General features: G+C 35.6%; 1 long non-coding RNA gene across 1 annotated transcript; it reads right to left on the minus strand.

The window, feature by feature from the left end:
• Positions 1-11125: 11125 nt before the first annotated feature.
• LOC116550978 lies at positions 11126-40998 on the minus strand. Its single transcript, XR_004268651.1, has 4 exons — positions 40625-40998; positions 22570-22577; positions 21429-21438; positions 11126-11139 (listed from the first exon to the last, which is right to left on the minus strand). It is a non-coding gene; the product is annotated as an uncharacterized LOC116550978 (long non-coding RNA).
• Between the last annotated feature and the right edge of the window lie 31091 nt (positions 40999-72089).

Genomic DNA, 72089 nt, shown 5'->3' on the forward strand with positions numbered 1-72089 from the left:
CCAAAACGTGGCTGTGCTGGAGTCTGTGAATCTGCTGTGTTTCTGGGAACTGCCCAGTTAGTGAATCTTTCATTGCCCAATTAAACTCCTTTAAATTTAATTCAACTGAAGTTTTTCTTTTAACACAATTATTAAAGTGTTTTGGTCATACATGAAAGTAGGGTTTGCATACCTGCAGTTGAGCAGCTTTTGCTATTGTTTATATCCAATGTTTAATCGCAAACAACACTAACAAAATTTGCTAACACAGGTAGATATATCAGAGAACAAAATTATGGTATGAAAAAATAGATTTTATATGTAACAAGGAATACCTAGTAGCCCACATATTTGCTCTGTAGTGTAATTAGATCCAGTATTACATATAATTTGCTACAATTTTTAAAATAGCCTATGCTATTGTTTTTCTATTGTTAGGAGTTAGCATATTTATGGAATACCAAGTAGCTATCAGACCATTTTGAAAGAAACTCAATATCAATAAAATAAATATAATACATAAGCCATGGGTTCTAGAAGCTCAGAGATAAATGGGAAAATATGACACGTGTGAATAACTGAATGTTGTTGTTTACTACCAGTAGCGTGACATACAGTTAAAAACATTATATGCATGTAGATATACAAAATCTTGTTTTCATCATAATACCATTTCATCAAAGACAATCTTGACTATTTGTTATTTCATAACTTTTGTTCAATTTTATATTATTTATCTATATTAGTGAAATAATTTAGGGACAGTTATTTATAAATCTGAATTTTAAAATAACAAGTTAAATAGCCCTTTTAAATATTTCAGGCATTTTTCCTAGTGTTAATAAACTGAGCTACCTAAAAGTAATTGCACCCTAGTTTTTATTCGACCATCTTCATTTGCTGTAATAACTTTAGAGCAACGATGCTTCAATGTTAACTTACTTTCCATCTGAAGGAAAGGGTTGAGGTACTCTTAATGATAAAACAACTATGATTATTTTGCATTTTTAAAAAGTGCATACAAATCTTTTAATCTCTGCCTATACCCATCAGAACAATTGCCTTCCGATGTAATTATATTCAAAATGCAAGTGAGATTATAAGTATCTTGGAATTTAACTTGATAAATATTCATTTGCCTTATAGGAAAAAGAGATGAACATTCTCATATAATTAGCTGCATATTTTTAAACCATGCTTTTGTTGAGTTTTTTGAGGTATTTTTTATGTATGCAAATCTGCTAATTTATAAGGTAAAGGAGGTAAGGAGGATGGAAAAGTGAGAAATCAGAAATATTCATCTCCATTCTGCTCTTCTTTCTGGGGAACAGGTTTCCTAATTATAAGAGAGAAATCATTTCTTCCTCCCAACTCAGATTCTTTGTTTTATTAAAACCAGGCTGTGAGAGCCCTTAATTATAAAACCAGACTTACCCATCTTTGCTGCTTTGGAAAATCCTTGCCTTTTTTTCTAAGCTCTACAGAAGAGAATTAAGGCACTAGTAAGAGAATACTTTTCCAACCTTAGGCGATGCACTCAGCTTCTTTGCAGCTTTCAAGTCTCACACCAGAAACAAGGACACCAAGATCTGGAATTGAGCCAAGTTGCACATTTTTTGACTCAGCAACTACTAAAACACACATTTATTATTTCCAGTGGGCTGAATACTTGACATATAATAATTCATACTTACTTTTTTTTTTTTTTCTGAGATGGGGTTTTGCTCTTGTTGCCCAACCTAGAGTACAATAGTGTGATCCCTGCTCCCTGCAACCTCTGCTTCCCGGGTTCAAGCGAGTCTCCTATCTCAGCCTCCCGAGTAGCTGGAATTACAGGCATATGCCACAACATCCAGCTAATTTTGTATTTTAAGTAGAGATGGGGTTTTTCCGTGTTGGTCAGGTTGGTCTTGAACTCCTGACCTCAGATGATCAGCCCGCCTCAGCCTCCCAAAGTGCTGTGATTACAGGTGTGAGTCACCGTGCAAGACCCATACTTACATTTTTAACATGTCAACAGTTTATAAATTGTACGGGTGCATATCATTGCAGGCAACATCCTAAGAACACCTCTGGTTCTGATGCCATGTTGAGGATGAGTATGCCAAGATGTCAGATGACACCTACGAACCCACAACAGGCATCATAACTGACCCAGATCCCAAATCTAGTGGTTTTCTCTCTATAATTACCTTTCTATAGTATTCTGTGAGATAACTGCTTTGACAAAAATTGCATCTACAATTAATCAATTTCCAATGTAATTATGAAAAAGCATTTTCCTGGGAAGAAAATGAGCCTTTTTTTTTAATGATTTCTGAATCTCCACCTTCCATGAACTTTATAATTGCCTCAATTTGCTGTACTGCTTTTCTGTTTCATTGGTCCTCAGGTTTTTATTTTGTTTTCACTTCAGAGTTATGACTTATACCATTTTTACCACTATCAATATTTGATCAGAGTTATGATAATAAGATAAATCAACAGACATGATGCACAGCAGTATTTTAATTAAATTTATGCCAAAAGTATATTTTAAAAGTGGAATATATGAGTTATTAATAAAATAAATTAGCAAGTATGATACCTGCATACATTATTGATTCATTTTAGTGCTAAAATTATAATTTGAAGAATATGTACCATAAGGATATTTGATGAAGCTGTCTTTATTTGAAGAAACGGGATTTTGTTATCAGGCCACAGTATTTTACTGTGAAAATTTAAATACCCTTCAGCCTGAGTGACCAGAAAACTAGCCCCCAAAAGGAGATTCTGCTCCCCTATTATAAAGTGTCTGATTTTAGAGGATTGCACTTTCAAATTCCAAGCCTAAGTTTAGAGGTGGCTGGCTTTTACTTTTAATGAAAAAGTCCTTAGAAGGCTTGTTTGTAGTGGCAGTAAAAAACAGATTGCACTAAATGTGTTTTATTCCTGCAGAGCTGAGATCAGCACAGGCATTACTCTGCCTATCTATCCAGAAAATGTTATGTCATACTCTGTGCTGCAATTTAATAACATTCTTCACTCCCCCCACCTCCACTCCCACCCGCCTCTTTCTGTGAAACCCTCAGCACCTGGGCAGGTTTCATGCTTCTTTTTATCAGACTTGGAAGTACCTGTACTTTGGTCAGACCCCTTGAAACCTAATGAGCCTGTGGAGGAGCTGAGATACTGGGTTGAGATAAATGGAAATATTTTCAGACTACAACTTCCAGTCAGAGTAAATGCTGCAAACGAACAAAAGAGTCTTCACATTGACAATCTTGAGGGTGGGAAAGAATACACTTGAAGGGTGAGATTTCATTTCTACTACTACTTAGATTTGCTTCATTTTCTCTGACATTTTCTCACAGTCTACAGTGACATCTGGTTGATGCAGTGGTAACAATGGTTCCTGAACTGATCAGTTAAATCGTACAAGCCAGGCATAGCTCTCATTCACTTTCAAGTAACCCAGCTGGAGTCCGGCGGACCTCATGAGATTGCTGTTATTACAACTATTATTATCACTATTTTATGTTAAAAGTCCTATATTTCAAATGCTATGCATAGAAAACACAAGCTGAGCATCATCTGGATCAGAATAACGGAGAAGACTTTATTTATTTATTTATACATCTAAACAGTGCCTAACCATTGACATTTCTGGCATAGAAGTTTTTGAGTTATTTGTTCTTACTTTTTTTAGCATTCATTTTAGTATTCATTTTGGAGAAATTTGACAAACAGAAAAACACAGAGGAAGAGAATCATTCCATGTCTCACGACCCCAGAGATAGCCACTCTTAACAGTTTTTATTTTATTTTCAGTCTTCTAAAATATTATTCTTCAGTGTAGGCTTTTTCTATATTTAAATAAATATAATTTGAGGCTTCTGTATTATACAGATTATTTAATACATTTTATAAAGAGTAGACACTTTTAAATGTATTAAATGTGATACTAATTATTATAATATCAGGAGGATTTCTTAATAAGGCATTATACCTCTAAGGAAGTCTCCTAGCACAGATAACGATTCTCTATTGCTTAGCAGTTTTGGGAACTATTTTATGGTAAGATAAAATGTTCATCTCTCTTTTCCTTCTTATGATAATACCACATAAAACTATATTATATAATCCTTATATCACTACATTAATAACAGCCTTTGAGGAAACTCACTCCTTTGGCACTTATCAGCTATTCTATTTCTTTTTCCTGTTTCCCTCCTATAAAAAGACAGTATTCTTTATGTGTAAAGGAAGTTCCTATAAACAACTTGAGAAGGTAGTGAACAAGATGTTTCATCTACTTTTGGTAACAAGACATCTATGTGCATATAGGGAAATTAAAAACAAACAAACAGAAATCTCTGGGCTGGTGATGAAAAGTGTCCCTGTGTGAGTCTCCATGTGGTCTTGGCAGGCATTCTCTAATTGCAGACTGAAGCTTTCCCTACCTGGGAACAGCTATGAATTAAGGTTGGCAGATAACAAAGATTGGTGGCTTAGTGACTCCCACAAAGGCTACAGACCTAAGTATATCCTTCAGGAATGCTCATCATTCTAAACACAGGGGACGCATGCTTTACTGAAGGTTTGACACTTGCAGCTGCCTCTTCCTGGAACACACTTTTCTCAGAGATTCACGTGGCCACTCACTCACCTCCTTCAGGTCTCTACTGAAATGTTAACTTGTCAGTGGGGCCTTCCCAGAACCTCCATCTAAAATTGCAGCACCCCACTGCTATGTCACAGCCCGTCAGCCATCTGTTAATCACTTAAATCCATCTACCACATTTAAGTATTTTTTAATATTGTTTTTCCAGAAAAAAACAATTATAAGGGCATAGATTTTTGCCTATGATTTTAGTGATACATGCTCACAGCTTAGAAAAGTGTTAAACGAACACAGTACTTACCAAATAAATAGTTTTATAATGACTGAATAAATAAATTGAATTTTATACCTTGTTAAGAGAAGCTCTGAATTCAAATCTGAAGTTCACTTGATAATATTGCCACTAAAGTGATCATTGTTTAAAATAGCAAAGACTTGGAACCAACCCAAATGCCCATCAATGATGGACTGGATAAAGAAAATGTGGCACATATACGCAACGGAACACTATGCAGCCACAAAAAAGGATAAGTTCATGTCCTCTGCAGGGACATGGATGCAGCTAGAAACCATCATTCTCAGCAAACTGACACAAGAACAGAAAACCAGACACCGCATGTTCTCACTCATAAGTGAAAGTTGAACAATGAGAACACGTGGACACAGGGAAGGGAACATCACACACCAGGGTCTGTCGGGGTTAGGGACAAGGGGAGAGATAGCATTGGGAGAAATCCCTAGTGTAGATGATGGGTTGATGGGTGCAGCAAACCATAATGGCACATATATACCGATGTAACAAACCTGCATGTTCTGCACATATGTCTCAAAACTTAAAGTATAAGAGTAATAATAATAACTTTCTCTTTTATTTCTTCAGTATATTTGAGATTAGTTAAAGAATTAGCAATGCAATTTGCCATATGCTCTTCTTACAAGTCTTTTAGAAAATTCTAGGCTGGGCATCATGGCTCATACCTGTAAATCTCAGCACTTTGAGCATCAAAGGCAAGAGGATCACTTGGAGGCAACATGGTGAGACCCTGTCTCTTTGAAGAATACAAAAATTAGCTGGCTGTGGTGGCATACACATTTAGTCCTAGCTATTTGGGAGGCTGAGGCATCTTTGGGTTCAGGAGTGCAAGGATGCATTGATCTATGATTGCACCACTTCACTCCACTCTGAGCGACAAAGTGAGACCCTGTCTCGAAAAAATATTTAAAGATAATAAAAATAATAAATTTCTAAAATATTCTTTATATTTTGTTAACGACTCTTAAAAATCAAGGTACATATTTGGGTTCAGTAACCCAGAGTAACTAGTACTTCAAAATAATTTTAATGTAAATTTGCCAGTATTCATGCTAGATATTCATTGCGTATTCCTTGTCCAAATATAAAAACTACATTCTTTCCACTAAAATTGAAATGTTAGCAGTCAGTAGGGTCATTTACTTTTATAATTAGAAATGAAAATAACTGATTATCAAATAAAAGTTAACCTAAATTGAATGTTATAGTATGCTATTTATGATGCTAATTCACTCCCTAACCCACACAACAACACACCACATTGGGTGCTACATTATCTCCACTTTACAACGAAGGGAAATGGAGTTGAGAGAAATTAAATAGCTTCATCTAAATTACCAAAATGCACAAGAGGCAGACTGATGATCTGAACCCAAGTGTCCAATTTCCTAAATTCATACTCACTCATTAGGAGGTATAAGAAGTAATTAGCTGCAATGAACATTCGTGTACACGTGTCCTTATAGTAGAACGATTTGTAATCCTTTGGATATATACCCAGTAATGGGATTGCTGGGTCAAATGGAATTTCTATTTCTAGGTCCATCATTCTCAGCAAACTGACAGAAGACCAGAAGATCAAACATCGCATGTTCTCACTCATAGGCGGGTGTTAAACAATGAGAACACATGGACACAGGGAGGGGAGCACTACACACTGGGGTCAGTTGGGGGAAATAGGGGAGGGCCGGTGGGGGGTGGGAAGCTGGGGAGAGATAGCAAGGGGAGAAATGCCAGATGTAGGTGATGGGGAGGAAGGCAGCAAATCACACTGCCACGTGTGTACCTATGCAACAATTTTGCATGTTCTTCACATGTACCCCAAAACCTAAAATGCAATAAAATAAATAAATGGGAAAAAAAGAAGTAATTAGCATGCATTCATTTATTTAATATACCCATCATCCCTAGGATGTAGTTATTTAACAGATACAACAAAGAATTTGGAAACATTCATTAATTGCACAAAATTGCATGGATGGGTCTGCTTCACATTTGTGTTCTTTGCACTGCACCAAACTAATTCTAAAGGTAAGGAAAGGTTTCTGACCCAGTCACAACTTCATGAATTGGTTGGGAACCAAGAGAAAAGATTCCCTTAATTATCTTTTGCAAAACTATTTAATCTTACCCTACTGAGTTTCCCCACCATGTCATCATGGGACACTGGTGCCATTAAGATGGCAGCACGAAATATCACTATCCCACCCTTTTGCAGTTGCTATGAAGGGTTCATAGGGTTAAGGACACTCTCAGGAGCAAGTGCCTTGTTTCTATTTCACAGGTGTGTCTCGAAGTCACTTTTTGATTTTTAACTTACAGAAAGAAAATAAATACATTTTTCTGACCCGGATGCACTCTTACTGTTCATCACAGATTTGTATTGACTTTTTCAACTTAAAATTGCACACTTTGGGGAATATTATTTTTAGGATTATGTATTATGAATGTTTAACTGACCTCAGATAGACATTCAAAGCTGTTGCTAATTAGTAATATTCCGTGAAGTTAATGCATCTCTGGGCAACAGTAAATAATTCATGCTTTGATTTAATAGTTTTCATTTTAGCATGAATATTCATATTGTTTATGATAGTGAAAACAATCCCTTAGAATTGCCTAAACCCATAGGAAATGTAGATATGATTGTTAGAAAGTAAAGCATTAATTTCTTGACTGCTCAAAATAATTATATAAGCTTATATTTTGATGCAGCCATCATGATTGTAAATCATATCTGTCATTATGTGTGGTGTAAATCATATTTGTCATTGTGAGTGGTGGGTTGTTCATACCTAAATTGTTATCAACCTTAATTTTTTCACATAGTGGGGAATAATATATGTTATTTTAAAAGCATTTATTTATTTTCAGAAAATAATTTTCTGAAATAAAGTGTCATAAGAGCATCATTTTAGATTGAGCTTTGTAAAATGTGACAAATAAGTTTAATCTCATAGTTATGTATTATTGTACATAGACACACACACCCACACATAGAGTCATGGTGTGAAGACCTTACATTTATAGATTTAAGAGTTCACTGCTCAACACGACAATTGTAAATTTGTTGGGCAATAAATTCTATTTGTGATTTCATCAGCATTTAACAATAGGTAAAAGGTTTTTGTTCATAATTTGATCAAACAAAAATTCATTGACTGTTTTCTATCTGCAAGGTTCTTTGTTAAACAATGAGAACACATACATGAATAACAAACATCATCTATCCAAAACCAGCTTGTATCTATGACTGCTCATTAACTCAGTCAAGAAGGTCACCCAGTAAAACCTGAAAAATTCATGGCTATGTGTGAATTGTAGTTTTATTACAGTCTACAAATCCTGCAGTCCTTTTCTTAAGAATTTAAGAAGGTTGCTTTTTAAAATTTTCTTCTTTGACTTAAAAAACACTGTGGAAGACAGAGGGGCATTTCCTCAAGGATCTAGAAATAAAAATTCCATTTAACCCAGCAATCCCATTACTGGGTATATACCCAAAGTATTATAAATTGTTGTATTATAAAGACACATGCATACGTATGTTCATTGCAGCATTGTTTACAATAGCAAAAACTTGGAGCCAACCCAAATGCCCATTGATGATAGACTGGACAAGGAAAATGTGGCACATATACTCCATGGAATACTATGCAGTCATAAAAAATGATGAGTTCGTGTTCTTTGTAGGGACATGGATGAATCTGGAAAGCATTATTCTCAGCAAACTGACACAAGAACACAAAGTCAAATACATGTTCTCACTCATAGGTGGGTCTTGACAGTGAGAATACATGGACACAGAGAGGGGAGAATCATACACTGGGGTCTTTCTGGGGAAGGGCTAGGGGGAGGGATAATATGGGGAGAAATGCCAGATATAGGTGACGGGAGAATGGAGGCAGCAAGCCATGTATGTACCTAGGCAATAGTCGTGCATAATCTGCACATGTGCCCCAGAACCTAAAGTACAATTTTAGAAAAAACAAAAAAAAAAAGGAACCTGGATATTTAAAATACAATAAACTTACTACTTGTGGCTGCTAGTTCACAAGTGAAGTGAACTTACAAAACAAAAACAAAAACAACAAAAACAAAAAAACACTTCAAGTTTTTGCCTCTTTATTTACTCCAGCCTCTTTAAAATTACATGGGAAGCTATTAAATGACATGGTGACATGTTAGTCTGTTAATTACTTTTATGAAACAAACTCAAATGCTATCATTTATCATTCAAAAACTCTTGCTAACATGATTCTTCTTTGATAGATCTGTATAAAATTTATTCAAAGCTTGTTACTAGTCTTTCCTTTATTAGTCTTAAAAGCAAAATGTTTTTAAAAATAAAAACACTAATGCTAATTCCTTTTTCTTATTAGTTTTTATTATTGGCATTGTATAAAATATTTTTTAAAGCTCCTCAAGATTTTAAATAAATGTTAACTAATATTATAATGAATGATTACTTTTAAACTATGCAGGCCTTAAATAAAATTAAACAAAACATGGCAGTGGTGAGGCTCTCAAAGATGTAATGAGAAGGCTATAATTATCTTTTGTCTAATGGTAGAATTGCCAGGCAGAATTAAGTCGTTTGAGATGGTAGGAGAATTCTGAATTCTCTAAAAGTAACACAAATCACTCTATTAGGCAGTGCTTACAGAATGACCTTTTGTACTGAGCACCTAAATATAGTATTCATGTTAAAAAGCATTCATCCAAAACTAATCCGAAAATCTATTCAATGGCGCATAAAATGTCTGTGTTCATTCTTGTTTCACTTTGAAACTCACTTGGGGAAACTTAATTTGAACATTAAAATCAGGAGAGACTGAGGAGGAAGCTGGATGAACGTAAATCAGATTCTTTTCATTTTAAAAGTGGCACCTCATTCTCCATTGTGTATTTGCGCCTTGTAAATACTTTCTTGTGTACCAATTACACAGTTTTGTTTTATTTAATTAAATCAATACATATAAAAATATATGCACACTACCATTCCAGTACAGTATTGTTTTAACTTAAGTATTTTATAAATTATGTTGTGACATCTGCTATTGTGACATTTGCCTGTGCCATCTGGTCCCCTGGGAGATCAGTTTAGAGTTACTTTGTTTTTACAGGAGTAAATTCTAGATTAGGTATTTGGCAGCTGACACTTCTGGATATATGGAAACAGAAGTGGCAGACAGGTAGACAATATTCAGAGAACAGGAGCAGACTTGGAACATGCTGAATAGAGGGCAAGAAGATGAATAAAGAACTGTGAACAAATCCATTAAGTAATCAAGATTTAAACATTCAGGTAGTGAATAGAGCAAAAGGGGTGAGAGATACAGGCCGCTTGGTGTCTCTAGAGCAGTGCTAATTGACAGTTTGTTGTAAAAAGCTCTCACTTAACTATAAGAGTATATAAAAGTCTCCGCAAATTTGTTTGAAAAGATAATTCACCAATAAAAACAACTGAGAAATAAGGGAAACTTTTGGGAATTCTATATACCCTTATTAAAATTTCCTTGCAATTTCTTAGCATCTAGACTTCTTGTGTGTGATAATTCAAGAGAACACATATCTGGGTGTCTGTCTTCCCAAATTCTAGTCCTCCAATTGTGCTTTCACCAGTGAGTAATTTTGTTGTTTTTTCCTCTGAAAATAAATTACTTTTTATACATGGCTCAAAGCTTGCCCAAGAATGATGAGAAATCTCTTATTCTTCCATCAGGAAAGCTTTGTTTCATTTCTCTTTCCACCTGGGTCAGTGGCCTGAGGTCTGTGAAAATGGTGATTTTTTTTTCTTTTGTATTTGATGTACTTGAAAACAAGAAATCAGACAGAAAGCTTCTAGGATCAGGAAACAGAAATGATATATATCTGTATGTGTAAACATAAATATATCTAATAAAATTATATGTACTTATATATATGCTGTTTTACTCATATTTTATTGATGTAGTATGGGGAGATTAGAATTTATTATAATTTAATTATTGAATGTAATTGTTCCTAATTAGAATATTTATGATAGAACCAGTAATTTCAGATTTTTTTCTAGATGGTCTTTAACCCAAATAATGAAAAAAAATCTAGTCCAATTTCCATTATGATGTTTTTTCTTTTTTTTTTTTTTTTTTTTTGGAGACGGAGTTTCGCTCTTGTTACCCAGGCTGGAGTGCAATGGCGCGACCTCGGCTCACTGCAACCTCCGCCTCCTGGGTTCAGGCAATTCTCCTGCCTCAGCCTCCTGAGTAGCTGGGATTACAGGCACACGCCACCATGCCCAGCTAATTTTTTGTATTTTTAGTAGAGACGGGGTTTCACCATGTTGACCAGGATGGTCTCGATCTCTTGACCTCGTGATCCACCCGCCTCGGCCTCCCAAAGTGCTGGGATTACAAGCGTGAGCCACCGCGCCCGGCTATGATGTTTTTTCTAAGTCAAATTTTCAAAGATGATTTCGAGTTATAAACTAATTCTATGCCATTATTATTTCTGCTTTTATTCTAATTTTTAAGAGTTTTGCTTCTTTAAGTATTTTCTGTAAAACAAGAAATTTTAGGTTTTTTTAAATTTATAATTACCAATAAATCATTACTCTCTTAGCAAAAAGTCTTACAGAAGCAGATCCTGTTTGTTATTACAGAGCTAAGTCTTCTAAATTAAATTTCCTCCATTGATTTATCTTTTAGGCTTAATGTGAAGCAATGTCAATGACATTCTACAGGATACAAATTCCATACTGGCAGGGAATCTGTTTCTAAGTTTCTAAATCTCAGCACCCAGAATGAACATTTGCACATAGATAACTTATAATCAATATTTGTTTTATGCTTGAATCAACTTTTAGAATAAAAATCTTGTCATAAAGAGGATAAAATGAAGCTAGTACCAGTTTGTTGCCCAAATTTCCAAATTTTTTCATTTTCTCTTTGGTACATTGATTTTATGCATATGTGCTTCTCTGTATGCATCTGTGTGTTTGCATTGACTGTTTCTAATCTGACCTTGGTAGTGAAAACAAGTTTGCATTTGCTATAGTCTCAGACCCCCTTTCCTAGTCTTCAATATGATTACCTCTTGCACTAGACTCTTTACCTCCATGGACTTCATCTTCTGGGCTATCAAAATAGCTTCCTATCTTCTTTTTCTGCCTTTAGACTCTTATTTCTCCTGTTGTCAAAATATATTTATTTTTTAAAATGACTAATCACACACTACCCATTAAAATGCTTTCTCATTCTCCAGTGACCCCAGTATTAAGTCCAAACTGCAGATCATACTGAAACTTTTCTTTCCAGATTATACCCCTGTCAATCTCAGCCCTTAATGACAGCTGATTAATTAGTTTCTAAATCTGGCATGAATATGCTATTCTACCTTCATCTGACACTGTGGAGGTCTACTAGGTACCCTTTAAAACCTCAGCTCTAATGCCACCTCATCTGTGAGATCTCTGACCATGACTTCTGACTCTCCCAAATATTTTTAGAAAATCTCTACTAGTCCATGTAGTATCTATCATTCCTTTACACATATCCTAGTGCATAAGACTGTGTGATGAGTTTCAGAGCAACATTATCGTCTATACCTGCTCTCATAGCTGATAGATGTTACATGCTTGTGGTATGGATAAAAATCTATTTCAAAACATTTATGGGTAAATTTCGTGTTTGCATAATGCGTGTAGTATATCAAATTCATTCATGTAAAATATATACAGGTATTGATCAGCTTACCACCTATGCAACTTACGACCATTCGACTTTACGACCACAATCGCTAGCCACACTGCTCCGTGTCTGGCAGTGCAAACGTTGTCCAGCCGGGTGTACGACAGTGCGGACCAGCTTCCGGCAGCACTACCATCTCCACGTGCACCATTTCAACTGTACATATAGCCTACTCAACTTATGACCAAATCGTGTTACGACCAGTCTGTGGTCCCAACCGTGGTCGTAAGTCGAGCACTAGCTGTACATGTTTTGTAAAACCATCATGAATGACTTATAGTGTTGATACTTGGTTAATTTACTTACATCTAGACACAAAGAGGAGATCAAGGAAAGTCAATGTAAGGTTTATTGCCGATGTAGAATGAGGAAACTGAGGCAAGTATGAGAAAATGAGAAGCCAATTTATTCAGCTCCTGGGCGAGGTTCTGTGGTCCAGGAAGTGGCCAAAGAAGTCATGCTTGGCTGTTTAGGTCATGGGGTTTTATGGGAAGGGAATGTGATTGATTGGCTCTTGGGGAAACAAAGCAAAGGCAATTTTATTGGCTGTCAGGAAGCAGGAAGTGCCTGAAACTAGTTGCTATTGGTAGGCGGGTGGGACTTTGGGTAAGTGGGTCTAGATTGGCTATTGGGGAAACAAAGTAAAGGCAATCCTATTGGCTATTAAGAAGCAGGAAATGCCTGGAGCTAATGATTATGGGTAGGTGGGGGGGACCTTGGGCCTTGATTGACTGTTGGGGAAACAAAGTGAAGGCAATCTTATTGGCTATTAAGAAGCAGGAAATATCTGGAGCTAGTGGTCATGGGTAGGCAGGCGGGACCTTGGGTAAGCGGGCCTTCCAGGGGCATATAGAGCAGACTGCTACCGGGCAGGGTCTGATGGGACTTTTTAAAAAATTTTCCTGCAGGGTTTATTAACAGCGGGCTGGGGGTTGAATGCATAATTTAGTGCTGAATGTGGGCTTGGGTCTGGTATGCAGAGGCAGGTGCACGGAAGCCATGCGGCAAGACCAGATAAAGAGCTTGGGTGATGACGCAATTATCAGGCACAGAGAGAGAGATGGATGTGTCCGTTTAACCCTCTGTGAGGCAGCCAGCCTTACAGTCAACCACTCCTTGCTTGATGCTGCAAATTGCATCAAGACCTTTTGCCTTCAAAAATTCACAAGCTGAAGACTGTATTAGTTTCCGAGCTAATATTTCCTGACACTTCCTCTGAGACCATTTTAAAGACCAAAGGTATTATTGCCTTAGTAACAATATGGAAGAAAAATCTATGAGTTTAATTTTCCACTCCAAGTAATAGTCCAGGAAAATGTTCCTGAGTTGATTGTGTGTAAGATGGGGAACCAAGGTAAACAAGTAGGGGAGCAGAGATAATTGTCAGGAGACACTTGTTTTGAAAATTGCAGTTTTCTTAAATTCCTATGAACACACACACACAGTGCACACATGCATACGATAATTAAATAGCTTATCTGAATGCAAGTTTCAGTCAAATGGAGGGTAGATTAAATAGACAACTCTATTTTCCTTTCATTTAGAGATAGTGAACGGACCCTCAGTTACTATTAGCATCTGCCCCTCCCTCAACACAGATTCAGCAAAATTATCTTATGCTGCAGTGGTTCATGGGTTGCCAGCCTCCACAGATTAAAAGGGAGCGTCTTAAGGACAGGGCCTGAAACAGTGTGAGGCATAACCTGATCACAACTATGATTCAGTCTCCCTGAAGGTACCCTGGGAGAGGGGCTAACCATGGACATTCATTCATTATCGTGGCCATTCCTTGAAAAGCTCAAGTTGCTGTAGCCATTTCAGTATTTTTCCCTACAGGCAGAAGCCGTCTGAGTGGCTGAGGAAAACAAGGAAGCTTTAGAGAGAGTCCAAAACGGATAAATTAATCTAAAAATCTGACAACTTTTCAAAAATTACCAGTTCATAGACTATGTTCACTTTAAATGAACGGCTTGACATTTTACCAGATGACAGTCTTCCTAAAGACTTATTATGCAGTATGGATAGAAATTTACTTTTCTGTCTGTCACTACAGTGATATTTATTTATGGAAAGTGGATGAAGTTTCTCAATTTCAATGAGTAAATTCTCAGTGGTAAACCATGTCCTGTGTGTTCAATGTCCTTGAAAGTTTTCTTTGGAGTTAGTTGTCAACGTAATTTGTAAATTATATCAGTTTCCTGTGATTATACTTCAGAATTATTCTAAAAATTCATCTTAATTCTCTGAGACAATTAGTTTAAGAGAGCTCAGGTCACATATAATCATGCATGGATGGCATATTAAATATGCATTCACACTTAAAACTACATCTGATAGTATACTTCTCAACTGCTATATATTTATTGCTGTACAGATAATCAGCAGGTCAGGACCTTGAGCACGAAAGTAGGTGGTCTGAGAGAAGAGGTAGGCAGGGGAGCCAGTTGTTTAAAATTGCTAGCACACTACTGAATGTGTCCTACTGAGATTTCCCAAATTGAGAATCATTCTGTGTTATGATTTATTAGGTTATATCTTGTCATGATTTGTTATACATTATTTTAAATGCACAATTTCAAACCAGACACTCCCCTCAAATTCAAAAATGAACCCTGATTATTAAAAAGTCCAGAAACAACAGATGATGGCAAGTTGCAGAGAAAAAGAAATGCTTTTACACTATTGATAGGAGTGTAAATTAGTCCAACCAGTGTAGAAGACAACGTGGTGATTCCTCAAATATCTAGAGGCAGAAATACCATTAGACCCACCAATCTCATTACTGGGTATATACACAAAGGAAGAAACTTGCACATATATGCTCATCGCAGGACTATTCACAATAACAAAGACATGGAATCAATCCAAATGTCCATCAATGACAGACTGGGTAAAGAAAATGTGGTACGTATACACCATGGAAGACAATGCAGCTATAAAAAGGAATGAGGTCATGTCCTTTGCAGGGACATAGATGGAGCTGGAAGCCATCATCCTGAACAAACTAATTCAGGAAGAGAGAACCAAACACTGCATGTTCTCACTTGTGAGTGGGAGCTGAACAATGAGAACACATGGACACGTTTCGGGGAACAACACACTGTGGCCCACCAGTGAGGGCGGTGGGAGGGAGAGCATTAGGAAGAAGAGCTAATGGGTGCTGGGCTTAATACCTAGGTGATGGGATAATCTTTGCAGCCAACTTCCATGGCACACATTTAGCTATGGAACAAACCTACACATCCTGCGCATGTACTCCATAACTTAAAAACGTTGAAGGAAAAAAAAAACGAGTCCAAACCAACAGTAATTAAAAGGAATTTCCTGCGTAACTAACCCATTCTAGGTTCCAGGGAAACAAAATTTTGTATTCGTGCATAAGAATTCGTATTAGTGAGCAACTCACATTTATCTCAAGATTCCAGTAAATTCATGGGGAATGTTTGGGGAAAAGACGAAATGTCTAAACTTGGATAGCTCTGAATAAAAATCAATGGGTCCAAATCCTAACAATGGTATGCAAATCTGATGCCTTCTTATACAGAAGAATTATATGCTGACAACTGAGATTTTGGCTGAAATATTGATGGCTATAAGTCAGTATTTTTCTAATTTAAAATTAATAATAGTCTTTTAATTTATAATTATATACACCATATAAAAATAATGTTAAAACATACAAAAATAAAGTACTTAAAAACTGCCTTTCATAGAAATATTTTCAGGTAAATTTGGAACATCTCAATCTCACTTTTAACACAATTCCATCACTTGAACTTCAGCAGAAAATAACTGGATTTTATCATCAACTACATTCTTCTAAATTTAAATCATTCAAGACAAAATAAAAATATTCAAAAATGTTCAATTAACTATTTTCTACATAATTTCAGAATTTCCCAAAAGTATGTTTTAAGCATTTCATTTAATATATGAAAATAGTGCTATTATTTTTTAGAAAATTAGGAGTAAAAATCAAAATGAAAACAGCAATAATCACAGTAGTTATATACTTCTAGTAATTTTAAATATAATAATTTATTATATTTTATGAACAAATTTTAATTGTGTCTTTAGTACACAGACAAACGTTCTGTCCTTTGACATGGTAACATAACATCCTTTCACAAACACTAAGGAATAAGATTATTAGTTTAAAACCATATTGCTCTGCAATTGTCAGATACCTGAAAGCATTGATGTTGGTCATAAAAGCCATTTATCTATTTGTTTGTCTATTTATATGTATACCTGTCTTTTTTTTTTTTAATATACAGATTGGCACTTCGATAAAATTGAGGCAAATTGAATTAGTTAATGGGTAGCACCAAATTTGTTTAGCTGTCTCATCCTTTTGCTTCTTTGAACCTAAAACAAAGACAGGCACATCTGCTAAGTTCAATAGGTACAATAATGATCTAAAGCATGAGAAAAATGCTAATATTTTTATCATAGACAGAATAGATTCATATATTTTTCTTGTTATTATTTATGGGAAAAAAGACTTATAAAAGTCCGTGTTTAAGATTTTCCTTCTACTTATGTAACTGAATTGGAAAACGGGGGAAGAGCATTTAATTCATTCAAGTTTCCCTTGTGAGGTTAAAAAGAAAATTGATTGTGGTTTATTAGTCCTTTCCAATAAGCAGTCAAAAGTTCAGCTAACTGAAAGCAATTGATACTAGTAGAATCAATGGTGCAGTAGAATACCCTAATGGGTACTGTTGGAACTTTTAATTCTTATTATGCAGTTTATTCTTTCAAGGGTTATTTGATGGAGGTTTTGTTGATGAGTATCTTTAAAGCTTTGCTTCTTAAATAATTGGTTTATTGAACAGCTCTGCCCTATTTCAAGTCAATTTACAGATATATGCATTGTGATTGATGCAAACATATAAGCATATAAAAAATGAAAAATTTACATAGCCTGCATAGTATTCATATTCCTTCCATTCCTTTCTAATTGATGGAATGCATCCAAGCCCCAATGATGTTGTTTCATTAAAAGTAATTGTAATTAAAAATTCCAGGAGGCTAACTTGTGATTGAATCAGTCAATGAGTTGCTTATGTGTCATGTAAGATTAAATCTGAACTGTATTTCACAGTATCTTTCCTTTTTGCATTTTTACTGCCAGTTTGTAAATATAAATTAGAAAATATTATCTTTCATGATTCATAAATGCACACCTAAACCTGGTCTTTTGTTTGAAAAAGACTATAATTTTTGCAAAGGGAGCTACAGGAGGGGAAAATATCCCTGGACCTTCTGTATCAGAGCATGCAAGGACTAAATTAAAGGAGTAGCCATCTGTTTGCAATAATTACAGGAGGGAAGGGGAAAGGCCAGTATGAATTTGCTGCTTTAAACTAAATAATCCTCCCCTTCTCCTCTTTCCTATTTTTTTCTTTGATTGTTCCTTTTTGCTTTTCTACCTCAACTAGGCTAGCAAAAGAAATATCTTCTTGCCTTAGTCTACTTCCAAGAATTTTGTGTTCACTAAGTAATTGCTGGTGCACACATGTCGCCTGTCTCCTTGGACTAATAATGCTTAACTAGTTTAAACACCCCTTTGCAATTAGCTTAAATTATTTATTTCTCATCCACATATTTCTAGTAAATATGTGTCTATGCACACACATCCATATACATATACACACTGACACATATATGCATTCATTGCCTTAAGATAATCCATTAACCTAAGTAAACATATCTGAACATATCTTTGTAAAGAAAATATGTATTGAAAATTATAAGTTTCAACTTACTTTTACTTATAACTATAGTAAAATCAATAGAAGTTAGAAAATCCTTTACGAAGACCCAAAGATATGCATAATTTATTCTGTCAATATATTTTATGTAAAAGATATACATATTTATATAGTTTTTCAAATAAATATTAGAAACATTATCATTTTACCAAATTGACCCCAGCAATTTAATCTAGTGTATTCTTAGTATCCTTCCATCAATTCAAAGGTAATCGGAGAATATCAGTATAAAACTACAGGTATCATTTGAAGAAGACTAAAACGCTTGCAATTTTTTAAAGACGTCTCTCCCTCAGATTTCTTTCCATGCAAAATATGAAGTCTGTTGTGCCTGTTCTTACATGATGCCAAATATTTTAGTTCACATTTCACAAGTAATATGGCAAAGTAAAAAGAAACTCAGACGAGAAATCAGAAGATAGGGGCTTCCATGTAAGAGCTGCTGGCCATCCTGCTCAAATTTGGGCTACTCACGCAACCACTGATAAACTGAAAGTACTTGAATACTGAGAGTGATAGATGGCACGGCTTGGGTCTCTGTCCCTGCCCAAATCACATTCAAATTTTAATCCCCAGTGTTGGAAGTGGGGCCGGTTGGGAGGTGATTGGATCATAAAGGCAGATTTCTTATTCATGGTTTAACAGCATCCCCTTGGCACTGTCTTCGTTTTTGTGAGTTCTTGTGACATCTGTCTTTCAAAGTGTATAACACCTTTCTACTTTTTGTTCCTGCTTCTGCCATGTGAGATGATTCTCTCACAATGATTGGAAGCTTCCTGAGGCCTTCCTAGAAGCAAAGCCACTATGCCTTCTTTGCAGGCTGCAGAGCCATGCACCAATGAAAACTTTTGCTTTATACATTACCCAGTTTCAGGTTATTTCTTTATAGCAGTGTGAGAATGCACTAATACAACAGATTTCCTGTGAAAATCAAATAAAATCATATATATTAAAGCACCCTGAAAACTTTTAATTCATACTAAATGTTATCATCTTGTGTTTAATATTACCAATAATTTATAGGGAAATGTAAGAACCTTGACATTGCTGCAGTGTGAATTTTGGCCAGCATTAAAGCAAAACACAACTTTTAATGTATATGAAGTTGAGATACTGTCCCTCTTTGGCCACAGTTTTCTTTGCTAAAAATTTAAAATGTGATTCAGATGCCAATATGTTGTAAGTACAATTTATGTTGTGTAAATGGGGAAGAACATAAAATGTCGTCTTTCTGAGAAATATTTGAATATGTCCAATAATTAAAATAAACATGTCTAATGTGTTAAAGCAAGCTCAATGTTTAGCAAGCAAGACATTTGTTAATTATCACAGCTAGCAATTACTGAGTGGTCATCACATGAAGGCATTCATAACATTAGACATGTTGAAATCAGTCTTCAAAAATTGCTTACCAAAAATAATTATATAAAACCATCATTATGATGTTTATTTACATATAATTCTCTCATTTAATCTTCACCTTATACTATTGAAGTATATTGTATCATTATATATTTTGTATTAATCCAATGAACTTGATAATTTTAACCCATTTTAATTATTATAAGACTACTACTTAAAGAGCTTGTTACTTTCCTAAGGTTGTAAGGGAAAAATGTGATTAGAGTGTAGGAATCTGTGATACAAAAGCCTCTAATCACTTCTAGAACTAACGCAATGAAAACTCATCACACGCAAATAAATAACAGATGTAAAGATAAACCTGAGACAGAACCTAGGTGGTTTCCGGAAATATCACATTATGTCCTGTGACCTACATGTGGCAGGTATCAGTTATCTAGGAAAGCATTTTGAGAGGGTGGAGTGAAATAAATATATATTATTTTTAAATTTTTCTATTACTCTAGTCTTCAAAAATAGCAATCAGAGAGATGATTAACGTTAGACATATTGAAATAGATCTTTAAAAATTCTTTACTAAAAGTAATATACAATGTATGATATGAAAAAGGAAGTCTAGTATTTTGTTGGTAAACTTTTTCTCAAAATACTTGAAAGAGTATATAATTGTTTTACACGCAGCTTCCCAACAATATTTATATTCATAGAAAAAATAGAAATAATATAAAAGTAAAGTTTCAACATTTTTGCCACATCTCAAATAACATTCTGCACTTTATCCAGTTTTAAATTCCCTGAGATTTCATTCCAGATGCTACTACAGTACAAGAGAGACTTTGCTCCCAATTCTTTTTTTTTCTTTTAATATGGTCAGCAGCCAGCTTATCTAGGGAGGCTATCTACTCTTGACCCACAGACTATATCTTTAGTCGATATCTGGCATCCATGGAATTCTGAAAACTGGTCCAGAGAGTCTACTGTGGAATAGCATTTGGTAGGAGAAAAATGATGTGATTTAGATAATAAATAACCCTAGAGGATTCTCTAGGTCAACATTGAGAGTCTGGTGAATATGGGAAATTTCCTGAAACCATGCCTACTCTTCTAAGTACTTTACACCTTCTGAGGTGTTCCTGTCCACGGTATCAATGGGGCTTGTGGTTAATGGAGGTCACTGGTTGGTGTAAGGGTTATACACAACAGTTAGTTCAAGAAAATAGAAAATTCAAGAAGAGAAATATGTAAGAGGCAATAATGGACTGAATCTTCTTTAACCTCATCTCTACATCTGGCTTCCTTTGCGCTGGTTATTAGCAACTTCCCACAGTTCTTATTTATCTGGAAATTTCTTTATTTTTTTCTTCAGTTTTGAAAGGTAGATTTGATGAACATGAGATTATTGATGGACTTCTTTTGTTGTTTGTGTCAGCATTTTCAATGTAGTAGCCCGCTGCACTCTGGCCTCCTTTGTTTTTCGTGAGAAGTCAGTTGTTAGCCTTGTAGTTCTCTTGTACACAGTGAGTCATTTGACTCTTGTTTCTTTGAAAAATTTCTTTGTCTTTGGCATACACCAATTTTACTATGACATTCTGAGTATTAACCTTGAGTTTATTCTACCTTAATTTCATGGAGCCCTTTGAGTATATTTACAATATAACATTTACTCTAATGTTTCTCAGCAAATTTGGAAAGTTTTCAAACATTATTTGTTTGGCCCTGTTTCTTTATGTTTCTTTTCTTTTTTTTTCTGGTAATCCTTTCATTTGTATATTAATGTACTTAATGGTATTCCATATTTGCTTCAGGTGCTGTTTATTTATTTTTTATTCATTTTTACAGTTTTTTAGATTGCAAAATTTTGTTGATCTATAATTAAGTTTGCTGATTTTTTTAACTTTTCACTTCAAATCAATCATTAATTCCTCCAGTGCAGTTATTGTTTCAGTCATTGTATTTTGGAACTCCAGAATTTCCCTTGGGTTACTTTTTCTATTAATACCTTAGCTTTCTTTCTGTCCTTTGAACATTGCAGGCGTACTCCTGCCTGAGGGCCTTTGTGCTTGCTTTTCTTTCTAAGACTCCTTTATCTCAGAAATACGTGTTGCTTGCTTTCATACTTTTAGGTGTTTTCCAAGTATCATATTGACCATTTTATTTCAAATATATCCAATATTATTCCTGTGCTTTCTATGTTTTTTATCCTGTCTTAATTCTTTCATATATTACCATGTTATACACTATGCACTCTCCCAATGTCTTTGTCTGTTATCCTACTTCCTCCGCCAGACTCTAAACTTCCTTATGGCAGGAATTTTTCTCTGTTTTGCTTGCTTCTATATCTTTACCACCACAAACACTACTTGGAACGTCTTAGGATTTTATAAATATTTTTGAAGTAATAATATAACCTCTCTAAATATAAGGAACATTTGAGTAGATCACTATTTTCCTTTTTGAAACGAAAATATTTAATAAACTGACTCTTTTATTACAAAGAGAAGTGAAACATTATATTCTGAGCTATTTCTTCCTTCTTGGTCTTCTTAACTTCTACCTCTAATATAGATTTAAAAACAATAGAAAATTGTAACTATAACTAAAACCTTAGAAATATTTATAAAAATTATCAAATTATCCAACATTTAAAAATAACTTCCTAATTTTCCCCTGTTAGATACAGTTTCTTAAATGTTACCTAGATGTTTATATAAATTAAACATATATTTATATACATACATATATATTCAGGTAATAAATATACCCTTTACCAGCACTAAACTTATAGTAAATACACTTATTTCATACTTAAAACTCTGTCACAAATTATCCTCAGAAAAGTCATCTGACATCTCTGGGTTTCAAGTCATGCAGAAAATATAGAAAAAGCAAATAATAAATGTATGATATTTTCAAGTCCAGGATGCTTTCAGTCTATTGAGATGATTTATGAATGACTGTATCTTATAATTCCTTATTATTGAGCAAGAAAAAAATCTAATTTAAAGCACCATAGTTTGACATATTTTAAATAAGTATATACTGACACAGAGATTAAAGGCTTCTGGGTTTCTGTTCTTGTTTGGTTTGGTTTGATTCGCATTTTTTCAATAGAGACAGAAACCTAAAATAGTTTATTGATTATATTTTGAAAAGGCTTTCCAGTGTAGAATTATCTAATTGATCATTGTAAAACAGGAATTAGTAACAGGATTTTGACCATTGTATTAAAAGTGACTCTAGTCTTTCAATTTGGTCTTAATGCATTTACCTTTCTAAATAATGCTTATAAAGCAATCGAGAGGACAAGAAGTCAGAACAAGTTTGTGAATAGAAAGGAAACAAAGACAGCAATTGAAACACATAAATACAGATAACCAGTCATGGAAAAATAAAATTATTGTTATAGTTTATGTTATGCCTGACTCACTGATCCAGATGTCAAAGAAATGCCAAATCAATAAAGGAGACTGTGTTTTCTTCTACTTTCTGAGTTCATAATGGTCATTTCTCATGCCTTATCTGAATTTTGTTGCTAATTAATAGCTCTAAAACTGTTCCATAACAAATTTCTCCATCATTTGCATATATAAGTCGATAAATTACTGAGTTAAGGATGCTGGCTTCTAAATTTGTATCAGTTGTTGAACTCAGCCTGATATTTTATAAAGAATAATGGAAGTGAGCAAATAAGTCAACTTGCCAATTTAAAATATATAAAAAATATTTTCTTATTGAATCCACAGAAAACATCCCAGTTAGCACCAGCAGAAGTGTAAGCCATATCCATACCTTGAAGACTAACGAAAAACAAGTCGTTATCTTATCAGTAATATGCTGCAGTTTTTTTTTTTTGTTTTTGTTTTTTTTTTTTTTTTTTTAGACGGAGGTTCACTCATGTTACCCAGCCTGGAGTGCAATGGCGCGACCTCGGCTCACCGCAACCTCCGCCTCCTGGGTTCAGGCAATTCTCCTGCCTCAGCCTCCTGAGTAGCTGGGATTACAGGCACGCGCCACCATGCCCAGCTAATTTTTTGTAGTTTTAGTAGAGACGGGGTTTCACCATGTTGACCAGGATGGTCTTGATCTCTTGACCTTGTGATCCACCCGCCTCGGCCTCCCAAAGTGCTGGGATTACAGGCTTGAGCCACCGCGCCCGGCCACTATGCTGCAGTTTTATATGCTGCAGTTTTATAGCTGTGGCCCAATTATGTTGCAAAACAAACCCACTCCCTACAGAGACATCTGTTGTATAGAGAGTGGTCTGGGACCTCAGCAGGCATCAGAATCACTTGGAGAGCTTATTAAAACACAGATCACTGGGCAATCCCCCAGAGTTCCTGAACAAGCAGGTCTAGTCTAAGGCCCAAGTATTTGCTTTTCGTAGAAAGTTCCCAGGTAATGCTGATGCTGCTGATCCAGGTATCAAATTTGTTTATCAACAATTTGAGTTGTGCGATTTGGAAAAGATGTTGAAGATATTAAATCAATTTCTCTAAGTCAAATTTTAGGCATCTCTAAATGTATTATTAAGTTTCAGTGAGTGCCATGTGTCAGACATTGATGTAGATGCTGGTGATATGCTGGTTAGATAATCTCCCTCAAGAGGCTCATGGTAAGAAAGACATGTGACAAGATAATCATTGTGCTGTGTTTTCCTAGGAGAATGCACAGGGGCTTTAGACTGGTGGTCTATGGAGTATCATCAAATAGCAGAGCATATCCAGGATTGAATATTTAAATGTATTACTCTGTCCTGACAGGAAGTATATTAGTACTTGAATACAGTAACTCAAGACAGAAACAATGATGATTCTTAAGACCTTTCCATTTTTCCCAGATTGCTTTGAGTTTAAAATCTAAAATGCCTTAAAATGGTGAAAAATAACTCTGAATGATTGGGCAACTACTGAGCTGCGCAAGATCACGGCACGAGATGTTTCCTTGCCCCTCATCCCCCTGCTCTTGTTTTCTTACGCATTGTTACATTTCTTCCATGCTATAGAAATCCCTAGTTTTAGTCAGTCAGGGAGATGGATTTGAGGCCGAGCTCCCTCTCCTTGGCTGCAGCACCTGATTAAAGCCTTTTTCTTCCACGATGCTCATTGTCTCAGGCATTGGCTTTCTGTGCAGGGAGCAGCAGTGCCTACACCAAATGCCTGGTCTTTTGGTAACACAAGTTACAATTTAATGATCTTTCCTACTTACATACATTAAATGAGTGAATAAACGAAAAAAAGGAAAAACAAATGCCTGAAGCCTCCTATATAACATGACTTGTGGTATCCACTGGTTCCCATTATTGGTTTTTTTCTCTTTGAGAGCATTGATTTAAACTTATCCCATTAAATACTACTTACATTTTTAAAACTTATCTTCATTTTGCTAAATTTAATTTCATTGTAACTTTTTATTATTGTTGTTGAAATATTATCTACTACATTCTACCTGTCCAGAAACGGTATCACTGGCAATTTAATGGGTATGCAATCCCTCAGAATCACTATTGATTGTATTAAACAATGAGAATGAGCTCAAAGGCGAAAAACTTATCTTTGGTGTCTAAATTCACATTTTCTTTGAGAGAAAGGCCATTGCATTCTGGATCAGTTCGGCAGGTTTATTGAGGGATACAATTTAAATTATTTATATATTTGATCTCAATTTGTGAGTTAAGTGTGGTATACATCAGATATTCACAATGTGAGCAGGGCTGTGGAGTCAATCCACAGAAAACATTATTAAATAGACCTCCACTTTTAAGAAAGAAAATGGCTATTGTGGGTGTTAGCAAATAAGAACGATTTTTCCATTTCTTCTCTTTTATTTGGCAAATAAAATAAGCAAACAAAAAATATCTAAATTTAGAAAGCTTTTCAGCATCCGTCTGTTGCAGTGATTTTAGATAAACGTCAGTCCTGTTCACACAAGGAGGGTGTTCAAGAAGAAGCTGGAGACAATGTGAAGACAAGCATGAAGGCCGTTTTGTTCCCCGATCATTCAGCTAGAGGTCCAGAGATAATATTTAGAAAAATGAGACGGAGTTTTAAAATAATCTTGATAAGTCATCTTTAAAAAAATTGATAGGTGGAGATAGTTGAGAAGAAATTTTTAAAATCCCTTGGAAAATTACTGAGTCTAGGTGGATATTTGGACAAATAGAACCAGTGACCAGAACACAACAGATGCCAATAACATTAAGACCCTGAAAGCAGGGGATGCAGCCCATGGAGCTCTGGAAGATGAAAGGTTTACTCTAATCCCTCTTCATGAAAGCAGACTTTCTACAGAGAGGAGATTTTAGTCCTGGGAGCATGAAACTTATAAAGAAAGGCTGTTATTTTCTTTTATTTTCTTCCACACCATCTTTCCCCACTGTACCCTGAAGAAAAATAAGATCTGAGAGAGTCTAGTGAGAAAATAGTAATATCCAGCATGACATAGGAAAGGAAAGTGATAAAATGAATTAATAACTCTCCTTTACATTAAACAATAACATTTTTGCAAAAGTGAGTTCCATTGTGTCCACCATTCAGTAAGTAATTAATACTCTGACTAAAATAATATGAGAGGCTGGCAAGACAGAGAATTGCTAAAACTAGAACATTCCAGCATCTATTTTTAGTAGCCTTCTGCAAACTTCATTTCCCACTGTTCTTAATATGAACTATGTTCACCAGTATGATTGTACCACTTACTGCCCCTCAAACAAAATTTGGCAGAACATCATCGGGATAATCTTAGAATTCTTACCTATTTAATAGTACTCCTTTCAAATAATTCCTTAACCTTCCAAGAAGTCTTTTGGGATCACAAATACTTTGTATTTTTTCTTTAAAATCCATGCTACTCACTGCCAGAACCAGCCACCGGGCAAGCAGAACGCAGGACTCATGTCATTCAATACCTTTCAATGTACACAGCCCACATTCCAGTGGGAAACTCTCAACCCAAACTTGATTAGCTGGTTAGCAACTTAGAGTTTAAGTAACGAGTAATAAATTATAGTCATTTTGCTTTAAATTTGATTTTAATAAATGGTTCTTTTCCTGTCTTGCTTTCCCTTCCTGCCCTAAAGAAAGGATGCAAAAGTATGCTTTCTTAACTTTTATTTATATATATTTTTACCTATAAATATATAAATGCCACCTATAAAAAGCATATTTAAATTCTTAGCTTGATGTCAATCCCCAAAAGCCTAAAGATCATTTTTAGGGGGATATTAGAACATCATCTTAGGCAGAATTTTTTTTTTTTTTTTTTTTAGTGAGACGAAGTCTCACTCTGTCGCTCAGGCTGGAGTGCAGGGGCACGATCTTGGCTCACTGCAACCTCCGCCTCCCAGGTTTAGGAAATTCTCTTGCCTCAGCCTCCTGAGTAGCTGGGATTAAAGGCATGTGCCACCATGCCCAGCTAGTTTTTGTATTTTTAGTAGAGACGAGGTTTCACCATGTTGGTCAGGCTGGTCTTGAACTCCTGACCTCCTGATCCACCCACCTCAGCCTCCCAAAGTGCTGGGATTGAAGGAGTGAGCCACTGTGCCTGGCCAGCAGAATTTATTTAAATCCATCACTTCAATATATTCCTGAGGTGATTTTCCTCTCAAAAAACATTTGCCTTAATGCACTACCTCTGCAACACTGTCATATAACATTTGACTTGATTTCTCTTCAATAGAAGTAAATGCTTGCCAAGTTTTCTAGGCCCACAATACTTATACTTCTTCACTTAATTTTAAAAATATTTTAAGTAAAGTATATAATGGCATAGCATTGGTCACATTTATGTAACCAATCCAGGCTAGTAATAAGATTTACCATATTTCTAGAAGTCCTGTAATTTCTTTCAATCATTACTTTCTATTTCTTCATAGAGATTATCAGAAATGTGACATAAAAAGCCATAGACTGGTTTTTTTCTGTGTTTATATCATACATAAATTACATAATATGTATTATTACTTTTTCTCAACATTACATTTTTGAGGTTAATCCACATCATTATAGATAGCAATAGGAAATAAAATTGTATTTTTAAACATGTTTTTAAAAAAATATTTCCAGATTTAGCTCCTCAGTATCATCTTTAGGATTTTTACTTCATAGTATGAGAAACATTGATGCATATTTTTTCTTTCTTCTAATCTTCTCGTCAGGTTCTCTTATTGGTTATACTTGCCTTATGAATTAAGTTGAAAATTATGCAACTTTTTTCATACCCTGGAAAAAATCATGTATATTTTTTTAAATTTGTTTTTATGGGTATGTAGTAAGTGTATATATTTATGGGTACATAAGACATTTTATTATAGGCATGCAATGCATAATAACATCAGGGTAAATGGGTTTCCCATCACCTCAAGCAGTTATTATTTGTTCGAATTGCATCATTCCAATTGTACTCTTCTGGTTATTTTTAAATGTACAATAAATTATTATTGACTATAGTCACTCTACTGTGTTATCAAATACTATATCTTACTTTTTAAAATCTAACTATATATTTATAGCCATTGGTATGGTTTGGATCTGGGTCCCCACCCAAATCTCATGTTGAAATATAATCCCCAATGCTGGAGGTGGGGGCTGGTGGGAGGTAATTGGATTATGGGGGGAGTTTCCAAGGGTTTAGAACCATCCCCCCAGTGCTATTCTCATGATAGAGCTCTCAGAAGATCTGATAGTTTAACAGTGTGTAGCACCTCCTCGCTGTCTCTCTTCCTCCTTCTCCAGCTACTTAACACATGCATGCTTCTCCTTTGCCTTCCCATGATTGAAAATTTCTTGAGGCCTCCGCAGAAGCCATCATGATTTCTATACAGCCTGAGGAAACATGCAGCATGAAGCAATTAAACCTTGCATTTCTTTATGGCAATGCAAGAACTAACACAGAAAATTGGTCCTGAAAGCAGGGTATTGCTATATAGTTACCTGAAAATATGGGAGTGACTTTGGAACTGGGTAACAGGCAGAGACTGGAAGAGTGTGGAGGGCTCAGAAGTAGATAGGAAGAAGAGGAAAAGTTTGGAACTTCCTAGACACTTGTGGAATAGTTGTGACCGAAATGCTGATAGTGATATGGACAGAGATGGACAGACTGATGAAGTCTCAGATAGAAACGAGTAAATTATTGGGAACTTATAACAATGTGAAAACAGACTAACATGCCCATTAACCATTCTTACTTCTCTCCACTTCAGCCCACTATCCTTTTCTGCTTCTAGTAGCCATCATTCTGCTCTCTATCTCCATAAGTTCAATTGTTTTCATTTTTAGCTTTCACATATGAGTTATAACATGCAAATATTACTTTTGTGTGCCTGGCTTATTTCACTTAACATAGTGTCCTCCACTTCCATCCATGTTGCTGCAAATGACAGGATCTCATTGTTTTCTGTGGCTGAGTAGTATTCTATCGTGTTTATGTAGCACACTTTCTCTTTTATTTCCAATTTTTATTTTAGATAAAAGGGGGTACATAAGCAGGTTTGTTACATGGGTATATTGTATGATGTTCAGGTTTGTGGTGGAGATCCCAGTACCCATGTAGAGAGCAAAGTACCCAATAGGTAGCTTTTCAACCCACAGATCTCTATTTCCTTCTCTCCGGTAGTTGTCAGTGTCTTATTCCCACGTTTATGCTCATGTGTGCTCAATGGTTAGTTCCCACTTATATATAAGAACATGTGTTATTTGTTTTTCTGTTCCTGCCCTATTTTGTTTAGGATGATGGCCTCTAGCTGCATCAATGTTGCTGCAAAAGACATGATCTAATTATTTTTCATGACTGTGTAGTATTTCACGTCATACTTGTAACACGTTTTCCTTATCCAATCCACCTTAATGGTCACCTAGGTTAATTCTACATCTTTGCTATTGTGAACAGCACTGCAGTGAAAACACAAGAGCATGTATTTTTTTGGCATAATGATTTATTTTCCTTTGAGTACATATCCAGTAATGGGATTGCTGAGTTAAATGGTAGTTGAGACGTCTCTGCACTGCTTTCTACAGTGGCTGAACTAATTTACATTCCCACCAACACTGTGTAAGCCTTCTCTTTCCTCTGCAACCTGTTCAGCAACTGATGATTTTTTGACTTTTTAAGATTAACCATTCTGACTGGCATGAGATGATATTTCATTGTGGTTTTAATTTGTATTTCTCTGGTGATTAGTCATGTGGGGCATTTTTTCATGATTCTTGGCTTCTTGTATGTCTTCTTTTGAAAAGTGTCTGGTTTCATATCCTTTGTCCTTTTTTTAATGAGATTTATTTATTTATTTTTTTTTTTTGCTTGTTGATTTGTTTAAGATCCTTATAGATTCTGGATATTAAACCTTGGTCAGATATATAGTTTGTAAAATCTTTTATTCTGTATGTTGTTTATTTTGTTACAGTTTTGCCGTGTAGACTCTCTTTAGTTTAACTAAGTTCCACTTGTAAATTTTTGGTTTTGTTTCAGTTGCTTTTGGAGATTTAGCCAGAAATTATTTGCCAAGGCCAATGTCAGAAGGGATACTTCCTAGGTTTTCTTCTAAGATTTTTGTAGTTTGAGGCCTTACATTTAAATTGTCATTTATCTTCAGCTAGTTTGTGTGTACAGTGAAAGGTAGGAGTCCTGTTTCAATATTCTGCATATGGCTAGCCAGTTATCCTAGCGCCATTTATAGAATAGGGCGTTCTTTCCCTATTGTTTGTTTTTGTAGGCCTTGTCAAAGATCAGATGGGAGTGGGTGCATAGCTTTAGTTGTGAGGGTTTTTTGTTTTGTTTTGTTTTTTGTTTTTCTGTTTCATTGGTCTATGTGTCTGTTTTTCTACCACTATGATGCTGTTTTATTTATTGTAGCTTTCCAGTATAGTTAGAAGTTGGGTAGTGTGATGTCTCCAGCTTGATTCCTTTTGATTAGGATTGCTTGGAGTATTTGGGCTCTGTTTGTCTTCATATGAATTTTAGAATCGTTTTTTCTAATTCTGCAAAAAATTATATTGGTTGATAGAAATAGCATTGAATGTATAAATTGCTCTGGTTGGTATGACCATTTTAGTGGTATTAATTCATCCAATCCATGAACATGAGATGTTTTTTCATCTGTTTGCTTCATCTCTGATTTCTTTTAACAGTAGCTTATAGTTCTCCTTGTAGAGATCTTTTACCTACTTTGTTAGCTGTATTCTTATGTATTTCATTTTCTTTGTGGCTATTGTAAATAGGATTTTATCCTTGATTTGACTCTTAGCTTGGATGTTACTGATGTACAGAAATGCTACTGATTTGTATACATTGATTGTGTATCCTGAAATTTTACTAAAGTTGTTTATCAGCCTTTTGGTGAAGTGTCTTGGGTCTTCCAGGTATAAAATTATATCATTCATGAAGATAATTTAACTTCTTTTTCCTATTTGGATGCCTTTTATATCTTTCTTTTTCCTGATTTCTCTGGGTAGTACTTCCAATACTGTGAATCAGAGTGGTGAGAATTTGCATCCTTGTCTTGTTCCAGTTCTCAAGGGGAATGTTTCCAGATTTTGCTCATTTAGTATAATGGTGCCTATGGGTATTCTATAGATGACTCATTATTTTGAGATATGTTTTGTCAATGCCTAGTTTGTTTAGTGTATCTTTTTAAAATCATAAAAGGATGTTGGATTTTTTCAAAAGGTTTTTGTAGTCCATTGAAATGATCATATGATTTTTGCTTTTAATTCTGTTCATGTGATGAGTCACATTTATTGATTTGTGTATGTTGAAGTTGCCTTGCATTCCAGGATGGGGTCCTCTGTACTTCTTGAATTTGCATGTCACCCTCTCTTGTGAAATTAAGGACATTTTCCTGGACAATATTCTCAAATATGTGTTGCAAGTTGCTTATTCTCCCTTCTCTCTGAAGCATGTCAATGAGTCCTACATTTGGTTCCTGTATGTGGTCCCATATTTTTTAGATGTTCTATTTCATTTTAATATTCTTTTTTCATTATTATTGTCTGATTTTATGTGAAGAGCTAGTCTTTAAGTTCTGAGATTCTTTCTTCAGCTTGGTCTATTCTGCTGTTAATAATTCCAGTTGTATAATGACATGGTTATAGTAGATATTTTAGGTCTAGAAGTTCAGTTTTGTTCTTGTTTGTTTGTTTGAGACAGGGTTTTCCTCTGTTGCCCAGGCTGTTGTGCTGTGGCATGGTCATAGCTCACAACAGCCTCAACTTCCTGGGCTTAAGTGATTCACCCACCTTAGTCTCCTGAGTAGCTGGGACTGCAGCCACATGCCACTACACCCATCTGGTTTTTACAAAATTTTCTATAGAGATGTGGTCTCACAACATTTCCCAAGTTGGTCTCAAACTCCTGGACTCAAGTAATCCTTTTGCCTTAGCCTCTTAAAGTGCTGGGATTACAAGCATGAGCCACTGTACCCTTAGTTTAGTTCTTCTTAAAATGGCTATTTCATCATTCAGCTTTTGGATTATTTTACTGGATTTCTTGGATTGGGTTTCAGCCTTTTCCTGAATATTGATATATGTCTTTTCCATCCAGATTCCGGACAGAATTCTATGTTTGTCATTTCCTTTATTTCAGACTTGTAAAGAATCATTGCTGGGGAGTTAGTGAAATTGTTTGGAAGTAAGGAGATACTCTGGATTTTTTAATTTCCAGAGTTCTTGAAGTGATTCTGTCTCATCTGGGAAGGGTGGTATTTCTTTAACTGCAGTGTAAGTTGAGGAAAGTCAGTTAAAGTCACTTCTGGATGCTTTCAGAGGGTCAAGACTTTCTACAGGGTTTTTATTTGTGATTGAATTACTGCCCTTGTTTTTGCAGGGGGCTACATAAGCAAAATGTTTTTAGTGTTGCACCTTAGGCTGCTATCCAGTAGATGGCACTTAGAAGTAATAGGTGGTAGATATGCTCTTTCTCACTACATGGCTTCTTTGTATTTCCTTATGTTTGCAGCTGTGCTCTGAAGTGCAGAGGAGAGAGAGACGATCCCTCACCAGGTCTACTCCTGGGCCTTGGGTGAGGTCCCTCAAATCACTATCAATGTTCCTGCAATTCTTTTGTTAGGTGTTCAAAGCCACAGGGCTCCTTCAGGCAGAGGTTACAACAGGGAGATAAGCCATACCCTTTCCAGACCATTGCTGTTGAAGGAGGCAGACCCCAATCCTGTGCCAGCCAACAAACCTATGCATCTCACTCCTCTCAGAGCTCTGACAATGTGGGCTCATCCTCTGCTTGAGTGCTAGCTACAGATCTCGGCTTAGGACTCCTGACCTGTTCATTGCAGCCCTGGGGCACCAGGACTGCTCACAGTTTTACCCTCTAGACTCTCAGGATTAAATTCCAGGTGAACTGTGAAATCTAATTTTCTCCCAGGCCACCAAAAATGTATTCAAGTGGAACAGTCCACCAAAGCTGGGTAGCAGAGGCTTCCCTGTCCACACACTCCTGAGGGGAGACAGACAGGGACCCTGGGAGGGACTACTGAGCAGGAGGGCCTGCAGAACAAATGCACTTTAGTCTCATGGAGAAGCTAGGCCCACTTCCTCCTGGCCTAGTGATTAGTTGTGGCTAGAGTTTCCCAGAGGAAAATAAGGAAACCTGGGGGATGGGTGCCTCTGGATGTAAAGGCCCCTGGCTCCACGCCAGTTGAAGCCCTGTCTCTATCTGCTCTCCTGCAAGATTCTCTTGCCAGCTCAAATGTCCATTGGAGTTGTGCAGTGACATGTAGCTAGATTCCCAGATATCCATGCCAAGAGTGGGAAGCCCCACAGTTCATTTATTTACCTCTTCCCTATGAACCATTTGGACCTCGGAACTAGCCTTAGTGTTTGGGTACCCCATGGAGGGTCCCCAGCTTCCTTCTTCTTCAGCCTCAGTGTCCGTGTAGTGTCTCTATCCCCTCTTGCCAATTTCTCTCTTAACATCTTTCAAATTATGCTGGTTTATTCAAATTTTTGGTTTCTCTTGGATGGAGCAGTACCTTCTGTCTGTGTCTAGTCATAGCTGTCTTGTCCCTCTGTCTATGCTTTGTGTTATAATCAGTCAAATTTATCGGTGAAGCAAGTTGATTATAACATTTTACCTGTGAAAAGGGTTTTAATTAGACCTTCCAGTTTTTTCATAGATCCAAGACCATTCATATTCTTTAATTATCTTCTTGTATTATTGTGCGTAAGTTGAGTTGTTCTAAGAATGTTTTTTCACTAATGTGTGGCATCAAGTTGCTCAGTATGTCTCCTTATTGTATTATTAATATTTAGACTATAGGTAGTAATATTCCTGTTTTTAATTCCTAATATTGATTTTGTATTTTTTAAATTCTTGATCAGTCTTGACACAATTTTATAAATCCATTGTTTATCAAAGAAGCAACTTTTCGTAATTTTGATTCTTTACTCTATACTCTGGTTGTTGTTATTTTTTAATCAGTCACAATTATAAACTTTATTTTCATTTCTATCTTTTCACTTGGTTTACTTTTCTCTTTTTAAGTTGCTGCCTTCCTGCATTTTAATTCTATATTTTTTGTATTTTTATTCTGCATGTATATTATTTTTAATAATAATTATGAATTCACACACAACTTTGTGAAGTAATATAGAGTGGATTCCTGTATGTTACACAGTTTATCCCAGTGCTAAAATCTTACATAACAATAGTAAAATATTACCATTAGAAAATTGACATTGGTATAGTATACCAACTTTACTAAGATTTTCTCAAATTTACATGCATGCATTTGCACACTTAGTTCTACACAAATTTGTTACATGTGTAATCTGTGCAACCCCCTGAGTTAAGATATGGAAACGTACAATCTTCACAAGGATTCTTTTTGATAGCCACATCAATCTTTGCCTCTATCCCTTGGTCCTTAGTTCCTGGTAACCACTAATTTTGTCAGCATCTCTATAATTTTGTCAGTTCAAGAATGTTATATAAATGGAATTACACAGTACATAACTTTTTAAAATGGACTTTTGTCACTTGGTGCAATGCCTTTGAGATTTATCGGGTCATTTTATATATTAATAGTCCTTTCCTTTCTATTACTAGTATTCTGTAGTATGGATGTAGCAGAGTTGATTAATCTTTCACCCATGAAGGACATTCGAACTGTTTCCAGTATGGTGCTTTTATAATAAAACTACAATGAACATTTGTACCTGGGTTTTATAGTAAACATAAGTTTTGATTTTCCTGGAAAAAATACCTGTTATGGACTGAATGCGTCCTCTCAAAGTTCACATTAGGAGGTGGCACCTTTAAGAGGTAATAAAGTTTAGCTGATACCATGATAGTGGATATCTCATGATAGAATCAGTTCCCCTGTAAGAACAGACAGCAAAGCACTTGCTTTCTCTCTTCCTGCCATATGAAGATACAGCAAGGAGGTGGTCACCTGTAAGCCAGGAAAAGATCCCTACCAGAAATCTGAATTGGACTTCACAGTCCTCAGAATAGTAAAAAAGTAAATCCTGTTTTTTAAGTCACCAAGTCTCTGATATTTTGATATGACTGAATTAATGCCAAGCTTTGCAAGAAAGTGACTGCTATGTCATATGGTAAGTTGTAAAAGAACCCTAACCTCAACCTCACACCCTATACAAAAACTAACTAAAAATTCATCATAAACTTAAATTTAAAAATATTAAAGTATATTTCCTTTTTTTTTAAGGAAAACTATAGAGAAAATCTTTGAGTATTAAAACTTAGTGAAGAGATCTTGAACTTGACACCAAAAGAATGATTCTTAAAAGAAAAATAAAAGAAAAATTTGGACCCTATCTAAATTAAAAACATTTCTTCTGCAAAAGCCTTGCTAAGATGATAGAACAACAAGGTACAGATGAGGCAAAAATATGTAAGCAACACACAACTGGCAAAGGACATGTATTTGTAATTTATAAAAGCATTCTCAAAACTCTGCAATAATCAAGCCAATTAGAAAATAACAAATTATAGAAACAGACATTTTAGTAGAGAAATTATACAAGTGGCAACAAAACATACATGAAAAGATATCTAAAAGCATTAACCAGCAGGGTGAAATGTAAACCACAATGGAATGCCACTGCATGCCTATCAGAATGGCAAAAGTAGAAAACAGGGATAGCATCAAATGTTGACGAGGATGCAGAGAAACAGTATCGCTCATACACTAATGGAGGAAACAGAGTGGTACTCTTTAAAGTACCCCTCTTGAAAATAGTTTGGTGGTTTCTTATTTTATAGGTTTTAAACAACATGAGATATTATTATCCTTTAGTGCTTAATATTCAGTTGACATCAATTTGTATTTACTCTTCTATTTACGTTTTCAGTTGCTTTTCATTTGTTTCTACAAATTTTGGTTTTTGTATGGAATAGTTTTCCTTCTTCCTAGAGACTTCATTTAGTCTTCCTTAGTGCCTATCAGCTGGTGAAAAATTCTCTTATATTTGGAATTTATTTTCTTAAAATATATTTACTATCTTAACTTTTGAAAGCGATTTTAGGCCGGGTGCAGTGGCTCACACCTAGCACTTTAGGAGGCTGAGGTGGGTGGATCATGAGGTCAGGAGTTCAAGACCAGTCTGGCCAAGATGGTGAAAACTCATCTCTACTAAAAATTAGCTGGGCACAGTGGCAGGTGCCTGTAATCCCAGCTACTCAGGAGGCTGAGGCAGGAGAATCACTTAAAGCCAGTTGCAGAGGTTGCAGTGACCCAAGATCATGCCGTTGCACTCCAGCCTGGATGACAAAGTGAGACTCTGAAAAAGAAAAAAAAAGAAAAAAGTAAGAAGAAAAAAGAAAGAAAGCTATTTTAAAGGATGTAGAATCCTGTATTGGTAGTTGATTTCTTTTATAGTACTGTATATATCAAACCAGCATTTAAAAACTATTTAGTAGACAATTTCAGAAAATTCTCAGTCTCTCTAGTTCCCTGATAACATTTCTAGACACACTGTGGGTCAAAAGGAAACCCATTATCTTGAAGGAATGGACCCAGTCCCGCCAGCATTTATCACCTGCTAACCTGAATAGCCCTTGGGCCCTGAGTAACCATGAGCCATACCCAGGTACTACACTAAAAACTTTAGTGAGCTTCTGAGACTTTCTGGCTTCAGATAAGACTCAGAACATTACCACCTGTGGTGGCTATGGGGCAAAACTCCTTCTGCTTCAGACAAGCAAAGTAAAAGGGACTTTGTGTTGCACTTTGGGTACCAACACTACCACAGGAGGGTACAGTTCCAAGAAGGATATTGGGGTTCTCAATTTCAAGACTTGAGTCTTGGATGGCATTTCTAAAGTTGCTGTGAGACAGAGGGAAGCTCATTACCTTGAAGGGTGAGTCCCGGGTCAGGCAACATTCACTACAAGCCGACATAAGAGAGGCCTTGGGCCTTAAGGGAAAGTGGATGTAGTCTGGCAGTACTCCTCATGGCCAGGGGTGGCAATGGATGTGGAGTAAGGCTCCTTTGTCTTTGGATAGGGGAGAGAAGAGTAGGAAGAACTGCATCTTCTGGTTTGAGTGTCAGCTCGGCCACAATGGAATAGAACACCAGGTAGGCTTCTAAGGTTTTTGACTGCAGTCTCTGACGCCTGAAGAACACTTCTGGACCAACCTGGGGCCTGAGGGACCTCGCTGCCTTGAAGGGAAGAACATGTACCTGGTTGGCTTTGCCACCTGGGGCTGACTGTAGAGCCCCAGGGCCTTGAGCAAACACAGAGAGTAGCCAGGGAGTAGTTACAGCAGGCCTTGGGTGAGACTCAAGGCTGTGCTGGCTTCAGATCTGACCCAGTGCAGTAATAGTGGTGGTGATCACAGGGGTTCTTGTGTCACTCCATCCCCAGCTTTAGGTATCTTAGAACAGGGACAAGACTGTATGTTAGGGAATAAGTAAGGGAAGTGAACGAGCGTCTCTGCCTGGTAATCCAGAGAATTCTCCTGGGTCTTGTCTATGACCATCAAGGAGGTGCCTTTGTTAGCCTGCCAGAACCACAGCATTACTGGGCAGAAATAGCTTAGATCACAGCACCCAAGTAGCTTCGAATATCTGGAAAGCCTTTAAAAGAAGGATGCATACAAATAAGGCCAGACAGAAGGCTACAATACACACCTAACTCTTCAATGTCCAGGCACTGAAGAACATGTAGTAACATCAACACCATTGATGAAAAAATAACCTCAAAAAATGAACTAAATAAGACACCAGGGACAAATCTGGAGAAACAAAGATATGTTACCGTTTTGGCAAATAATTTAAAATAGCTGTGTTGAGGAAAACACAATGAAGAAATTCAAAATTCTATCAGATAAATTTAACAAAAAGATGGAAATTTTTTTTTAAAAAAGCAGAAATTCTGGAGCTGAAAATTCAGTTGGCATACTGAAGAATGCATCAGAGTCCTTTAATTGCAGAATGGATCAAGCAAAAGAAAGAATTAGTGAGCCTGAAGACAAGCTATTTGAAAATGCACAGTCAGAGGAGACAAAAGAAAAATAATAAAAAGCAATTAACTATGACTACAGGATTTTAAAAATAGCTTTAAATGGGCAAATCTAAGTGTTTTTTGGCTTAAAGATTAGGTGAAGAAAGAGAAAGAGGTGGAAAGTTTATTCAAACAGATAAAAAAGAACTTCCCAAACCTAGAGAAGGATATCAATATCTAAGTACAAGGTTATAGAACACCAAGCAGATTTAACCCAAAGACTGCCTCAAAGCATTTAATATTCAAACTCCCAGAGATCAAGGATAAAGAAATTACCCTAAAAGCAGCAAGAGGAAAGAAACAAATAACATATAATAGAGCTACAATATGTCTGGCAGCAGACTTTTCAGTGGAAACCTTGCAGGCCAGGAGAGAGTGGCATGACACAGTTAAAGTGCTGAAGGAAATAAACTTTTTCTCCAGAACAGTATATCCAGTGAAAATATCCTTCAAACATGAAGGAAAAATAAAGACTTTCCTAGACAAACAAAAGCTGAGGTATTTCATCAATACCAGACCAGTCCTATAAGAAATACTAAAGGGAGTACTTCTATCAGAAAGAAAAAGAAGGAAGAGAATACCACAAAACAACCAGAAAACAAGTTAAAAAGTGGCAGGAGTAAGTTCTTTCATTGATCAATAACAACTTTGATTGTAAGTGTAATAGAGTCTCCAACCAAAAGACATAGACTGGCTGAATGGATAAAATGACCAAGACTCATTGATCTGTTGCCCACAAGAAATACACTTAGCCCATAAAGACACATATAGTCTGAAAACAAAGGGACGGAAAAAGATATTCCATGCCAATAAAAACCAAAAAAAAAAAAAAAGCAGGAGTCAGTATACTGAGACAAAATAGAGCACAAGACAAAAACAATAAGAAGAGACAAAGAAGGTTATTATATACTGGCAAAGGATCTATTCATTAAAAAGATACAACAATTTTAAATATATATGCACCCAAGACAGGAGCACTCAGATATATAAAGGAAATATTATTAGACCTAAAGAGAGAAATAAGCCCCAATACAATAATAGCTGGAGACATTAACACCCCACTTTCACCATTGGACAGATATTCCAGAAAGAAAATCAACAAAGAAATATTGGACTTATCTACAGTATAGACCAAACAGATCTAATAAATATTTACAGAACATTTCATCCAGGAGCCACAGGATATACATTATTTTTCTCAATATGTGGATCATTCTCAAGGAGAGACCATATGTTAGGTCACAAAATAAGTCTTAAGACATTAAAAAAAAAAAAAAAAAGAAATAATATCAAGCATTTTCTCTAACCACAATGGAACAAATCTAGAAATCATTAAAAAGAGAAATTTAGGACAATATACAAATACATGAAAATTAAACAATATGCTGCTGAATGTCCAGTGGGTAAATGAAAAAATTAAGAATTGAATTGAAAAGTTCTTAAAACAAATAATAATGGAAATATAACATACCAAAATGTATGGGATACAGCAAAAGCAGTAATAAGAGGAAAATTTATACATATGAGCACTTACCTCAAAATGAGGAAAAATTTCAAACAAAAAATGTAATGATGCATCTAAAAATTACAGAAAAGCAATAACAAACTAAGCACAAAATTAGCAGAAGAAATAACAAAGTTCAGAGGTGAAAGAAATAAAATTGAAATGAAAAGAGAATACAAAAGATTAATGAGCCCGGCGCGGTGGCTCACGCCTGTAATCCCAGCACTTTGGGAGACCAAGGCGGGTGGATCACGAGGTCAAGAGATCGAGACCATCCTGGTCAACATGGTGAAACCCCGTCTTTACTAAAAACTACAAAAAATTAGCTGGGCATGGTGGCGCGTGCCTGTAATCCCAGCTACTCAGGAGGCTGAGGCAGGAGAATTGCCTGAACCCAGGAGGCGGAGGTTGCGGTGAGCCGAGGTCGCGCCATTGCACTCCAGCCTGGGTAACAAGAGCGAAACTCCGTCTAAAAAAAAAAAAAAAAAAAAAGATTAATGAAACATAAAGTTGGTTTTTGAAAAGTTAAACAAATGTGACAACCTTTAGCCAGACTAAGAAAAAAGTGAGAAGATTCAAATAAAATCAGATATGAAAAAGGAGACATTACCACTGCTACTGAAGAAACTCAAGGATCATTAGGAGCTACTGTGAGCAACTATACACCACGAAATTGGAAAATCTAGAAAAAATGGACAAATTCCTAGATATATACAACCTACCAAGATTGAATCAGAAAAAAAAAAAAAAAAACCAAACCTGAACAGACCAGTAAAAAGTAATGTGACCAAAGCCATGATAAAAAGCTTTCCAGTAAAGAAAAGCCAAAACCTAAAATGCAATAAAATAAACAAATGAAAAAAAAAAAGAAAAGCCCAGGCAGACCTGATGGCTTTAGTGTTAAATTCTACCAAACACTTAAAAAAGATTTAATACTAACACAATTCAAACTATTCCAAAAAATAGAGGAGGAGGGAATAGTTCCAAACTCATCCTATGGGGCCAGTATTACCCTGATACTAAAACCAGACAAACCCTCATGAATAAAAGAAATCTACAAGAAAATAACATTGATGAATATTGATGCAGAAATCCTCCACAAAGTGCTAGCAAACAAAATTAAACAATATATTAGAAATATCATCCATCATGAACAAGTGGGATATATCCCTGGGATGCAAGGATGATTAAACATGCACAAATCAATCAACATGATACATACCAACAGAATGAAGGATAAAAACCATATGCTGTATCTAAAATACCAAGAAAAGCAAGAACAAAGCTGAAAATCAACTATATACCGTGTCAACAGAACAAAAGATATAAACCATATAATCATTCCAATTGATGGTGAAAAAGCATTTGATAAGACTCAACATAACTTTATGAAAAAAGCCTCAAGAAATGGGGATAGAAGGAACACTCCTCAACATAATGAAAGCCATATGTGACAGACCCACAAGGAGTATTATACTGAATGGGGAAAAACTGAAAGCCTTTTCTCAATGATCTGGAACATGACAAGGATATCCACTGCCATCAATGTTTCTCAACATAGTACTGGAAGTTGTAGCTAGGACAATCACAGACAAGGGCATGAAATAAAGGGCATCCAAATTGGAAAGAAAATAGTTCAGATTATCCTTGCTTGCAAATGATATGATCTTATATTTAGAAAAACCTAAGGACTCCACAAGAAAAACTATGAGAATTGATAAACAAATTCAGTAAAGTTTATGGGTGCAAAATCAACAAACAAAAATCAGTACCATTTCTGTATGTTAACAATAAACAATGTGAAAAAGAAATAAGAATGTAACCCCATTTACAATAGCCATGGAAAACTAAATAGCTAGGAATTTACCAAAAAAGTGAAAAATCTCTATAACAAAGAGTATAAAACACTAAAAAGGGAAATTGAAGAGGAAACCAAAGACGGAAAAGCATATATACATACATATAAATAAATATATATGTATATATTTTATTTATTTATTTATTTATTTATTGAGACAAAGTCTTGCTCTGTCACCCAGGCTGGAGTGCGTGGCTGATCTCGGTTTACTGCAACGTCTGCCTCCCGGGTTCAAATGATTCTCCTGCCTCAGCCTCCAGAGTAGCTGGGACTACACATACATGCCATCACACTCAGCTAATTTTTTGTATTTTTAGTACAGAGAGGGTTTCACTCTGTTAGCCAGGATGGTCTCGATCTCCTGACCTCCTGATCTGCCCACCTCAGCCTCCCAAATTGCTGGGGTTACAGGTGTGAGCCACCACGCCAAGCCTGAAAAATATTTTATATTCATGTACTGCAAGAATTAACATTGTTAAAATGTTCATAATACTTTAAGCAGTCTTTAGGATTGGATGCAATGTCTATCAAAATATCATTGGCATTCTTCACAAAAATAGAAAAAAATAATCGTAAAATGTATAGGGAATGGCAAAAGACCCAGAATAGTCAAAGATACTGTAAGCAAAACAGAACAAAACTTGAAGAATCACATTCTAGAACAGAACAGAGAATCTAGAAACAAATCACACTTACGGTGAGTTCATTTTTGCCAAAGGTGCCAAAAACATAAACTGGAGAAAAGACAGGCTTTTCAATAAATGGTGCTGAAAAAGCTGATATGCATATGCAAAAGAATGATACTAGACCCCATTCTCTCACTATCTAAAAAAATCAAATCAAAATCAATTAAAAACTTAAATCTAAGACCTCAAACTATGAAGAAACCATACAAGAAAACATTGAAGAAACTCTCTAGCACATTGGCCTGGGCAAGGATTTCTTGAGCAATTCCCACAAGCACAGGCACCGAAGCGAGAATATGCAAATGAGATCACAACAAGTTAAACAGCAACTGTGTAGCAAAGGATACTATCAACAAAGTGAAGAAACAATGTATAGAATAGGAGAAAGTACTTGCAAACTATCCATCTGACAAGGGATTAATAACCAGAATATATGAACAACTATAGGAAAAAATCCAAGTATTCAATTAAAAAATGGGCAAAAGATTTGAATCGATGTGTCTCAAAATAAGACACACAAACACCAAATAGTCATATGAAAAGGTGCTCAACATCATTGATCATTTGAAAAATGCAAATCAAAATTAAAATGAGATATCACCTCGCCTGTCTTAAAATGGCTTATATTCAGACAGGCAATAACAAATACAGGCAAGGATATGGAGAAAAGGGAACCCTGATATGTTGCTGATGGAAATATAAATTAGTACAACCGTTATGGAGAACAGTTTAGAGGTTCCTCAGAAAACTAAAAATTAAGCTACCATATGATTCAGCAATCCCACTGCCAGGTATATACCGCAAAGAAAGGGAATTTAGATATCTGCACTGCTGCTTGCTGAAGCACTGTTTACGATAGCCAAAATTTGAAAGCACCTTACGTGTTCATAAACAGATGAATGAATCAAGAAAATGTAGTACATATACACACAATGGAGTACTATTCAGTTATGAAGAAGAATGAGATCCAGTCATTTGCAATAATAGGGATGGAACTGGAGATGTTAAGTGAAGTAAGCCAGGCACAGAAAGACAAATGCATGCTCTCACTTACTTGTGGGATATAAAAATAAAAACAATTGACTCATGTACATATTAATAGAGAGTAGAAGAATGGTTACCAGAGGCTGGGAAAAGTAGTAGGGGGTTGGAGGGGAAGTGGGAATGGTCAAAGGGTATAAAAAAATAAATTTGGAAAGAATGAGTAAGACATACTATTTGATAGCACAGTAGGCTGACTATAATAAATAATAGCTTAATTGTACATTCTAAAATCAGGAGTGTAACTGGATTGTTTGTAACTCAAAGGACAAAGGCTTGTGGGAGATAGATAGCCCATTATCCATATATGCTTATTTTACATTGCTTATGTGTATCAAAACATCTCATGTACACCATAAATATACGCACCTATTATGTACCCACATACATTTTTAAAAACAATTTAATTTAAAAAAAAAAGAAAAATAATTCTGTCTTCTCTTTAAATATGGCCTGCCTGCTTCTCTCCCAGTCCTCCCTTCTAGGACTCCATTTGCATATGCATTAAACATTTTCACCCATACGCTGCATATACTCTTTTATTTGCTTTATATTTATTTGTTTCATTGTGTTTGTGCTATTTCGTTTTTACGTATTTACAGTACATCTAATCTGCTATTGAAGCTATTTATCTTATTTTAAAATCAGCTATTGTATTTTTCATTTCTAGATTTTGTTTTGATATTTTTGGTGTTTCCACTTTTCCCCCTGTTCTCTATATTGCTATTTAATTATTTAAACATTTTATTTTAAATACTCTCTAGGAAACTTAAATAAATATCTAGCCCTACTCCTGGCTCTTTCCTATTATACATTTTTTTCTCTTAATTTTTATTCAAAGTTTATCTAGTTTTTAACTTACCTTTCTGCATACTTCAGGGAACAAAATATACTGTAGGTTGAAAGTTACAGAGGTAATTTAAGGCTCTGTAGAATTTCATCTTCTCTTTCTCTTAGAAAGATACCAAATTTTGATTTTCCTCTTTTCCTTTTCCCTTCCTTCCCTCCTCTCTCCCTCCCTCCTTTCTTTCTTTCTTTCTTTCTTTCTTTCTTTCTTTCTTTCTTTCTTCCTTTTCTTCCTTTCCTTCCTTTTCTCCTTTCCTCCTTCCTTCCTTCCTTCATTTCTTCCTTCCTTCCTTCCTTCTCTCTCTCTCTCTCTCTGTCTTTTTCTTCCTTTCTTTCTTGGGTCTCTGTCACCCATGCTGGAGTGCAGTGGTGCAATCTCAGCTCACTGCAACCTCCACCTCCCAGGTTCAAGTCCTTCTTCCATCTCAGCCTCCTGAGTAACTGTGATTACAGGTGCACACCACCATGCCCAGCTAACTTTTGTATTTTTTGTTAGAGACAGGGTTTCACCAAATTGGTCACGCTGGTGTCAAACACCTGGCCTCTGATCATCCACTCACCTTGGCCTCCAAAAGTGTTGGAATTACAGGCCTGAGCCATCCCACCTGTCTGATTTTTCTTTCTAAGTATGTCAAACTTTTGCTCAGGTTCTAGTAGTGTAAACTGACGTTCAAAAAGTAACTTTTGTTGAATCTTCTACCATATTTTCTAGTTGTTCTCAGTAGGAAGTTTGGTTCAAAATTATATACTTCACTATTGCTAGAAGAAGATACCAAGAACAGCATGTTCTGCGTATTCTTGCTATGTTTGATCAGTCACAACTTTTATAAATCTCATCTTACCTCCCCAGTCTATTTTACAAATAACCTATAAGCATGTGATGAAGACTTTGCCAGTCAGACTTGTCCACATGAGACCTTAATTTGGAAATCCACATTATGAAATAAAGCACTGTAATATACTCGTTGTGCTGGAGAAAGGCAACATAGGAAGCTGTTTTCTCCAGTGCTTACAGAGTAACACCAATAGTAATGGTTTCTTCACATACCATTTTTTTAGATATTACTCCTTGAAGCTTTGGCTTGAGTCTACCTCCAGGTTTCCAACTGATCCTGTGAGCTACAAAAGCCGTTTAATTAACTCTTTGCTAATTAATCAGAGATATTTTCTTTTCAATTTCCAATCAAAACCTATATTGATAGAACTGCAATTCTTCGTAGAGTTTTATTAAGCTTTTTCCTCTTGAAATGTCTGTTTTCTATCCTTGCTTCTCTAAACTGACCACTCCGCATCTTTCAGACCTCGGCCTGTGTGACACTCATTTAATGATCTACCAATCTATTGATTTATTGTCTCCAATATGTACCATGATCAGTTTTCTGGCAGTGAATAGTACTTTCATCAAGTCATTCCACCTCCCAAAAACTGTAGGTAGCTCCCTGGTAAAAACAATAATTATCATTTACTACTTATGAGATTAATTATTTTTCTCCCTAAAATTTTCATGATTTCAAGTACTTTAATGTTATTTGTTTGCCTTTTTTGTGTGTTTGTTTCTTTTCTCTCTATATATGCTTCTGGATTTAATAAAGTGCTTACTACACCTGTCTTCAGGCACGCTCTATTTTCTTCTCCCCGGGGTCTCATGTTTGTCCTGAATTCTATGAGCTCACTAATTTCCTCTCTTTTCTCTGTAAGCTCACAGATTTCTTTCCTTCTCTCCAGTCACTATGCAAATACATTCAACCTGAAAAAATTGGAACCTAATTATCAACGCATCTAAAATCTGTATTATTGTTTAATGTAGTCTAAGACAAGGAATGTTAACATCACACCAAATGTTTAGAAATGCTAGAAAATGACAATGAACTCTCCTTAATCCTTTCTTAATTATTTTTACTTTAAAATATTCTTAAATACAAGTTTATTATTTATCTATTATTTAGTTGTGTGTTAAAAGGCATACAATTAATACTATGGAAGTAAGGTTTGGGGAGAAAGCATTTATTTATTTATACAAAAATATAGATAATTATGATAATTATGAAAATGAATAAACTATACAACATGTTTTATTTCCGTTTATTTTAAATTGATTTAAAGCAGACTTTGTCCATTTAAATTGCTAACTGCTTTAATAAAATACTGTAAATTAGACAGCTTATGTACAACAGACATTTATTTCTCATAGTTCTAAAGGTCAGGAATTCCAAGATCAGGTTGCCTGCAAATTTGGTTTCTAGTGAGAGTCCACTTTGTGGTTCAAAAAGGGCACTTTCTTGCTGTGTAAAAATATGGTAAAAGAGATAAGGAAGTCCTCTGGGGCCACTTTTATAAAGGAATTTATCCTATTCATGAGGATTTCACCTTCATGATCTGGTCATTTTCCAAGAGTCCCCCACCACCACTTCCTAATACAATCACCATGGGGTTAGGATTTCAACATAGAAATTTGTGGAGGATACAGACATTAAAACAATAGCAAGCAAGTTCTACTCTTTCCATGAGTTTTTTAAATACCATTATTTCCTTCTCATTCTCTACTTTCTCTAAATTTTTAACATAACATTCAGGTTAATGCTACAAATTTTAGCGCTTGATTTTATATTACCTTCTTCATTGTTGCTTCACACGTGATATCATTAATCATTTGAGGACACAAACAACAAGCTATATTTCCTCAGTAACTCTAAAAGAACTTGAGTTTGCTAGTTTCAAAATGGTGATACAGATAGTTAAGGAAAGTTCCTTATGGGAATATCAATATTCTTGGAGTGAAGTATTAAAATTATTATTTTTTTTTGATTACTCAATTATCACCTTAGGAACAGCAGGAAAGTGACTATGACAAATGAGTAAACAGTGTTTGAATAGAAAGAAAAAGAATTCATTAAGGAAAATAATTAAAGGTCACAAATTGTTCTCTCTTGTGAAAGTGTTTGGAATTAATGGCAAATATTTGAACAGAGACAGAATTAAGATGGTAAGAAAAATGCAAGGCAATTTAGAATACATAAGAAGGTACATGAACTAAATGACATCAAAAGGAAAATTCCGCCGGGCGCGGTGGCTCACGCCTATAATCCCAGCACTCTGGGAGGCCGAGGCGGGTGGATCACGAGGTCAAGAGATCGAGACCATCCTGGTCAACATGGTGAAGCCCCGTCTCTACTAAAAATACAAAAATCAGCTGGGCATGGTGGTGCGTGCCTGTAATCCCAGCTACTCAGGAGGCTGAGGCAGGAGAATTGCCTGAACCCAGGAGGCGGAGGTTGCGGTGAGCCGAGATCGCGCCATTGCACTCCAGCCTGGGTAACAAGAGCGAAACTCCGTCTCAAAAAAAAACACACAAAAAAAGGAAAATTCTAATGAGATGAGCGGGGTTGTAGAAGGGGTACAAAAAGCAGAACTGAGAAGAAATTATACAAAACGATCCTGAAACCAAATGAAGGTCAAGCACCAAATGTGTTACCAATAGATACATTATAAATGGAGATGAAAAAACACTAACAACGATCAATGTAGCTTCAAAGGCAAAGAGCTAAATAGAAATAAAGCTATGGAAATCATAAGTAATATTCTTATTTTATATATTGTTCAAAAATGATAGTCAACAATGAGAAAAATATGTCAATGTTCCACTATCAACAAAAGACTGTGACTTGGCACTTCACATAATCACAAATGAAATTATACAGTGAGAAAAAATGTTTCTGATAGAATAAATTCGCTTCTTAATTTAGCAAAGAAACGAAAGTTTAAAGATTCCAAGTTTGAGGTTTTAGAGTAAAAATATAAAGTGTATATTTTTATTTACTTAAAATAGAGATTCCAATTGTTAGTGGCTCTTAAAAGTATTAAAAACATTTTTTCAAACAATAATATATTACAATGTCAGCAATTATATTTATTGAATTTTTTTTTTTTAAGATACTCTCTTTTTTCCGTTTACAGACTTTCTAGGTCATCTGCAATTTCCTTTGAGGATAATTTTACTGCTGACGTACCTTTTGAGTAGATTATCCTTTCACTTGTACAAATGCAAAGTTTTATGATGTTACAGCTACTCTATTTGTAGTAGCCTCAACTTTTAAAAATGTGTACCCTCTGAATCTAAAAACAAAAAAGGAACCTTTAAAAATGTAATTCTGTAGTAGTCCACTAGATGTCACTCAAGATAAGGTTTCGCCCTCAGCCCCAACTCCCCTTTATGTTTTAAAAAATAACAAAGTGAACTCTTAATTAACTATTAGTGTATTCTTCTTATTTGACAGATACAATATATGGGTTTGTAGTAATTTAAATGTTGTAATTTCCCACTGTGAAGTTTCAGCGGGATGCCTGTTGCATATAAAGAAAAATATAAAACTCTAGGATTAATAATTTTGGTGTATATTAAGTGCAGGAAATAATAGATAAAAAAAATAAGATGAACATCTTTATTAGAGTAAAGGTTCTATGAACCAAGCAGTTATCTGGAGCATAGCTTTTATTTTCCAGTTAGGTCTGCGCAATTAATAGAAATGAGTTTTAAAAAATCAGTCATCAGTTGTTTGTATTGATGGGCAAGTTTTATGGATGAGTGACTCATAATGTCAAATTTGAGCTTGAGTTTGTTTACATTTTTAAATAGAGATGATCCTAGCAAGGTATTTTCTATTGTGAAGAGATTACAGAATTGATGTAGATTTATACTCTCTTCATCTAAAACTTATAAGATCATCTGCTTAACATTGTACAAGGTCTCCACTTTCTGGCTTTATAGCAGAACTCATTACTTGCTCCTCAAGAAGCTAGCAGAGCCATGCTTACAATCCAGCATATTGATATGCAACAGAGAGGACTTAATTAATAATCAACTGTGCTCACTTTGTCTCTTTAAAATAAATTACATACTACTTTTTAAATTTGGAGTTTGCAAAAACTTTTCTTAACAGTAAGTATGAAACTAGCCCTACAGCATACTATAATTGATAAATTTGTCACTATTATCCAACAAATATTTCTTAGAAAAAATAAATTTTTTGCTTAGAGAGAATATTTTATTTCTGTTTTTATACACTTCTTATTTTATGTCCCAATACCAAGTTGTTTTTTTCAAATTGAGCTACAGTCTCCCAGAACATGACCTAATACGTGGGATTATATTTGGCACTTAAAAAATGTATTAATTCTTCAATTCACTACAGCATTAAGCAAAGTGAGTATTTCATTGTTTGATATGGTTCTCTGGGACCTGCATTAGTATTCCACATTGCTTGGCTCAAGGAAAAGCCTGGTGCATAATTAGTTTTAGCTGTGCAGGGTCAAATTTTTACTAGGAAAATGGAAGATGAACAAGTAACCTGATTTTACCTGTAAATTTTGGATACAAAACTACAGAGATAAAGAGGCTTAGAAATAAAAACAGGCTATAGCCAGCAGCAAGCTAGGGAAAACATTTTTATATACATGAGACAATAGCTTTATTACATTAATGAATTTCTCTAAGACCAATAGTAAAAATATAATATAGACTTAGGAACAAAAGATAGGAAATAAATAACTTTGAAATTTAGGATCAACAGTTTAAGTTTTCTGATACATTAAAGAGATCAAATTTAAAAACTTTTCCCATACCAGCCCTTTTGAACACTAAAATAAACCTGCATATCGATCCTTAAGGAACATTTTTAAAGAGGTATCACAACTAATAGAAATTATTAACAAATTAACCTATTGGTCTGAAATTGAGAGAGTTTCCCATAATGTAACATAGAGGTGGAAGGTAGTTGAGTCTTCCTTCACAAAGACAAGACGATTCTGAAAGGCTGGAGTTCATATATGGCAGTAGTTTGTGATCATCCTTCTATTTGTCCCACACTGTATGAGGGTTTTTTTTTTTTAACCTCAGTATGTTATTCTTTCTGTACTTTCTAAAAACTATGACATAGTAATGGAAGGGAGGTATCAGTCTTAGAAAAAAAAAAGACATGAGTGTGTCTTCTTCCTTCAGTATTCCTCCGTTTTCAGTAGCCATTCTTCCATGATTTGTGCTTTGCTTTGGTTTAATTTGGTTTGCTTTTTGCCCTTTGGCCTACCTCATCAGAGACACTTAATTGGCTGCCTGATTCTTAGTCATTTAAGGAGATTAATTTGCTGAACGCATGTACAGAGCATGGCTGAGGAAAGAATGCTATTTTTCTTTACCATCTTTTTCACAGGAGTGAAATTTTGGATGTCACTAGGGAAAATATTTTGTGCAGACAGCTATTCAAAAGCTCTCTTCTAGCTTACCAAAGGCTTTCCTGCTCCTTTTTCCTGCAAATTTATTATTTGTGACAAGCAAATTTTCAAAAATGGTTTAAGACGGTTTTCACAGGGTGGCTTAAAGATAAAACTATTAAAATTTAGGTGAGAATATAAGAATCATATAAGAAACAAAGAAAATTATCTTTAAAAATCCAAGAGCAAAGAGTAACAGAAAATAAATTTAGCTTTGGGACACCTCACAGCTAGGTAAAATGAAGGCAAAGCAATAAAGCTTCTACTCTATGATGTGAGACAAAGTATTTCTATCTCTGAACTTGTAGAGGAATTTTTCCTCAGGGACAAGACATATCTGTAAGGCCCGCAATAATGAAGGAAAAGGAACCAATATCTCTGGCTTAGGTGCTGGATAGTTCATATGAAATGGATAAACACAACAGAGAAAACTAAAATCCTTAACCCGTGAATGACGTCACTGTAGTCTACATAGGCAAATAACTAATTAGAATTACTTTTATTGTTCCATTTTTGGTGTAAAAGTAAAAAGAGGAGCATATTAAACAATTTGTTTGATTTAACTTCTTAAAAACCTTATTGTTGAAGCACACTGTTATATTTTTAAATGAAATTCAAAATGGCCCTTTGAGTTTTCTTACTCTTTGTTTTCTATGTAAAGATTTACTTTGTACCACTTTAAAGTTATATCAGTATTTTTACGCATTTCCTATGATGTAACACATAAAGGGATATAGTATTTGTGAGGTTTGAACTAAGATGCTTTAATTTGATGTTATTTGCATGGATTCGTCAAGGTCCGATGTTTCCTAAAACTACACATAGCTATCTTCCAAAATTGCTTTTCCTTTTCCCAGATTTTACAGAATGATACACTGGTGAGGTCCAGTAATTCAAGTGTTTGGCTAACAATCATCAGGGCCAAAAAATCTCAGCCTCTGCTCTTGGCAGTATCAGGAAATTCATGGAAAACATCACTTTGAACTTGCAGCTGTAAATGGTCTCATTGAAGGTAATTCCGCAACATCAGTCAAGATGTTGCCTTAACACATAATGGAGGAGATTAGAAATAATGCATTCCTTCAGTAAACCACTCCACCTGATTTTACTAATGATGCAGTCCTCTCTCAGGCAATTTTCCAGTGTTAACATAGACAACTACATTCACACGAACCAAAATAGAAAAAACAATTCTAATTGACGTAAAATCAGTTGAACTTATTATACTGAAACTGAAAGATGGAAGCAAGGATAGGGAGAAAAGTTTTAGACATATGTATGTCAAAGAATGGTCTAATTACCAGCATACTTAGAATCTAAACGAAAAAAGAAAAAACGCAAAATTAATGAAACTTAAAGTGTGTTAAAATCCTAAGAATGTGTCAAAATTCTAGTGTTACTCATGAATTGCAGATGTACTTCTAATGGATATAGAATACTATAAAGCCATGAAGGGTGTTGAAAGTGAGCCTCCCTCATTACAGCCTCATATAGTAAGTATAGAGTTAAGGCTTTTGAAAAATTGTGTTTAGTCCCCATGCATGTCTCCAGAAAAATGCACAAGTACACAAGATATGCATAAAATAGCTTAGAGCATACATTCTGAATTGGCTTCCAAATTTGTTTATAAAAAATAAATACAAATTTACTGAGAATGTTTTTGTATTCATCCAACAGATCCTCAAAAGAACTTCATCCTATAGATGTGTAGACCCATCACTCAGCTGTGAGTCTTTTGTCTGTCCTCCACATCTTGCTAGTAATATACAATGAGTATAATGCATAGATATTTACAAAGTCATATTTAAATAGAGTTTAGAAAGAAAATTTATAGAATCATGATGCAATCTATTTATTGGTATAGAAAACAATATCTATTTTAAGTATTTTAAATACCTTTATAGTAATTATGCTAATATACCTGCTGTTAATTTTAAACATAAGCCAAAGTTATATTTTAGCTAATAGTAGATAATCTCTTCATCTTTGATGAGGAGGATTTTTAAAACTTTTTGTAATTATTTATTAGGAAGATACCTTGATGTGCTAATGAAAATATGAAAATAAGTTATAATTACCACCCTTATAAATATGTAGTGAATTTTAAAGTTCCTATTTTAATTGTGGGATACATCCATAGTGGGTTGAAGTATATTGCTGAAGGAGACTAACAACAGCACTAACTCTTTTATAATCATACTTCAATTTACCTCAGTAAGGTTTATGGACACTTACTAAAAACTAGGTACTGGGGATACAAAAATGAATAAAGCTGTGATCTCGCTTCAGTTGCTTATTTCAGTCATGGGTAATGTCATGTAACGAATGGATGAAAAGGGGGAAATTTAGAGAATATAGTGTGAGATTACAAAGGAGTAAAAATTAGTTCTGTTGTTGGTGTCAGAGAAAAGGTGTCTATGCTAGACTTCAAAAAATGGCTCAGAATGAGCTAGGAAGATAAGACTGTTAAAAGTATTCCAGGCAGAGAACACTGCTCACGGCATGTTGTCATTCTACAAAGAAAGGCAAATCTATGTAATAAAAGGCTGGGGAGAAATCAAGGTGAGAAACAGGTCAGAAACAAGTTGCATAAGATCTTTTGTGCTCTGTCAGGGAATTTTGAATTCATTCCATAACAAGTGGGAAATTACTAAAGATTTTAGTTCTGGTAAATGACTACAGTAGCTGGAGGCAAATTGTAGTGCTGTTCTATGGGGAAAAATAGATGAGTAGATATATATTTATTGTGGAATATTTCAGTTTGGAGAGAGGCCATCTAAAAGACAATGAAGGAATTTCTACTTGGTGGGTCTTGAGTTTGCAAGTTGGTATAACAGTTGACTAATAATGTAAACTTGGGCACGGCTATTGGTGCTTCCAAGCTTCACATCCTCCTGTAAAACATGATGGTGAATGAGACCTACCTGGAAGTTTGTTGTGAAGATTAAATGAAGAAAAATAATGTCCACATATAGGAGAGCTGTTAATTATTAGTTCTCTTTCCTAAAAGTGATCTGGACAGATTAATTCCTAATCTGTAACTGGAAAAATACTTAGTCTTTGTTTTAAAAGATTGCTCAACTAAGACATCCATAACTGTAGATGCCCAAAACTTGATTTCAATATTTTCACTCTTTAATTTTTTATTTCCAGTAGCTAAAGTAAAATTCCTTAACAAGTATATTAATTTTATTTCTTCACCTTTAGTTATAAGAAAGAATGGAAAAAAATAGTGACAATACTACCCAGGGAGGTATTATTTGTGAATGTGAAGATAGTGATAAAAAATCCTTTTTAACCTTTCTTTTCAGGGTAAGTGATCCCTATTTCAGTGTTTATCTGTGGGTGGTCTAAATGAACTAAATATCAAAATCACATGGGAAATTTAAGTCTATATTTCTGGACCTAACCTCAGACTTCCTGGATTAAAACATCTGGGTCTAGGATGCCAAAGTTTGTGTTTATCATCTCAACAATTTTAATACTCACCAATATTTGAAAGCTACTGTTATTTTCTTCTTCCTCCCTGCTTTCTTCTTTTTCTATCTCAGAGCTTAGTATCAACTTTCAAATCAGTTTTAATGACTCTCCTAGATCTTCTTTAGTTATAACTCCGCCTTTATGTTAATTTGCATCCTATAGAAATGGCATAGCTGGACCACTATATTCAGGTAAGAGAATAAAATGATGGCAGTGAGTAAGGAATTTCACACTCTTTACATTTTGTAGTCCAGAATATGCATTAAGAAACTCCCAGTTTTTGTTTCTTTGTTAATGATAACTACAATAGCAAAGAGTTATTAAGTGATCACTGACAATGACCCTATGTGGTAGGGATGTTAGGTGAGGAGACTGAGACAGGATAACTTAAATAATTTACTTTAGGTCAAATAGTAAATTAATATATTTAGGATTCAACCGCCCAGAAAATCTTATCTTTTACTCTTTACATTGCATAATGTTACCTCCCTATTCCATCCCAAGAGGGTCATTGTATTGTTCCCAGTCCTCTGACACTGAGAATCGATCAAGATCTGCAAGTGTATTGCCATTTGTGAGTGGCATGATGCTAGTATAGAAGTAGAAAGAAGAAAGAGATTGGCTGGCAGGATTTAACTAGCCATCTTATTAAATATCTCTACTCAGTGAGAGCTGAGGTAGATAAATATCAAAGAAGGAGTATGATTTTTAACCAATTAGAAATAACCAGGGCTTATCTCAGAAAATAGGATGGCTGCATGCATAGGACAGAGGGATGAGAGAAAATTGTTGGATCACTAAAAAAGGATAAACTATATGGTTTCATGATTAAGGAGGTATATAGGCACAAAATGTAAAGATATTCCCCATTATATTCCAGCCACCCTCTGCTTGAAATGCAGCTAAATGTGACATGGGGGATTCGTGTTTAGGAGAGTGACTACCTTATCCTGTCTCCCTTTATGATGAGAGGGATTTCAGGTTGTTTTCTCTATGTGAATCAACCACTTACGAAGTGTTATGATGTTTGACAAGCCGCCTCACTGGAAGATATTTGGCTGGACGTCCCTTTCGTTCTCTATAAAATCAGATTAACAATCATAACCATGTGTTTGGGTGTACTGTTCTCAATTTTAGCTTTTACTTTTTTATTGTTAATTTTATTTTATTTAAACTTGTCAGCCAATGAGCACAACCTTCCAGCTCACAAATGTGAGACAGTACAAGAGCTCCTTGACTTATAATGTGGTCTATAAATCAACCATGAGTTCAAAATATCAAAATATCCTATGTGAAAAATGTTCTTAATACAACTAACCTACCAAACATCACAGCTTAGCTTAGCCTACCTTAAATGTGCTCAGGGCACTTACATTAGCCTACAGGTAGGCAAAAGCATCTAACAAAAAATTCTATTTTATTATAAAGTGTTAAATAACTAATGTAATGTATTGAACAATGAAAGTGAAAAACAGAATGGTTGTATGAGTACCTGAAGTAAGGTTTCTATTAAATGTGTATTGACTTTTGATAGGTTTGTCTGTGTCCCCACCCAAATCTCATATTGAATTGGAGCCCCCACAATTCCCACGTGTTGTGGGAGGGACCCAGTAGGAGACAATTGAATCACGGGCATGGTTGCCCCCATACTGTTCTTGTGGTACGAATAAGTCTCATGAGATCTGATGGTTTTATAAGGGGAAACCCCTTTATCTTGGATCTCATTCTCTTTGTCTGCCACTATGTAAGAAGTGTCTTTTGCCTTCCACCATGATTATGAAGCCTCCCCAGCCATGTGAAACTGTGAGTCCATAAACCTCTTTCTTTTTACAAATTATCCACTCTTGGGTATGCCTTTATCAGTCACATGAGAAAGGTGAATACACTTTTGCACAATTATAGAGTTGATGGTTGTAACTTTAACCATCACAAGTCAGGGACCATCAATAATTACTTACTCCTCCACTATATAAAATATTCACACAAAGAGAATGATCTAATAGTCAAACACCATTTATTTGAAAAGGAAAATGTAAAGGGTAGGACCTTGACTACTTTTATTGAAATGATGCTAATTTTGTATCAAATTGATGTTTCATTCTTTATTAGTGTTTTAATCTACCACAGTGTTTATAACATCAACCTTATACCTAGGAGCCTGAAATCACATGAAGCCTTGTTAAAAGGCCCTGAGACCTCTTTAAATACTACAGAATCTGCATCTCTTGGAGTAAAACCACATATTAAAAAGTACATTTATTCCAGATAATTCCTATTAACATAAAGTTTGATTGATGACCATTGATTCAATCTCTATGAATCATTTCCCGTGTGTGTATATATGTACATATATATATATATAAATATATATACACACATGGGAAATGTATGGACCTAATACAGCCTGACTGTTTATACACATTATGTATACACACACACATATCGTATATATATAGTGTATACACACATTATATATATTTTATATGTATATATACTATATATATACATTGTATATATACTATATACACTCATATATATAATATACATATTATATATAATTATATGCATACATTATATATGTATAATTATATATACACACACAATATATAAAATGTGTGTATATAGTATATATACAATGTGTGTATATATATACACAATGTGTGTGTATAGTATATACATTGTGTATATATATAATGTGTGTATATATAATGTATATATATATTAGGTGTACACATAAAGGTTTATATATACACATTTTATATATATATATATACACACATATATATGTGCAGATTTATAATGTGTGTATATATTAGGTGTACACAAAAAGTGATTTTTACTCCAACAATATCTTGTTTTTTTCTTTTCTCAGAATACTTTCTTTCTCATGTCTGATTTGTATTAAATAGTATAATGTTCTCCCTTTACAAATAGGTATCATCAGGAAAACTTAAAGATGATCTGACGGATGTCATTTTCCCAGGGACTGATAGAAAGATTGAGTATCATGGAATCAGAACAGACAACAGAGAATAGGGTATCTATCTTTAGAACCAATGATATACTTGGATGCTGTTTATTGATTGCCAAATATCTGAATAAAATGTCAAAGTTTGAAGGTGTTGATAAATCTCTGTATCAGTGGGAAAATCTTTAAACAGTCAGGCTGTATCAGGCCCATAAACATATTTTGTTCTGCTATTTTTATTTTTTAAATGATTTTTTAACTTAATTAGTTGTTGGTACTTAAAAATCAGAAGATTTCAATTTCAGATTTCCAATATCTTGTAAAAAACGGTAAATCACATAACCATACTAAAGCTGAAAAGAGCCTATCCCTTTTGGTGGAAGCTCACACTTCAGGGAGCCTCATTTCACACAAAAGGAATGGTAAATGAGCTTTGCTCATTATTCCTGCAGTTATTAGGGTTTGTAACTTATACTCTCAACATTTTGTACAAGGTCAACTATACCATCTGAAAAAGCAGCAATTAATACATGTTTGCTAGAATGAATATATGATATATGAATTAGTAAATCTGGAAAAATAAATTTTAAAATTTAAAATGCCAAATCTGAGGTTATATTGTTACATTTTTGGTTAAGAACCTTGATATGGTTTGGCTGAGTGTTGCCATCCAAATTTTATCTTTAACTGTAGCTCCCATAATCCCCTTGTGTCATGGAAGGGATCCAGTGGGAGGAATTGAATCATGGGGGCAGGTTTTTTTGTGCTGTTCTAGGGGTAGTGAATAAGTCTCACAAGCTCTGATGGTTTTATAAAGGGCAGTTCCCCTGCACATACTCTGTTGCCTGCCACCATGTAAGGTGCTTTTGCTCCTCCTTTACCTTTTGTCATGACTGTGAGGCCTCCCTAGCTGTGTGGAACTGCAAGCCCATTCAACTTCTTTTCATTGTAAATTATCCACTCTCAGGTATTTCTTCATAGCAGTATGAAAATGGACTAATACAGACCTCTAATTGCTTAGCCACCTAATACTTAGATAACCTAGAACATATAGTTTTTATTACACAGTTTAATATGGAAAATGAACCCACAGTTATGTTTTTCACACTGTTACAGAAGTAAATTGAGTTATAAATTTGCTAACCCAAGGTAAGGATTATTCTGTAATCTGTAAACTGTTATACTACCTATTTTCATTGTGCTGTATTTTCCTAACTAGAAAAAGTTAACTTGTGGATGGAATGTTCTAGAGTCAGCTTGTTTTTGGTTTGAGGAATAAGAAATTTTATTTGGTGGTAATGATGTGTTATGTCTCTACCCACTGCCATAGTTTGACATTTCTTTAGGTATAATTTAAAATTTGTTAGTTACAGTTACAAAACCCGTATTTACCATCCAAATTCAATATTTTTTCCAAACTGATTTGTTTGAACCACTATACTTGTCAGTATATAAGAGCAGTTTGAAAATGTATTGGAACAATTCCTTGCATGAAACTTCTCCCTTTCCTTCTGCTCACTAAGCTATTCCAGTGAAAAATCATAAAACGTGTGGTCTCATCAAAATGGATATTCCAGCAAAAAGAGTGAGATTTATTTTTTTAACTTTAAGAGTGTTAACTTTTCACAGAATATTTTTTCCAGGTTCCAGTGATCCTTCCAACATAAAATGCTATCGAGTATATAATTGCCTTAGGTCTTTTTTCAGGAATTGCATTACAGGATTATTTTTAAGTTGCAAAAAAAAGTAGGTCATATTGACTTAATCCTGTCTTTGTTCTTTTAGAAGATGCAGACTGAATCAGAATAAACAGGCAATGCAGACACTTGTTCTCTGAATCACAATCCAGACTCAGTGCTGGCACAGATTTGAGGAATGTATACAATTCTTATCCAAACTAATGTCTGGTATTTAACCAGATTAAAATTTTTCTTTTATTTTTATGTCAGAAAAATTAATAAACAAGACATTTTCTCTTCACTACTCAATGTCTCAGGAGTTCATCTGAATTACATTTATTTGATTTATTTTATTTCTTAACGTGGTGGATTTTCCTGGCATGCTTTGAAAACATGGCTGAATTCATTTATCAGTGAAAATTGACAAATCCTAGTTCTGTTTCTTAAGCACATTATTTTTCACAAGCTTTAGAAGAAAATTAATTGCAAATTATTTAATGTGGCTGTATTTTCAAATCCCTGAAAAGCATTGAATGCTATATATGAAACATATATTGGCATATCAAATTTTGCCAATGTGTGAAGCATGACTTTTATGAGAAGTTTCAAGAAAAGATCGAAAATATTTGTAAAAATGAATATTTTGTCACTCTTTAAGAACCAGAATGCTTTGATATACATTTGTAGATTTCTAGTTTGAATAAATTATTTGGAGAAATAAACAAAATTGTTTTATTAAAAAATTTTTGTGTTAATTTCATAGTTGACTGTTTCCATGGAAAATAGCAATATTCTTTACTCTTACCATAAACTCTTAGATTTAATACCACATTGAGTTGTTTTTCTGTGCATATCTTCCTAGTAAATCTCCAGACATATCTCTGACTATATCATAGCATAAAAAGTAGAAAATACTGTAGAATAATTTTCTTCACTCATTTTTTGGGGGGATTTTATAAATGTCTCATAATCATTGTCAAACACTTTTATTTTATCTAAAAGACAAATACACAGCCAACATAATTTTATATGGGCTCTTTGGGATCAAAAGTAAACCCATTGAGAATCATTGCAGGTTAGTCTTAAAGATGATGTGAAAAATTAAAATGTGTATGCATTCATTATCTATTCATGCTGTGAAATATTGTGGTTGATTTGCAAACCTTAACATATTTTTAGTTACTTTCTGTTGTGGACTGAATTGTGTCTTCTGAAAATTTATGTGTTAAAATTCTGAACTCCATTGTGACTGTATTTGGATATAGGGCCTTTAGGAAAGTATTTAAGGTTAAATGAGGTCATGACTTTGGGGCCCTAGGCCAATTAGACAAGTATTCTTATATGAAGAGGAAGAGACACAAGAGATTTATTCCTCTCTTTTCCCCAATACATACAAAGAAAAGGTCACATGAGAAGCTATCTACAAGTCAGGAAGAGAGGCTCATAAGAAACCAAACTTCATGGCACCTGTTCTTGGGCTATTAGCTTCTAGAACTGTAGAAAAGAAATTTCTATTGTTTGGCTATCCAGTCTCAGATATGTTATGTCAGCTCTAGAGGACCTTATTCATATACATAGTGCCTACCTATAGCCACTCAAAATAAAAGGAAGCATCCTGTAAGTTTGGATTTTTAGACAAGTCTCCCATGTTGGCACTGAAGGCTTTTCCAGTTTTCTCCAGGAATCAACTTAACTCTGGTGAGATTTGTTGAGAGTAGATTTTTTGAGGAAAGAATTGAGTGACCATATTCATACTAGAGTGTTGCATAGATGCCAAGATTGTCTGAAGGTAGGGGGAGAAAGAGTACTGGTAAGTTACCCTATTCCACTAAATGTTTTCTTTACTGGGACATTTGTCAACTCATACAATATGCATACACTAACAACTACCTCTATGTAATACTCTACAGCAGTCTTCATGATTACAACCACCATTCTGAATGCATCCTATGCATCTGTTACTGAACATATGGCATTTCATTAAACATTACAGCAAATTCTTAATATAAGTATTGTTAACTCATTTGACAGATGAGGAGATTGAAGGTCAAAGTCTAAGTATTTTTTAAAGAACATCCAATTGCAGAAAATTTATTTTGAACTAAAATTTGGTTTCAAATGTATTACTGTAAATCATTTTGATGTTAAAAAGGCAATTTTACAGAAAAGGCCTAATATGATTAATCTATCCAATGAATATGTGAAAATATTTTTTCTCTCCTCCTTTTCTCCTAATTTTGGTTTGTTTTCTAGAGAAACTAGATTTATCTTCTTGGTGTTTATATACAAGTTTGAGTCTATTTATCCAAATGACTTTTATTCACAATAATGCCACCATAAGTCTGGAAAATCTAGTGTCCCTCAATTAACACATTTAAGAGTATTCTGTAGAAAGCCACAAGGCAAACAGAAAGCAGAACACAATAAATGAACCAGTCCACCTGCAAATTACTTATCAGAGTTAAGAGATTCTAGTGACATTAAATATCCCTAACATGGATATACTTCTATTGATTCAGAGTTCATGGGAGCCAAGGGGCAAAGTGTCATGCTGACTACAGCTCAGCTTTTTTTCTTAATCTACCTTGTGGGTGATTGTAACTCTCAATCAATGTTGAGAAAGAGGGGCTTCTTTATCCAGAATTCATCTTCTGAACTCTCCTTGCTGATATTGCCCCGTTACTTATCTCAATCACTGTCAGTTTTTCTTAGCAAATTCTTGGATTTATTTCATGACATAAGCCAGTAATTTGCAACATGTGGTCCCAGACAGCAGCATCAGGATAGCCAGTTGGTACTGGCTGAATTATCTCACCCTGACATTTATATATCGAAGATCTAACTTCGAAAACTAGAACTATATTTGGAGATAGAGCATTTAATGTGGTGATTAGGTTAAACTGAAGCTATTAGGGTGGTTCCTAATCCAATATGTTTGGTATACTTATAAGAATAAGAGGGGAGATACACCAGATATTTGTCCACACAGAAGAAACACCATGTGAAAACATACCAAAAGGCTACCATCTGCAAAAAAAGGACAGAGACCTCAGAAGAAACCAATACCGCTGAAACCTTCATCTTGGACTTTCAGCCTCCAGACTTTGAAAAAAAAATTATGTTGTTTAAAACACACACTTTATTGTATTTGGTAATGGCATCCCTAGAAAACTAATGTACCTGAAAACTAATTAGAAATGCAAAATATTGGCTCCACCTAAAATTTACTAATTAGACTCTGGAGGCAGAGTCCAATAATTTTTGCTTTATCAGGGCTTCTGCATGATGTATTCTACTGATTTCAATAATTGATTTACTCTATCTTATTGAGGAATTAACTGATATAGTCCTTAAGTTAGATGATTTCAGTGAAGGCCATAAAGGGTCTTCTTTTTTTCTCAGTAATGAGAAGCCCTAACCCCAGTCCCTCAGTTCTGTCAATTTTAGAGTATATGCCATATGCAGATGAGAATAATGCATATTTTGCAGTTTTGGGGAGGAGAGTTCTGGGGATATCCATTAGCCCCATTTGGTGAAATGTCAAACTCAGGTCCAAAATATCTATGTTTGTTTTCTAAATCAGTGATTTTCTAATGCTGTCAGTTGCATGCTGAAATCCCTCACTATTTTTGTGTCATTACCTACACCTCTTCATAGGTTTCTAAGAACTTGTTTTATGAATCTGGGTGCTCCTGTGTTGGGTGCATGTATATTTATGATAGTTAGATCTTCTTGTTGAATTAAACCCTTTAATTATTATGTAATGCCCTTCTTTGTCTTTTTTGAATTTTATTGGCTTAAAGCCTGTTTGGTCTGAAATTAGAATAGCAACCCCTGCTTTTTTTCTATTTTCCATTCGTGTGGTATATTTTTGTCCATCCCTTTACTTTGACTCTATGGGTGTCATTGCTTGTGAGTTAGATCTCTTCAATACTAGCACACAGTTGAGTCTCCCTTCTTCAAGAAAATGGCTGTTAGATGCCTTTTAATTGGGGCATTTTGCACATTTACATTCAGGATTAATATTGATATTTGCAGGTTTGATCCTGTCATCATGTAGTTAGATGGTTATAATAGTGTCTTGATTGTGTGATTGCTTTATAGTGTCAATGATCCATGTACTTAAGAATGTGTTTGTGGTAGTTGCTCCAATCTTTTTTTTTTTTTAAAAAGCAAACGAAAGTTTATTAACATGTATGCATATTTCATATATACATGGGAGATGCCCAGGGAATGAGGCATTCTCAAAGAGGCAGTTTAGAACAACAGCATTTTTGACAAAATTATACATTTATTTTATATTAGGTTCTGGGTTACATGTGCAGGTCATGCAAGGTTGTTACATAAGTGCATACTATATCCAGCATTTCTCCCCATGTTATCCCTCCCCACCCTTCCCTTCCCCTGCTATCCCTCCCTTAGCCCCGACCAATTGCCCCCAGTGTGTTCTCATTGTTCAATACCTGCCTATGAGTAAGAATATGTGATGTTTGATTTTCTGTTCTTGTGTCAGTTTGCTGAGAATGACGGTTTGCCAGTTTCATCCGTGTCCCTACAAAAGACACGAACTCATCATTTTTTATGGCTGCATAGCATCCCATAGTGTATGTGTGCCAAATTTTCCCTGTCCTGTCTATCATTGATGGGCATTTGGGTTGGTTCCAGGTCTTTGCTATTGTAAATAGGGCTGCAATGAACATATGTGTGCATGTGTCCTCATAATAGAACGATTTATAATCCTTTGGGTGTATAGCAAATAATGGGATTGCTGGGTCAAATGGAATTTCTATCCTAGATCCTTGAGAAATCGCCACACTGTCTTCCACAATGGTTGAACTAATTTATACTTCCACCAACTGTGTAAGAGTGTTCCTATTTCTCCACATCCTCTCCAGCATCTGTCGTATCCAGATTTTTCTTTCCATTTATTTATTTTATTGCATTTTAGGTTTTGGGGTACATGTGAAGAACATGAAAGATTGTTGCATAAGTACACATGTGGCAGTGTGATTTGCTGCCTTCCTCCCCATCACCTACACCTGGCATCTCTCCCCCTGCTATCTCTCCCCAACTCCCCACCCCCCAGCGTCCCTCCCCTATTTCCTCCCAACTGACCCCAGTGTGTAGCGCTCCCCTCCCTGTGTCCATGTGTTCTCATTGTTCAACACCCACCTATGAGTGAGAACATGTGGTGTTTGGTCTTCTGCTCTTCTGTCAGTTTGCTGAGAATGATGGTTTCCAGGTTCATCCATGTCCCTACAAAGGACACAAACTCATCGTTTTTGATGGCTGCATAATATTCCATGGTGTATATGTGCCACATTTTCCCTGTCCAGTCTATCATCGATGGACATTTGGGTTGGTTCCATGTCTTTGCTATTGTAAACAGTGCTGCAGTGAACATTCATGTGCACGTGTCCTTATAGTAGAAAGATTTATAATCCTTTGGATATATACCCAGTAATGGAATTGCTGGGTCAAATGGAATTTCTATTTCTAGGTCCTTGAGGAATCGCCACACTGTCTTCCACAATGGTTGAACTAATTTACACTCCCACCAACAGTGTAAAAGTGTTCCTATTTCTCCACATCCTCTCCAGCATCTGTTGTCTCCAGATTTTTTAATGATCGCCATTCTAACTGGCGTGAGATGGTGTCTCAATGTTGTTTTGATTTGCATTTCTCTGATGACCAGTGATGATGAGCATTTTTTCATATGTTTGTTGGCCTCATGTATGTCTTCTTTTGTAAAGTATCTGTTCACATCCTTTGCCCACTTTTGAATGGGCTTGTTTCGTTTTTTCTTGTAAATCTGCTTTAGTTCTTTGTAAATTCTGGATATCAGCCCTTTATCAGATGGGTAAATTGCAAAAAAATTTTTCCAATTCTATTGGTTGCTGATTCATGCTAATGACTGTTTCTTTTGCTGTGCAGAAACTGTGGAGTTTGATTAGATCCCATTTGTCTATTTTGGCTTTTGTTGTCAATGCTTTTGGTATTTTGGTCACGAAGTCCTTGCCTACGCCTATGTCCTGAATGGTTTTGCCTAGATTTTCTTCAAGGGTTTTTATGATGTTAGGTCTTATGTTTAAGTTTTTAATCCATCTGGAGTTAATTTTAGTGTAAGGTGTCAGGAAGGGGTCCAGTTTCTGCTTTCTGCACAGGGCTAGCCAGTTTTCCCAACACCATTTATTAAACAGGGAATCCTTTCCCCATTGCTTGTTTGTCTCAGGTTTGTCAAAGATCAGATGGTTGTAGATATGTTGTGTTGCCTCCAAGGCCTCTGATCTGTTCCATTGGTCTATATCTCTGTTTTGATACCAGTACCATGCTGTTTTGATTACTGTAGCTTTGTAGTATAGTTTGAAGTCCGGTAGTGTGATGCCCCCTGCTTTGTTCTTTTTGCTTAGAACTGACTTGGCTATGCGGGCTCTCTTTTGGTTCCATATGAAATATAAGGTGTTTTTTTCCAGTTCTGTGAAGGTCATTGGTAGCTTGATGGGGATAGCATTGAATCTGTAAATTACTTTGGGCAGTATGGCCATTTTCATGATATTGATTCTTCCTAACCATGAACATGGAATGTTTCTCCATCTGCTTGTGTCCTCTCTTATTTTGTTGAGCAGTGGCTTGTGGTTCTCCTTGAAGAGGTCCTTTACATTCCTTGTTAGTTGTATTCCTAGGTATTTTATTCTTTTTGTGGCAATTGTGAATGGAAGTTCATTCTTGATTTGACTCTCTTTAAGTTTGTTATTGGTGTATAGGAACGCATGTGATTTTTGCACATTGATTTTGTTTCCTGAGACTTTGCTGAAGTTGCTGATCAGTTTCAGTAGATTTTGGGCTGAGACAATGGGGTCTTCTAGATATACAATCATGTCATCTGCAAATAGAGACAATTTGACTTCCTCCTTTCCTATTTGAATACCCTTTATTTCTTTTTCTTGCCTTATTGCTCTGGCTAGAACTTCCAGTACTATATTGAATAGGAGTGGTGAGAGAAGGCATCTTTGTCTAGTGCCAGATTTCAAGGGGAATGCTTTCAGTTTTTGCCCATTCAGTATGATATTGGCTATTGGTTTGTCGTAAATAGCTTTTATTATTTTGAGATACGTTCCGTCAATACCTCCTAGCTTATTGAGGGTTTTTAGCATAAAGAGCTGTTGAATTTTGTCAAAGGCCTTCTCTGTATCATTGAGATAATTGTGTGGTTTTTGTCTTTGGTTTTGTTTATGTGGTGAATTACGTTTATAGACTTGCGTATGTTGAACCAGCCTTGCATCCCTGGGATGAAGCCTACTTGATCATGGTGGATAAGCTTTTTGATGTGCTGTTGCAATCGGCTTGCCAGTGTTTTATTGAAGATTTTTGCATCTATGTTCATCATAGATATAGGCCTGAAGTTTTCTTTTCGTGTTGAGTCTCTGCCAGGTTTTGGAATCAGCAAGATGTTGGTCTCATAAAATGATTTGGGAAGAATTCCCTCTTTTTGTATTGTTTGGAATAGTTTCAGAAGGAATGGTATCAGCTCCTCTTTGTATGTCTGGTAGAATTCGGCTGTGAACCCATCTGGACCTGGGCTTTTTTTGGGTGGTAAGTTCTTAATTGCTGCCTCAACTTTAGACCTTGTTATGGGTCTGTTCAGGGTTTCGGCTTATTCCTGGTTTAGGCTTGGGAGGAGGCAAGTGTCCAGGAATTTATCCATTTCTTCCAGGTTTATTAGTTTGTGTGCATAGAGTTGTTTGTAATAATCTCTGATGATGGTTTGAATTTCTGTAGAATCTGTAGTGATATCCCCTTTATCGTTTCTTATTGCATCAATTTGGTTATTCTCTCTTTTCTTTTTTATTAATCTGGCGAGTGGTCTATTTTGTTGATCTTTTCAAAAAACCAGTTCCTGGATTTATTGATTTTTTGGAGGGTTTTTTGTGTCTCTATCTCCTTCAGTTCTGCTCTGATCTTAGCTATTTCTTGTCTTCTGCTAGACTTTGAGTTTTTTTTTTTTTTTTTATCTTGCTCCTCTAGCTCTTTCAATTTTGATGATAGGGTGTCAATTTTTGCTCTCTCCTTGCTTCTCATGTGGGCATTTATTCCTATATATTTTCCTCTAGAGACTGCTTTAAGTGTGTCCCAGAGATTCTGGTATGTTGTGTCTTCATTCTCGTTGGTTTCGAAAAACATCTTTATTTCTGTCTTCATTTCATTGTTTATCCAGTCAACATTCAAGAGCAAGTTGTTTGGTTTCCATGAAGCTATGCGGTTCTGAGTTAGTTTCTGAATTCTGAGTTCTAACTTGATTGCACTGTGGTCTCTGAGAGACTGTTTGTTATGATTTCTGTTCTTTTGCGTTTGCTTAGGAGTGATTTGCTTCCAATTATGTGGCCAATTTTAGAGTAGGTGTGATGTGGTGCTGAGAAGAATGTATATTCTATGCATTTGGGGTGGAGAGTTCTGTAAATGTCTATTAGGTTTGCTTTTCCCAGGTCTGAGTTCAAGTCCTGGATATCCTTGTTAATTTTCTGTCTGGTTGATCTGTCTAATATTGACAATGGGGTGTTAAAGTCTCCCATTATAATTGTGTGGGAGTCTAAGTCTCTTTGTAAGTCATTAAGAACTCGACTTATGTATCTGGGTGCTCCTGTATTGGGTGCGTATATATTTAGGATCGTTAGCACTTCTTGTTGCATTGATCTTTTTACCATTATATAATGTCCTTCTTTGTCTCTTTTGATCTTTGTTGCTTTAAAGTCTAATTTATCAGAGATGAGAATTGCAACTCCTGCTTTTTTTTGCTCCCCATTTGCTTGGTAAATCTTCCTCCATCCCTTTATTTTGAGCCGTTGTTTATCCTTGCATGTGAGATGTGTTTCCTGGATACAGCACACCAATGGGTTTTGGTGTTTTATCCAATTTGCCAGTCTGTGTCTTTTGACTGGGGCATTTAGTCCATTTACATTTAGGGTTAATATTGTTATGTGTGAATTTGATACTGCCATTTTGGTGCTAGCTGGCTGCTTTGCCCATTGGTTGATGCAGATTCATCATTGTGTTGATTCTCCTTACCATTTGGCAAGTTTTTGGAGTGGCTGGTACTTGTTGTTCCTTTATATGTGTAGAGCCTCTTTCAGGAGCTCTTGTAGAGCTGGCCTGGTGGTGACAAAATCTCTGAGTACTTGTATGTTCCCAAAGGATTTTATTTTTCCTTCACTTATGAAGCTTAGTTTGGCTGGATAGGAGATTCTGGGTTGAAAGTTCTTTTCTTTAAGGATGTTGAATATTGGCCCCCACTCTCTTCTGGCTTGTAGGGTTTCTGCTGAGAGATCTGCTGTGAGTCTGATTGGCTTCCCTTTGTGGGTAACCCGACCTTTCTCTCTGGCTGCCCTTAGTATTTTCTCCTTCATTTCAACCCTGGTGAATCTGACGATTATGTGCCTTGGGGTTGCTTTTTTGAGGAATATCTTTGTGGTGTTCTCTGTATTTCCTGGACTTGAATATTGGCCTGCCTTGCTAGATTGGGGAAGTTTCCCTGGATAATATCCTGAAGAGTATTTTACAGCTTGTATTCATTCTCTTCGTTGCATTCAGGTACACCTATCAAACATAGATTAGGTCTTTTCACATAGTCCCACATTTCTTGGGGACTTTGTTCATTCCTTTTTACCCTTTTTTCTCTATTTTTGCCTTCCCGTTTTTTTTCATTGAGTTGATCTTCGACCTCTGTATCCTTTCTTCTGCTTGGTCAATTCGGCTGTTGATACTTGTGCATGCTTCGCGAAGTTCTCGTGTTGTGTTTTTCAGCTCCATCAATTCACTTATATTCCTTTCTATTTTGTCCATTCTCGTTAGCATTTCGTCAAATCTTTTTTCAAGGTTCTTAGTTTCTTTGCATTGGGTTAGAACATGTTCTTTTAGTTCACAGAAGTTTCTTACTACCCACCTTCTGAAGTCTGATTCTGTCATTTCATCACACTTGTTCTCCATCCAACCTTGTTCCCTTGCTGGTGAGGGGTTGTGTTCCCTTGTAGGAGGAGAGTTGTTCTGGTTTTGGGTGTTTGCAACCTTTTTGCACTGGTTTCTTCCCATCTTTATGGATTTATCCACCTGTCAGCTTTGTAGTTGCTGGCTTTCAGATTGGGTCTCTGAATGGACATTCTGTTTGTTGATGATGAGGTTATTTCTGTTTCTTAGTTTTCCTTCTGACATTCTGGACCCTCTACTGTTGGTCTGCTGAGGTCCATTCCAGGCCCTTCTTGCCTGGAGATCACCTGCAGCAGCCTCTGTGCTTTCACTGGGAGCTGTTCCTAAATGGCCATCTTGGATCCCCTATCTGTATCAAGGTTTTTTAATGATCACCATTCTAACTGGCGTGACATGATATCTCAATGTGGTTTTCATTTGCATTTCTCTAATGACCAGTGATGATGAGCATTTTTTCCATATGTTTGTTAGCCCCATATATGTGTTCTTTTGAAAAGTTACTGTTCATATCCTTTGCCCACTTTTGAATGGGTTTGTTTGTTTGTTTCTTGTAAATCTGTTTTAGTTCCTCGTAGATTCTGGATATTAGCCCTTTGTCGAATGGGCAGGCTGCAAAAATTTTTTTCCCATTCTGTTGGTTGCTGGTTTGCTCTAATGATGATTTCTTTTGCTGTACAGAAGCTCTGAATTTTAATTAGATCCCATTTGTCTATTTTGGCTTTTGTTGTCAATGCTTTTGGTGTTTTAGTCATGAAGTCCTTGCCTATGCCTATGACCTGGATTGTTTTGCCTGTGATTTCTTCTAGTGTTTTCATGGTGTTAGGTTTTATGTTTAATCTTTAATCCCTCTAGAGTTAATTTGAGTGTAAGGTGACAGGAAGGGGTCCAGTTTCTGCTTTCTGCACACTGCTAGCCAATTTTCCCAAGATCATTTTTTTTCTTTCCATATTTAGCATTTCTTTCAGGATCTCATGTAAGGCAGTTCTGGTGGCAATAAATTCCCTTAACATTTGCTTGTCTGAAAAGGATCTTATTTGTCTATCAGTTATAAATTTTGTTTGGCTAAATATTTTTTTCCCATTTATTTATTTTATTGCATTTCGGTTTTGGGGTACATGTGAAGAACATGCAAAATTGTTGCATAGGTACACACATGGCAGTGTGATTTGCTGCCTTCCTCCCCATCACCTACATCTGGCATTTCTCCCCTTGCTATCTCTCCCCAGCTCTCCACCCCGCACAGTCCCTCCCCTATTTCCCCCCAACTGACCCCAGTGTGTAGTGCTCCCCTCCCTGTGTCCATGTGTTCTCATTGTTCAACACGTGCCTATGAGTGAGAACATGTGGTGTTTGATCTTCTGCTCTTCTGTCAGTTTGCTGAGAATGATGGTTTCCAGGTTCATCCATGTCCCTACAAAGGACCCAAACTCATCGTTTTTGATGGCTGCATAATATTCCATGGTGTATATGTGCCACATTTTCCCTATCCAGTCTATCATTGGTGGGCATTTGGGTTGGTTCCATGTCTTTGCTATTGTAAACAGTGCTGCAATGAACATTCGTGTGCACCAAAAGAGAGCCCATATAGCCAAGTCAATTCTAAGCAAAAAGAACAAAGCAGGAGGCATCACACTACTGGACTTCAAACTATACTACAAGGCTACAGTAATCAAAACAGCATGGTACTGGTACCAAAACAGAGATATAGACCAATGGAACAGAACAGAGGCCTTGGAGGCAACACAACATATCTACAACCATCTGATATTTGACAAGCCTGACAAAAAAAAGCAAGGGGAAAAGGATTCCCTATTTAATAAATGGTGTTGGGAAAACTGGCTAGCCATGTGCAGAAAGCAAAAACTGGACCCCTTCCTGACACCTTACACTAAAATTAACTCCAGATGGATTAAAGACTTAAACATAAGACCTAGCACCATAAAAACCCTAGAAGAAAACCTAGGCAAAACCATTCAGGACATAGGCGTAGGCAAGGACTTCATGACCAAAACACCAAAAGCATTGGCAACAAAAGCCAAAATAGACAAATGGAACCTAATCAGACTCCACAGCTTCTTCACGGCAAAAGAAATATGCATTTTTTAAGGATCATTCTAGTTACTGCATAGAGAAGAACTGTAAAAGGAGCAAGACTGAAGGCAGAGAAATCAGTTTTGAAGCTGAGAGGCTACTTCAGTCAACAACACAAGAGATGAATAGTGTTTTGTAAAAATTTGTGGCAGAGGTTTAAAAAATGAATTTGAAACATATATCAGAGACAGAATTGAGGCAACTTAGTAATGCATCAAATTGGAGAGTAAGAATGAAGCAGATGTAGAACAAGCATTAAGTGGGATCATTTACTGAAATAGAAAGCAAAGGAGGAGAAGCAAATTTATGGGAGAAATACATGTTTACTTTAGATATGTTGGGTTTGAAACATTTATATGACATTGAGGTGGAACCACCTAATATGTACTTTTACATGTAGCTGTAAATATTAAAAGAATGCTACCAGCCAGGGATATATACACAAGAGATGGTGAGCATATAGGAAAATTAACAATTAAATTTTAGGTTATGGAAGAGATAATCAGAAGAGAGAAGGACTATGAGAAGAAAGAAAGCCAGAGGCTGAGGTATAAAATCATCTAATAAATAACCCTTAATTCCTGGTTAAAGTCTCATCTATTTACCAACTGCAGTGTTTAGCATCTGCAATTTTTAAACCTCATCTCACTAGTGTTTACACAAAGACACCAGAAATCTAGACTGCCCTAAACTGTTCCAAACAAAAATATTGTATTCTTTTTTTTTTTTTTTTTTTTTTTTGAGACAGAGCCTCACTCTGTTGCTAGGCACAAGGCTGGAGTGCAGTGGCAAAATCTCAGCTCACTGCAACCTCCACCTCCCAGTTCAAACAATCCTCCTGCCTCAGCCTCCCCAGTAGCTGGGACTACAGGTGCCCACCACCACACCCAGCTAATTTTTATATTTTAGTAGAGACAGGGTTTCACCATGTTGGTCTCGATCTCTTGACCTCGTGATCCATCTGCCTCGGCCTCCAGAAGTACTGGGATTACAGGCGTGAGCCACCGCACGTGGCCAAATACTGTATTCTTAACATTGCCTTGTCATTCTGCTCTGTTGTCTTTGAATTCCACCATTCATCCAAGCAGCAATTAATTTAATTATTTACATTTTTATTGAGACATCAGTCTGCTGAATGGAATCTTACTGAGGGCATTCCATAGTGAATACTGTGACTCTTCATAGGCCGTGTCATGCAGTTTCTTCAAACAACCTTAAACTCTGTAACATTTCCCTTAACCTCAGTCAGTCATGCTTTGGAGTTCCCATTGTCTCTCAATTCATCTATGCTCGCTGCAAAACTCAGAACATACTTAAACTTTATTCTGCCTTTTAATGTTTCTTATTTTTTGGTGCATGTATGTATTGTCTTCTTGTAGGCTGTAAGTAACTACACTCCAGAGACCACTCCCTTTCCTCACTTCACCTAGCAAATTATCTTTCCATTACCTATTTGGTG

This window comes from Sapajus apella, unplaced genomic scaffold, assembly GCF_009761245.1.
Source record: "Sapajus apella isolate SASKATOON/1434 unplaced genomic scaffold, GSC_monkey_1.0 scaffold8, whole genome shotgun sequence".
Classification (NCBI taxonomy): Eukaryota; Metazoa; Chordata; class Mammalia; order Primates; family Cebidae; genus Sapajus; species Sapajus apella.